Source organism: Leptodactylus fuscus, chromosome 5, assembly GCF_031893055.1.
Source record: "Leptodactylus fuscus isolate aLepFus1 chromosome 5, aLepFus1.hap2, whole genome shotgun sequence".
NCBI classification, from domain to species: domain Eukaryota; kingdom Metazoa; phylum Chordata; class Amphibia; order Anura; family Leptodactylidae; genus Leptodactylus; species Leptodactylus fuscus.
The window spans coordinates 183,597,190-183,669,278 of record NC_134269.1 but is presented as its reverse complement, the minus strand read 5'-3'; the positions used below and the strand labels follow the sequence as shown (position 1 = coordinate 183,669,278).

The 72,089-nt window shown below is 42.8% G+C and overlaps 2 protein-coding genes across 3 annotated transcripts; both read right to left on the bottom strand.

The window, feature by feature from the left end:
* Positions 1-12,355: 12,355 nt before the first annotated feature.
* On the bottom strand, positions 12,356-28,823 carry C5H5orf15 (chromosome 5 C5orf15 homolog). The gene is made up of 3 exons (XM_075274909.1): positions 28,629-28,823; positions 16,943-17,625; positions 12,356-12,840 (listed from the first exon to the last, which is right to left on the bottom strand). Exons 1-3 carry the CDS (start codon positions 28,738-28,740, stop codon positions 12,709-12,711), a joined length of 927 nt encoding a protein of 308 aa, XP_075131010.1. The 5' UTR covers positions 28,741-28,823; the 3' UTR covers positions 12,356-12,708.
* A 13,149-nt stretch (positions 28,824-41,972) lies between these two features.
* VDAC1 (voltage dependent anion channel 1) lies at positions 41,973-66,832 on the bottom strand. 2 transcript variants are annotated; one of them, XM_075274798.1, is made up of 9 exons: positions 66,727-66,832; positions 57,332-57,404; positions 56,194-56,243; positions 54,174-54,326; positions 54,031-54,083; positions 48,997-49,224; positions 48,449-48,599; positions 45,743-45,800; positions 41,973-42,880 (listed from the first exon to the last, which is right to left on the bottom strand). In XM_075274798.1, the coding sequence occupies exons 2-9, from the start codon at positions 57,396-57,398 to the stop codon at positions 42,789-42,791; spliced, it is 852 nt and encodes a 283-aa protein (XP_075130899.1). In that variant the 5' UTR covers positions 57,399-57,404; positions 66,727-66,832; the 3' UTR covers positions 41,973-42,788. The 2 variants fall into 2 exon arrangements, with proteins under 2 accessions (XP_075130899.1, XP_075130900.1); XM_075274799.1 differs by having other exon boundaries at positions 57,332-57,401; positions 66,727-66,827.
* Positions 66,833-72,089: the final 5,257 nt, after the last annotated feature.

Genomic DNA, 72,089 nt, shown 5'->3' with positions numbered 1-72,089 from the left:
AACATCTCCTGGGCCAGCAGTTTAGCGATGTTGGCGTTCTAGGCTTGCGTGGGTGGGTGGTTAGCGGTGTATTTCTGCCGGCGCTCCAATGTCTGAGAGATGGTGGGTTGTTGTAAAGAAGCGCCTGATGGTGCCTTTGATGGTGCAGGAGAAGGAGATAAGACAGAAACAGGGGAGGATGAGGGAGAAGTCAACAAAATGGCGGAGGCAGATGAAGTGATGTCCTGGCTCGTCCTCTGGAGTGCATCACCAGCACTGTGAGCAGAGGCAGTGGCATGAACGGCGGGCGACGTTTGTCCTGCCGTTGCTGCCTGCCACTGATTCCAGTGCTTGGATTCCAAATGACGGTGCATTGAAGTGGTGGACAGGTTGCTCTTCTCAGGGCCCCTACTCGATTTCGAGAGGCAAATTGTGTAGACGACACTATATCTGTCCTCGGCGCATTCCTTGAAAAAACTCTACACCTTCGAGAAACGTGCCCTCGATGGGGGAGTTTTGCTGGGCTGGGTACAAAAGGGAACATCTTCGGACATTCCGGGTCTGGCCTGGCTTCGGCAAAGCAGCTGACCTCTGCCTCTGGACATGTCTCTGCCTCTAGCTACCCTTTTTGGTGCTGCACCTGCCTCAACATCCACACTACTTTCCCAGCTTGATATCCGCCTTGTCCAGGTGGGGTCGGTGTCCTCGTCGTCCACCACCTCCTGTCTCGCCTCCTCCTCCTGCACAATGCGCATGTCAACTGGCTGCCCTGACAGCAACTGCGTCTCATCGTCGTCGATGAGGGTGGGTTGCTGGTCATCCGCCACCAAATCGACCGGAGATGGAATGGAGGAGACTCTAGTGTTTGAGCATCTGGACACAGATACTCGTCTGTTAGGTTCGTGGAATCGCGAAATGGAGGGGCAGGTTGCGGTACAGCCAAAGGAAGGGAGAACAGCTCTGGGGAGCAGGGACAGTTGGGGTTATTGTTCTGGGAAGATTGGGAATTTTGGGTGGAAGGAGGACAAGACTGTTGGGTAAGAGGAGGTAGAGGCTGACTGGCTGGTGGACAATGTGCTTTAAGCGTTATCCGACAGCCATTGCAAGACCTGTTCCTGGTTCTCGGGCCTACTAAGGTTTGTACCATTCAGCCTAGTTAATGTGGAACTTTTGTGCAAAGTGCAGAACTTAGGGCCCGCCTGATGTTAAGGGACACACGCTGGTACAAGGCTCAACTCACCCTAAGTGCCAAAAACACTGCTGGTGCAAGGCTCTACTCATGCCAAGGGCCTCAATCTCTGCTGGTAGCTCAGCTTAAGGTCCTGTAACTTTGTTTGGAAGGGCTCATGTTAAGGGCTAGAAAAGTGAATTTTGGAAGGTCTTACCACATCTCTCACACACACACACACACACTCAAAATGACAGTTAAGGGTGAGGGCTTTTGGATTTCCCATTGTCTATCCATCCGTGGTTGTCATGGGGAACGTGATTTAAAGGGGTGGTTGTTACTGTTTGTTGAGCTTAAATTGGGGTTTGTGTCCATCCATTTGGGGAGTAAAGAAGGTTTCCAGGTATTTTCCCACTTTGATAGAGGTTTTTTTGAATGTGGAAAGTGTGTAGTTGTTAGGCTGTGATGTTGGGGTAATAGAGGGTCTTTGGTGTGTTAGATGCCCCCAGACATGCTTCCCCTGCTGTCCCAGTGTCATTCCAGAGGTGTTGGCATCATTTCCTGGGGTGTCATAGTGGACTTGGTGACCCTCCAGACACGGATTTGGGTTTCCCCCTTAACGAGTATATGTTCCCCATAGACTATAATGGGGTTCGAAACCCGTTCGAACACACGAACAGTGAGCGGCTGTTCGAATCGAATTTCGAACCTCGAACATTTTAGTGTTCGCTCATCTCTAATAGTGTATAATCATCCAAGAGTATAGGAAGATATTTAGTATTTTTGATCTGATTCAGATCATTTCTATACAGTTATATCAGTTAGTTTCCTTGTTTATTTCATTGATAGTGATGATTTTCTGACTTGTTTGACAGCCTCTAAGTTATCGACCTTGTTTACCTACATTTTTAGTCATTATGTAAATCCGTAGTGGCCATCTCCTAGCCAGCAGTTAGGCGATCTTGGATACCATGTCATCCTTTTGTGAAAAAATATATTTATTACTATAATTCCTACTAGCAGGGCCAGATTAAAGATGGTGGAGACAGTCAATGTAACTGCTATGTTTAGTGTCCTGTCCAAACTTAAAGAGGTTATATAGGGAAAGAAAGAAGGAAAAAAAAAAAACTCCGAGAAGACGAAAAGTAAACATCCAACATCATTTGCAATGAAAGCTCATCTATTATGTAGGGTCCCCAAATCATTTGCGTCGGCAGTGAGCCGCAAGCACACGGACCCCATTATAATCTACTCTGCAATGAAAGAGCAAGGAAAGGTGAGTATGGGTCTGTTTGTTAGGCTAAGGCTCCACGTTGTGGAAATGCAGCTTTTTTTTTATGTTGCAGATTTTGCTGCTTTTTTTTTTTTTTTTTTGAGCCAAAGACAGGAAAGTATTGAGCAGGAGTATAAGAAATTCCTATATATTTCCCATTCCTTTTGGCTTTGGTTCAAAAAACCACAGCAAAATCTGCAACAAAAAAAACCTGTGTTTCCGCAATATGTGGGCTTCGCCTAAGGCTGAGGCCGCACATTCCAGAAACGCAGCTTTTTTTGTTGCAGTTTTTGCTGCGTTTTTTTGAGCCAAAGCCAAGAATGGCTACAAATGGAAAGGGAAATATATTGGAAGTTCTTATACTTCTACCTTCTGCTCAATCCACTTCTGGCTTTGGCTCAAAAATACGCAACAAAAAAAAGCTGCGTTTCCGTAACATAGGGCTTTAGCCTTACAGTGATTTCTGCCACCAGGGACCGTTTTCTCTCCCTGGGTAACAAAAGAAAGTGCATGCAGGTTCCTCAGCTGTTGAGTAGATGCAATAATACTCATTTTGCTTAGGGTTGGTTCATATCTGCGTTTGTATTCCGTCCGGTTACAGTCCGCATGGAGACCCTCCGGATGGAATACAATCACAATTGCAAGCACTGTGCTGTAAAAGCACACGGACCCCATAGATTATAATGTGGTCCGTGTGCTTGCGGCTCACTGCCCACACGAATGATTTGGGGACCCTACATAGTAGATGAGCTTTCATTGCAAATGATGTTGTATGAAGACACAACTCCATCAAATCCAACCTACATCCCTACAGTGTTAATCCAGCCAAAGGCGCAAGGTGGAAAAAGAAAAAGGAGGAAAGAAAAAAAAACAAAAAACACTCCATGAGGCTGATACCAATTGCCCCATGTCAGGAGGAGAAAAAAAAAATCCTTATTAGTTAAGGGGATTTATCCACTGAGGGTCACTATTAATTAAAGGGGGCACATGGGAGAATTATTGAATAGGGGGTTATTAATTTCCAGGGAATTTTTATATTATATAATCAGGGGGCAGCATCATGATGGAGATTTTAAGTAACTGAAAGCGTCAAGATGTCGGTGTTACAAACTTTACAATGAGAAGTCACAGCTGGAAGAAGTGGTCATGGTGCAGATGAAGAGACTCACCTGTAAGTCACAACATTTTTCATGTACTGTATTTACCTAAAATGGTCTTCACAATGTGTAGAGCCACTATCTCCCACCATTCCGTCATTGTATCGTGTGATATCAGTATACCCGAGTTGGGGGCCTACTTAGATGTGTTCTATGCCTAGCTATGCCTCTAGTCTTTTACATTCTATTACCGTATTTTCCAAACTATAAGGCGCACACAAAATCCTACGATTTCCTCAGAAATCGAAAGTGTGCCTTATAGTCCGGTGCGCCTTATATATGGATGGAAGCGGCAGCATGCGAGGAGTTAAGCGGCGGCCGCCGGCAAAGTCTGCGTGCCACTTCCATACATTGCAATGGGAGCGTGCTATTCGAATAGTATTCGCTCATCTCTAACTTCAATTGTAACTTCTTACTGCTTAACTCCTTGCGTGCCGAGCGCTTCCATTTATTTCAATGGAAGCGTGCCATTGAAATGAATAGAAGCGGCTGGCACGCGGGTGGTTAAGCTGCCCCGGCAAAGTCTGCATACCGCCGTTTTCAATCACATATAAGGCGCACCGGACAGCGCTGCGCCTTATAGTCCGGTGCGCCTTATATATGAACCTAAACAGGACTATAAGGCGCTCATGGATAATGCACCTTATACCGTGTTTCCCCGAAAATAGGACGTACCCCGAAAGTAAGGCATGGCAGACATTTTGCTGCCTTGCCTAATATAAGGCGCTCCCCCGAAAGTAAGACGTAGTGAATAGAAATGAATGGAAGTAGCCGGCAAGCGGGGGGTTAATCGGCGTGCCAGGCGCTTCCATTCATTTCTATGGGAGCGTGTGTGGGCACCGAGAGGCATTATCGCTGGATGTCTGCTGACACCAGCAGGCACCAGGCGGCCGCCCGACTTCCGGGTGGCCGGCATAGTTAAACACCCGGCATGCGTCAGCAGACATCCAGCGCTAATGCCTCTCTTGCCGGGTGTTTAACTATACCGGCTACCCGGGAGTCGGGCGGCCGCCATAGCCGCCTGGTATCTGCTGGTGTCAGCAGACATCCAGCGCTAATGACTCCGGTCGGTGCCCACACCGACCGTGGGCATTAACTCTTCTGGCGCCGGTGATCGCCGGCACCTGGAGCATGCTCCAGGGCCGACGTCACGTTGGCATGACAGCTGGGAGCCTTGTAAAGGCTCTCCGGCCTGTCTGCAGTGCTTTTCTTTTGCAGGCTGCTCTATGCAGCCTGCAAAAGAAATGACGATTTTTTTGCAATGCAATGCAATTGCAAAGGTCTGATCACTAATGCATTGCATTGCATTAGTGATCAGACCTTTGCAATTGCATTGCAAAAAATCGTCATTTCTTTTGAAGGCAGGTTGCCTGTCTGTAATGTATTACAGGGGGTTAAATAAATGCAAAAAAGAAAAATAAATAAATAAATATATATATATATATATATATATATATATATATATATATATATCTCCCTATATTATAAAAATGAATTTCTGTCTGTCTGTCTGTGCTCTAATGCGAACCAAACGACTGGACCGATCTTCACCAAATTTGGTACAGAGATACTTCAGATATCCGGGAAGGTTTAAGACGAGACTCCAACTCGCTCGGACGTACCGTTGCTGAGATACAGCATTTCAAACACAGTGCCCCCCCCCCTTAGCCAATACAAACCTGCAAGACTTTCACTCATATTCCAAATGCAATACACACGGTCACTCCACATGCACAATACAACACTGATATCCAAACTGAGATACACACACCAGAGGATTAGATACACGGGTCTGCACACAGTCCCACAAACCAGAGAATTAAATACGCACTTCTGCACACAGTTCCACGCACTGAAGGATTTGATACACGCGTCTGCACACGGTTCCACAAGCCAGAGAATTAGATACGCGTCTCAGCACACAGTATCACACGGGGGAGGATTAGATACGCGCCTCTTCACACAATACCACACAGGGGAGGATTAGATACAGGCCTCTGCATACAGTACCACATGCCAGAGAATTAGATATGCGTCTCAGCACACAGTTCCACATGGGGGAGGATTAGATACGCGCATCTGCACACAGTACCACACGCCAGAGTCATTAGATACGCGCGTCTGCACACAGTTTCACTTACTGGAGGATTAGATACGCGCCTCTTCACACAATATCACATGGGGAGGATTAGATATGTGCATCTGCACAAAGTACCACACCAACAAGAATTAGACACTTGCATCTAAACACAGTACTACACGGGGAAGGATTAGATACAGCTTTACTCCATGTATCCATAACAACTGATCACAGGTTTTTCACTGACATCCAAAATGAGATACACATAATCACATGACGCTTATGGACATACACACGAACCACATACAAAATACACCAGTGCAAAATTGGACAATTCTTATGGGGACAGTACACAAACATAAAATGTAATATACCCGTGCGAAGCCGGGTCCTCCCTCTAGTATATATATATATATATGGCTTAAGCCTTACTGGGATCTTCCTTTTTACTATACGTACGGGGTTGGGACCCTATCCTAGAGGCTCCTGTGGGTACAGGTCACACCACCACTAAAATATTAAATATATATATATATATATATATATATATATTAAAAATTCAAATCAACCCATTTTCCTAGAACACATATAAAAGTATGTAAATACTGTGGAACACATACCGTACATGTTAGGTTTCCCTGTGTTCAAAATCGCCTGCTCTACAAATCTATAAAAATATTTTTATACTGTACAGTATTTAATAAATGTTAATTTTTATATTTAGCAATATATGTGAATTATTCTTTGAAAAAAATAAGACACCCCCTGAAAATAAGACATGGCGCATCTTTGGGAGCAAAAATTAATATAAGACACCGTCTTATTTTCGGGGAAACAGGGTAGTCCACAAAATACGGTATCCTCATTTTTGATCCCTTTACAGAATTTAGTATAATCTGCAAATATGAAAAGCGCTTCTCTGTAATTCATATACCAGGTCATTAATAAACATATAACAAAAAGAAAGGACCCAATACAGACTGCGCTGGCTGTGAATCCAATTTTTTGCCACAGTCACAACATTCTCATCTTGCATGCCAAATTATCTGGACTGTTCAAAGCTGGGGCGATATTAATAAGAGGAACTACTTAAACAGGGTACACACAGACATTATTTTAAAAGTGAGGAGCCAAAGAAATCGGTGCTGCAGGTTTACAAAGACAAGTCACAGCTAGAAGTGGCCATGGCAGTCCAAAGGGAAGAGATGTGAAATGTGAGCGATTAGTCAGACGTCACCTGTAAGTCACAAAATGTTACTGCACGAATGATTCGTGCGGGCAGTGCGCGGCAAGCATAGTTACATATAGTTACATAGTAGGTGAGGTTGGATAAAGACTAGAGGTGAGCGAGTATCAGCCGATCTGAACAGCACGCTCGCATAGAAATGAATGGACGTAGCCGGCACGCGGGTGGTTAAGCGGCTGGCCGCCGTCAAAGCGGAAGTACCAGGTGCATCCATTCATTTCTATGGAGCGTGCTGTTCGGATCGGCTGATCCGAACAGTACTCGCTCATCTCTAATAAAGACATGAGTCCATCAAGTCCAACCTATAACCCTACAATGTTGATCCAGGGGAAGGCAAAAACCCCATGAGGCTCATGCCAATTGCCCTATTTCAGGGGAAAAAATTCCTTCCCGACTCCAAATCTGGCAGTCATTATAAAAACCCTGGATCAACGTGTCCTTAAAATCTAGAGACCATAACCTGTAATATTGTTCTCTTCTGGAAAGGCATCCAGGCCCACTTTGAACTTGTTCAGTGAATCCGCCATCACCACTTCCTGGGGCAGAGAGTTCCAGAGCCTCGCTGTTCTTACTATGAAGAATCCCCTTCTATGTTTCTGGTGAAACCTTCTCTCCTCCACACGTAGAGGATGTCCTCTTGTCACTGTCACTGGCCTAGGAGTAAAAAGATCCTTAGAAAGTTCTTTGTATTGTCCCTTCATGTATTTGTACATTGTTATTAGATCTCCCCATAGACGTCTTTTCTCTAAACTGAATAACCCCAAGTTTGTTAATCTATCGTTGTCCTCCAGTCCACCCATTCCCCTAACCATTTTGGTTGCCCGTCTTTGCACTTTTTCAAATTCACTTATGTCTTTCTTGTATATCGGGGCCCAAAATTGTGCACAATATTCTAAGTGTGGCCGTAACAGTGATTTGTATAGAGGCATAACTATGTCCTTGTCATGAGAATCTAGACCTCTTTTGATGCATCCCATAATTTTATTTGCCTTGGCAGCAGCTGCCTGACACTGGTCATTAAAGGTAAGCTTGCTGTCCACCAAAATCCCTAAGTCTTTTTCATTGGCAGTCTTACCCAGTAATTTACTATTTAGTACATAGTCATACATTTTATTACGTCGCCCAAAGTGCATTACTTTACATTTGTCAACATTAAACTTAATTTGCCAAGTCTCCGCCCATGCTTCCAGCTTCCTTAGATCCCCTTGTAATATTCTACTATCCTCCTCATTATTAATTACCCTACCCTAGTATCATCTGCAAATATGGACACCCTGCTTTGTAAACCCCCTACCAGGTCATTAATAAAGATATTAAACAAGAGAGGACCCAATACTGACCCTTGCGGCACCCCACTGGTGACTGTGACCCAATCTGAATATTTACCATTAACAAGTACCCTCTGTTTCCTATCAGTGAGCCAGTTGCTAACCCAAATGCATATGTTTTCCCCCAGTCCCAACAATCTCATTTTGCATACCAACCGTTTATGTGGAACAGTATCAAAAGCCTTTGAAAAGTCCAGGTACACCACATCCACTGCACAACCCATATCCAGATACACCACGTCCACTGCATTACCCATATCCAGATACACCACGTCTACTGCATCACCCATGTCCAGATACACCACGTCCACTGCATTACCCATGTCCAGATACACCACGTCCACTGCATTACCCATATCCAGCCTTGAATTGACCTCCTCATAGAAGCTGATCAGATTAGTCTGACAGGACCGATTCCTCATAAACCCATGCTGATTTGGTGTTAAGATTATTTGCTTTGAGATACTCCAGGATAGCATCTCTTAGAAAGCCCTCAAATATCTTTCCCACCACAGAAGTTAAACTTACTGGCCTATAGTTTCCAGGTTCACATTTACACCCCTTTTTGAAAATTGGCACCACATTTGCTAATCGCCAATCCTCTGGAACAGACCCAGTCATTACTGAATCCTTAAAAAAGCACATGGACGCCATTATAGTCTATGGGGTCCGTGCGCTTTAACTGCACAGCGCTTGCAGTTGCACTTGTATTCCGTCCGGGGGGGCCTCATGCAGACTCCTTCCGGACAGAACACATAAGCTAGTGTGAACCGACCCTTAGTCAATGGCACTCCATTACAGTATTAGCCAGTCTATACCCAGTGATGGTGCTATAAGCAAGGCAGAAAGCACTGTTTGCAGTTATAGTTAATCTCTAATTAGGTCTGCAGTTTAACCCCTTTATCACCAGAGGAATTTTTTCATTTGCATTTGACACCCCCTGCCCTCCAAACCCCATAACACTTTATTTTTCAATTCACAATTATTTTTCAATAAAGCCATATGAGGACTTAATGTTTTGTGGGATAAACTGCTCTTTATAGTAGTACTAATTATTCTATGAAGCTGGAAGAAAAATTCAGAATGGGGTGGAATTGGAGAGTGCAATAATGTGGCTTTCTTACAGACATTTTTACGGTGTTCACTCTACGGTCAAAATTACATGTCACCTGTATTTCAGTTTAGTTTTATTTACATTTTAACAAAAAAAAAAAGTTTGAAAAAAGTTTCATTTTCTGACATCCGCAATTTTTTTTGTATTTCTGTGTACAGGGATATATTGGGCAACTTTTACTTTAGCTGTACAACTTGGGGGAATGTATTGCTTTAATCAAACTATTTTTTTTCCCTGCTGCAGCATTCACAGTAAAATAATTTTAATTTTTAAGTCTGATCACTATTACAATGCTAATGCATTGCAAGATATCACCATTCATATGACACTGTATAAAGCAGCCTGCAATAAAAATGTATGCCAGACAAGCCTGGGAGCCTTCAATAGGCTCGCACCTGTCATAGCAACAGGACAGCCCCAGATTTGTTCTGGGGACTGGAAAATCCCAATAAAATGGCAAGCTTTGACTGAGGCCTGCAGTCAGTGTCTGCCCAGCAGGACATTAGCACTATACATTGCATTATACGGCTATGGGGACCGCTAATCTCCTGAGCAGCCACCATATTTAAAGCCTGACATCTGACATACTGTTACAATGGATGTCAGAGAAGGATTGTTAAAGCGCAAGTGAACTTTCACAACTTTTGATTTGTTAAAAATTCTGTATTCTGTTTTGTTAAGTTTTGGATCCTTGTAGTTAAATCCTTCAGCCTTGCTTCTGTACTGAGAGCTGTTCTTGCCTTTTACTGAATGTTACTGTGTACGGGGTTGTGAACATGTAATGAAAATAAGGATAGGGGAGAGTCATGTTAAATACTTATATCTCAGACATTATAAAACATACAAACTTGTTTTTTTTGGTGTCATATGAAAGAGGAGATGGCACTAAAGTTGCATTATTTCTAGAGATATCACTGATTGAAAACAGTTGGGATATTTATAAGCAGCTGTATATAACAAAAATCTATATATCTATCTAAAAAAACTCAAAATCTGTAGTAGTCCACTCTATACAAATCCACAAATCTCGACCAATTTTGGTGAAATTTGGTACACCCCCTCTCCACCCACAGGAGCAGAATACTGCGCACATTACATCTCACTAGCATCCCCCCCTGTCATGATATTGGGACCCCTGAAATTAGGCCCTATACATATAATGGAGAAATATGAAGGTGAAAGGGAAAGTACTGAGGGGAGAAAGTTGTGACTAACAGGGACGGATTATAGCAACGGCGCTGAAGAGTTGCTGCTGAAAGGGCTGGACCACCACACACACCACCATATAAACATCACACAGACAGCACACATACACCAACCCACAAGCACAACACCACACAAACACCAGACCACTCTAAACACACACATACACACACAACACAAACACCACACACAAATGGATGCACACTACGCACACGAATGAACAAAGCACATGCGTACTCACACATAACTACCACACGCATGGACACTTGCGCTGCACACAAACACAATGATGACAAACACACAGATATACACAGACCACACACATTCATTCATACACATGCATACACACACACACACACATACATACACATGAGACACGCATACATACCCACATACATACATGCTTGCACACTGCAGTATTTTTCACGGGCCTCCGGGCCATGGATTTGGCTGTTCCATAGACTTTGTGCACAAAGCTGTGAATTCTACCAGTATAATATAACCTGGAAGAAAAAAAACAAAACACACACATACTCACACTAACCATACTCCAGAACACAGTAACATTTAGTGATTGGCAGAAACAGCTCAATACAGAACCAAGGGAAAGCGTGAAAAATGCAAGATTAATAAATTTTGTAGTTTAACAAATTTTTGATAAAGGTCACAAATATTGCCAGAAAAATCAAAAGTTGTCCAAAAGTTTTGTTACGCTTTAAGTCCTGCAGATCTAAGTAGAGATTACCTAAATCATGCAGTTGGTTTTATTTTCAGAGTCAGGGTAAGTTCACATGGGGTTTTTTGGATCGGAACCTGAGGCGGAGGCCGCCTCAGGTTCCGATCCAAAAGCCAGCTAGCCATGACTTAAAACCAGTGCACTGCATCGGCACCTAGTCACGTACTTCGCTCTGGATTAGGCCCAATGAATTGGCCTAGTCCGGAGGAGGGTGTGTCTTCAGGCCAAATTGCGAGGCGACTCAGCCTGAAGAATGAGCACCTCGCTTCTTTTTTTCCGGGAGTTTCTTCCGGCTCCGTTGATTTCAATGGGAGCTGTCTTTATGGTGAGGGTTTTGAGGCGGATACGGCCTCAAAACCCTGACCAAAAAACTCCGTGTGAACTTACCCTCAAGTGTCCTGAGTGCCAGATCAACACTACTCCTTTGTCAGACCCTCCCAAATTATCCACAAAAAAAAAAAGTGGAAAGTGAAATGAACTTTGACAGGTGCAATGCGACACTTATTTATATTGTGACCTCCCAAACAGCGCTATCAGTTCATTACAGTAGAATTAATTATACGGCCATTCGGGAGCTCACTGCATCATAACTGACTAGGATGTGACTCCTATGCACATGGTGGAGTTCAGCGTGGGTACTACAGCCCACACACACAGTTTTCCATGGAAGCGACTTGTGAAAAAAAGGCCCTTAAGATCCTTGGATCTCTTTAGAACTATAGTGTCTGCCACTGCTTGACTTCATTACAGAAGCAGAATGGATATACCATTGGAGCCCCAAAGTACACCTTGGGCTTCTGTACCATGACCACCATTTTGCCAGATTAAGGTCTGCCATGCAGAACTTTTCCATATGAAATTTTTAAAAGATTTTGTGATAAACTCCTAAACTAAGCAACTGATGCAGACATAGCCTTACCTGTAGCTCCTGCTAGAAATTTCTTCTGAAGCCAATAAAGGAACAATATTCCAACCTCTGGCAATACTCCAAGTCACATTGTGAGACACATTGAGATCTACATAAGCAAAGAGTGACTATGTTTTTTTTTTTTTTAAAGAGGTAAATGTGTGGTTTAATCTCTTATCTAGATTTTTATACAGAACAGGATCAATTCCATTCAAGTGCCAGACTTTGTGCAAATCTTCCCAATGGTAAATCAAAAGTTAAGTAAACAAAAGCACGACAAAAACACGGATTTAAAAATATATAGAAAGGGTTTTTTTTCTTGTATTTTAAATCACACTTGTAGTAATGAAAAATAAATGATTGTCACCCCAATAAACGTCTCTAGTTTAACTTCATCGACAGATAAACTGTTATTTAAAAAAAACAACTTCAATCTGAACTATGCAATCAAGTAAAAGATTTATGGCAACGAGGCCTAAAAATAGGCCCAAGAAGGCATGAGAATGCTTAAAGTCCATTAAAATACATAATTTTTTGAGTTTCTTAGGGAAGGCATTGCTTCGTTCACGTTCTGATCCAGACGACGGTAACCAGTATTCTTAGAGCATAGGCCATCTCGCCATCTTCTCCTCTGAATAAAAAGATATATCTAGGGGAATAGAAAAGACATATTACAATCTTTACATTATCTTCTACACAATACATAAAGGCAGGGGTGTTTAGGCTCCATTCACACGGGGCGTGGAATGGCGGATTTTGGTCCTGATTCTGACGCAGGAAGCCACATCAGAGTAGGGCCAAAATGCGCCTGCCACGAATGTCGCGGCTTCAGACAGTGGCGGCTTCCCGCTCTGGAGTAGGCCCAAATGAATGGGCCCAGTCCGGAGCGTGCTGCCGTGAGGTGGACGCCATGGCTGAACCAGCCGCGGAATCCGCCTGAAGAAAAGGCAGCTCGCTTCTTTTTTCCGTGAGGAGCAATATGCCGCTCACGGAAAAAAAAAATCAAGCTAGCGGTCTACCTAGACCACTATTGTAAGGGGGCAGATTATGACGTGGATTTAGCACCAAAATCCGCCCTCTCTTGCCCCATGTGAATGGAGCCTTACACTTAAGTCATAACTGACTCATAGCAGTACTAAATATGCCAAAATCTGAAGAGGGTTAAGGGGATATCGTCACTCCTTAGGGAGAGACCACCATTTAGGTGTGGGGAGTCTTATTAAGCCATAGACGCTCCACTGTGAAGAGGATCATGAGAATGAGAGTAACCTTTGAGATTTTCATGAAAAGTTAGATATATTTACTTCCTAAATAATTGTGGAATTATTCCGGAACTAACAAAAAGCAGAAGTGACATCAGTTGTATAAATGGTCTTAGATAATGACTGCTGTATGGACTTAAGGTTTTCTGACTCTTAATAGAGACCAGTGGTATTGAGCAATGTTTTATGGATGTAACCATAATTTATATTTTTGGCACATTATGGAGGACATTTCTCAACTGTTAAGTAGAAATGTGGAGAAATCTGCTCCGCTTTGTCTTTGTATCAGTGCCTTTGATGGCATAAATCCCTCTTCAGATTTTGGGAAGAATATGCAAATCTGTCTTCCATGATGTAAATAGGAAGACAGTGCCTCAGTCATGGAGCCCAATAGAGGGCGCTCCCTTTAACATCACGCCGACCTTCCCAAAGGCCTTTGCTGCAAACGATGTGGGATTTTACCAAGCCAATCTTCTCAGCCGAGGACAGCTGTTTCGATTTGATTGGATCTCTTCAGCCCGGCGCAGATAAGACTGACTTGGCAGAGGTGAGAGGCTTCTAGACAGGGCTTCACGACTGAGGCACTGTCTTCCTATTTACATCATGGAAGATCCCATGATCCTCTTCACAGTGGAGCATCTAGGGCTTAATAAGACTCCATACACCTAAATGGTGGTCTCTCCCTAAGGAGTGACGATATCACCTTCACCCTGTCTAGAAGCCCCTCACCTCTGCCAAGTCAGTCTTCTCTGTGCCAGGCTGAAGAGATCCAATCAGATCGAAACAGCTGTCCTCGGCTGAGAAGATTGGCTTGGTAAAATCCCACATCATTTGCAGCAAAGGCCTCTGGGAAAGTCGAGTATGATGTTAAAGGGAGCGCCCTCTATTGGGCTGCATGACTGAGGCACTGTATTCCTATTTACATCATGGAAGACAGATTTGCATATTCTTCCCAAAATCTGAAGAGCGATTTATGCCATCAAAGGCACTGATACAAAGAAAAGCGGAGCAGATTTCTCCACATTTCTACTTAACAGTTGAGAAATTTCCTCCATAATGTGCCAAAAATATAAATTATGGGTAGATCCATAAAACATTGCTCAATATCACTGGTCTCTATTAAGAGTCAGAAAACCGAACAGTCCTCATTGCTCAGAATGCTCAGTCACAGCACATTTCTCTACGCGTTTACAAGATGAACGTCAAACTGGTTGCTATGGGCAAGACGGTGAGATCTTGAATTAGATAGTTTTGATAAAGCATACAGATGGACCCCGTTTATCAGCTATGTATATATAGCATTTTGGTAACCTTTGGATAATATAACCAAAGGTTGTGGGTTTTTTGATAAATAAAAGGCAAATTAAAAAGTATACATTTAGTGTTCACCCATAAAAACCTTTATATGCCCTTTTATCTTAAGTCCATACAGCAATCATTATTAGAGATGAGCGAACACTGTTCGGATCAGCCGTTCCGAACAGCACGCTCCCATAGAAATGAATGGAAGCACCTGGCACGGCGACCGGCCGCCGGCAAAGTGTACGTGCCAGGTGCTTCCATTCTATGGGAGCGTGCTGTTCGGAACGGCTGATCCGAACAGTGTTCGCTCATCTCTAATCATTATCTAAGACCATTTATACAACTGATGTCACTTCTGCTTTTTGTTAGTTCTGGAATAATTCAACAATTATTCAGGAAGTAAATATATCTGCGTAACCTTTCATGCAAATCTCAAAGGTTACTCTCATTCTCCCTTATGAGAATTTTTTTATATTTTTATAAACCAGTTTGGGGACTGAAACCCAGAACAGAATTCAAGAGCTGGTGTGAACCCAGCCTTAGCCTTTGGAAGTCATTGTAAATATGCAGAAACTGCTGTAGGAAACAGCCCTGGGGAAAAATGGGGCATACGGACTTGACAGACAGTATAAGAGAGCAGTATAAGAGAGCAGTATAAGAGAGGGGGCTATTATAGGGAGCAGATTGTGTGGAGTGGAGAAGGAGCAGTGAGGTGTTTTTTACAGAAAAGATGGGGCAGAAGTTTGATGAATCTGAGAAAGCATGGTAATTCCCCATAGTATACACCGGGTATGTGACTTATTGAAGGTGAAAGAAGGATATGGAAAGACTGAGTAGATAACTTACTATTGAAAGGCTGGTCTTTCAGTCAATACGAATAGAAATTAATCACTGGAGAGCCCTTGTAAGTCTCATCCACATTGCTACTGTTATTCTACGGCTAAGGCTAGGTTTGGGGTTTCCATCTCAGAATTTGCTTTAAAAGGGAGAGAAAAATCCTACAAGCAGAACTTTTCTCTCTGCATTTTTCCCTCTTATTGGGAGGGAAACCAGGCAGAAACTCAGTTTACACAGGTAACCGCTTTAAGGGCTAGTTCACACGTGAACTGCCCGCGCGGGTTTTGACACAGAGAGAGACGCGGCGAGCCGCGTCTCTCTCGTCAAATTGCGGTCGCGGCTTTCACCTCCGCTGTCGGCTCAAATGAATGAGCCAACATGGAGGGTGCTGCAGCTAGCGGAGAAAAGAAGCCCGGCGGTCTCCATAGACCACCATTATAAGGGGAGGTTTTGGACGCGAAATCCGCTGTCAAAAACCTCCCCTTATACTCACGTGTGAACTAACCCTAAGGGCTCATTCACACGTGAACAAAGGGGCGGATTTTGACCGCGAATTTCACTTCAAAATCCGACCCTTTACAATGGTGGTCTATGCAGACCGTGGGCTTCTTTTTTCCGCTAGCGGCGGGCTGCTGCTAGCGGAGAAAAGAAGCGACATGTCATTTCTTCAGGCGGTAACCGCAGCGCGCTGGACCGCGGCTTCCGCCTAGCGGCAGCACCCACCTATCTCGGCTCATTCATTTGAGCCGGCTAAGGAGGGGAAAGCCGCGACCGCGATGGTCGCGGCAGGTGGGTTTTGACCAGAGAGTGTCACGGCTCGCCGCGGCTCTCTCTGTGTCGAAACCCGTGTGGGACTCCCAACGTGTGAACTAACCCTAAGTGGATTAGGGTTTTGTTCATCAAGTCTTCAAGCGGACCAGATGAATAGAAACCTGAACGCAGGTGTGAACCTAGGGAAAGTTCTCATAGTTGGAGGCTCCAATAAGAAGCTGAGGGGATAAGTGTGAACACACTCTAAATGCTGTTTATTATCCACTTTCAATACCAAGGCGCATAATCTAGAGCACATGTTCCATACTGAGTTTATACACATGGTATACTAGGAGAAATTGACATAATACAGACCCCACTAGCAACATCTCCCTCTTTATGATCCAGAGCACAGACCCACAAAAGTAGGGCTTTTGCTCTAGCCAACCTGTTACTTTTGTTGATGGCCATGTACTCAAACCATATGCCACTTGTGCAAAATTTACAGAAAAAATACAAAAACAGTTCTAAGATATATGAAAAATACTAATGGATTAAAAGTGGGGATTGATTTAGGAAGTTATAAGAAAAAATACATACCTTTCGTTTGTTATGGTAGGCAATGTATAATATAGCGATTAATGACGCAAGGATAACCAAGTGCATGAAGAAGTGGCTGTCTTCATCGGCGTCTGAATCACTGTTGGGTTTGATCTCATAGTCATTTGAATTTTCTTCATAATCTGGGTCGAAGGACTCTTTGTTGTCTGGTGTCAATAGGTCTTGTTTTACCAAGATGTTCTTATTTTTATCTGTGAAGTCATCGTCCGTATTTTCTGACAAATAATCATCATCACCATCATCAACATCATCATCATCACCCTCATCCTCCACTGAGCCTTTGGTAGCTGACAGAGTAGTAATTATTGTGTCTTTATCCTCAAACACCAGGCTTTTCTCGACAGTACTGTCTTCTGTTGGTTCAGGCTCAGTAGAAGTTTTAAGTTTTAGAAGCTTGGTGATGAGGGCGGGGGTAACAGAGCCCACTTTCTTGTCTTGCGCTTTTTGTGTAGTATTGACTGTCACTTGGATTGCACTTTGTGTGGGTGCTGGTGTAATCTTTTTAGTGGCAGCAGCAGAAGTCGTAGTAGCAGCAGCATCATTGACCAAGGTGGTTACATTGCCTTCATTCTCACTTGCAGGTATAGTTGTCAAACGTGTAATATTGCGATTAGCTATGCTGTCATTGGCGGGTACGGCCAAAGTCGGTTTTGTTGATTCACCTTTAACAGAAGGGAAAGAAAACTCAATTGGTGCCATTTGTTTTGTCATAAAGTAGACATGTCTATAGACAATTCATCAATTGAAGATCAAAGGGGATCTGATACCCATGGATGGAGCTGGCGCATCATGCATGTGCCAGTGCCACCTGTGAAGACATGTTCATTAGTCACATGACCTGTTTACGGCTTAGTCCCATTCAACTGAATGGGCCGAGTTGTGATAACAAGCACAGGAGCTACACAATACTGCACTGTGCTTGGCTGTCAAGAGACCACAGTGCTTACACAAATCCTAGAATCTCTACAAAAAGCTGATCCACAGGGGTCCTGGGACTACAAATCCCTATCGACCATTTATTGATGACCTATCCCAAGGATAGACAGAACCAATTAACACTGAGCTGAAATAACTAACCAGAATGTGAGTGTACAAGAAATCACGTAAATCGTTTAGTCCCTGAACATATAATACAGGATAAAAAGTGAAAGGAACGACTAAATGCTTACATATCTGACTATCTTTACGCCCCATTAGATTTATACAGTAGGCACTGATTACATTTGCGTGACTTTTGTCGTTCTGCTTCGGGTCTGTTACATGGCAAGCTAACCACGCCTGATCTGCTTTTCTGCTCACAATGAAAATACAGAAGTGAAGGATGTAGAAATATTGAGTATGATCCTCCTAGAGCAAGTGCCATTCAAGTACACACACAAAAAAAAAAAGCAGCAATTGTTAGGACCAATTTACACTCGGCAATTGTGAAAGATGAAACTCCATTTATTAAAACCAGATAGTGAAATGTCACTTTCAGTTTCTATTTTCTGTAAAGGATTTTGAGGGCTGCCATTCTGCCTGGACTTCTCTTCTATTAATATCAATTTAGTGATATCAGTCTTATGGCCACAGGCAACAACACATTGGAGCCGACTCTATTGAGATCTATGTGAGAGTTTTGTAAACCTGCTCCGTGCAGAGAGGAGAAAATAGATAGCGCCATAGCTTGTCAGTAGTGCATGTACTTGGAAGTATATTAAACTGTGTGGGGGGACCACTGTGGAGCATATTATACTGTGTGGGGCCCCTACACTATTCACATCACACGCCACCTGCTTTATAGCAGCTATGCACCATTAAAGGATATAACATTGTATGCAGATCCTGTGCAATGTAAATAGTAAAGGAATCATGGCACTCACAAAAGCACAGAGTACTAATGCTGTACCCCTTTCAAGTATCTGCGATACCTGTGCAGGACCTGAAACCATCACAAATTCATGGTAGAAAGGGGATTAGGGGCCCAGACAAAAGTTTGCACCGGGGATCAAGACTTTAGCTATGCTACTGCAGATAGAAATAGGACATTCTTAAAAACACAAACAATTCTTTAAAATAAATGTGTTACCAGAAATTGACTTATCTTTTAAAATCACATTTATGAATTGAAGGGGTACTCCCATCTAAGGGCTAGTTCACATCTGCGCCCGGGAGTCTGTGCTGCAGGTTTCCATTTCCTGCCGGCATTTTTCAAACCCATTCATTTGAATGGGTTTGAAAAGTGTCCGGCCATGAGTGCCAGTGAGCGTTTTATGCTCTCCGCGGGGAAACAATTTTTTTTTTTTTTTTTTATTTTAACCGGACAGAGTCGGACATACAGTACTCTGTGTCCAGTTTAAAAAAAAAAAAAAACTTTCGCCGCGGAGCGCATAAAACGCTCACAGCTGGACAACTGACGGGTTTCTGTCTTCTGCATGCAGAAGATGGAAACCTGATAACTGAGTTCAGGTGCTGGTGTGAACCCAGCGTCAAGGATCCTATCTACACTGCACTGCTAGCTTATGTAAACTGAAGAGTTTTGTTTACACATTGTTTCCATGAAGCTGCAACGGTTTGATAAGATAGAACAAGTGACATCACTAACTGCTCCCTGGGGCGGGGGAGGGGCTGAATGCTCTCACTTATCTACAGTTCAGCTACTTGCAATTTGCTGATAAAGTCTTGTCTGTTATCTCTCTATGTAACCACACAAAGAGATAACAGAGTCCATTCTCTGTAGAAACATGGTAAGTCTTGTATACAAACCTGTTTAATGTAATATGCATTTACAGTGCATATTATTCTGCATTTATATTAGATTTCTAGTTATTGACTATGATAATCTCTCATTGTAAAGGCAAAGTCCATATTGTGATATTTCATAATGTTCAGCATGTTTCTGTGTGAAGGTGGCTGAAACAGGGAGATGGGAGAAACCCTTAAAGGCCGGGGCCCCACGAACCAGAAACGTCATGATTTGCCCGCAGTGGAGATGCTGTGGGAAAAATTGAGGCATTCATGCGAATCCCATCCCCACTTTGCGGAAAAGATCACAGCAAGGACACGCTGCGATTTGCAAAGCCATTGCGGCTTTGCAAATTGCAGCATGTCAATTATATTTACGCCGATGGCTTTCCCGTAGATATAATGTTAAGAGAAAGTCCGCAGAGGAAAACTTCAGAGTTTCTCTTAAAAGCGCTGTGGAAAGAACGGCAATGCGTTCACGCAGCGGTTCTTCCCGCAGCGCTTTAGTGCTGCGGATACAGCCCGTGGGGCCTTAGCCTAAGAATTCTTGGTGAGGTTTTAAATATTAGTTGTTTATTATAATTTTAGCATTATAAAATGCTAAAATTCTTGTGATTCCAACCCCTACCCAATCCAATAATAGCTTGTCACATTTTAACACATAAAATACTTTTCATGCAAAACAATTTTTAGGTTGCATTTAAAAATGTTTAATGTAAAGACTGTTTAAAAAAAAAAGTCAATTTCTGGTGACATTTCCTATAAACCATACCTTTGGCTTCGGTACTGAAAGCTAACAATATATAACCCTATGAAGCATCAACACACAGGGAGCCAACACATGACATACAGGCACTCATTCATTCAACAGACTGAGTCAAAAAAAGGAATGAATTTGAATTAAACCATTCATGATAGATGACCCAGTAAGGGTCACAGGACAACACTTGTTCCAACCTATACAGACCTGTTCTGTAGCAACGGTTTGTTACATATGAATGGAAAAAAAAAAAAAGTTATTTGAGCAGTTGGCCGTTAAAGCAAGAGAAACAGGAACAATAAACTACTATGCACACCCAAAGGAAATTCTGCAATAAATCCAAGTACACTGTACTCAGTAGAGAAGAAAACAAATCGATATCTATCATTATAGTCTGGTATAAAGCTCAAGTGCTGCAAGCAGATTATTTACCCTCATGTGTCCCATCCCAACATCTTGGGAACCTGTGCCACAAGAGCAGCGCATGTATACTAAAGCAGACTATATTAGACAGCACATGATATCACATTTGCATTAGGCAGGGAAATTAGGAGTCGTGGTGACTTCCACTGAGGATCAACTGAAAAATGGGATGACGGCACCTCATCTACGTAGTCAGTACCGTCCCAGGGTAAACTGTAGCTGAAGTCTGAAGCAAAGTTGACTAATACAGTTATTAAACAGCATTCATTTTACAAGCTATTGGTTAAGTACATCCAGATGTTCCCATTCATGCTGGGGCACCTCTTAAAAAGTTCCAGATGTTGATCTGTACCATCTGCTACACTAGGTCTTTGTATGTAACACACAACTATTACCTGAGAATTCTGCTCTTAGCCATACATATGACTGTGGTAGTATAGGACTTGTGTTCATATACAGGAAATTAATAAAAAAGTAATAAGAGGGTGGACATATATGGCTGATGTACAGCACACTGCGAGTGACACCACCATTTACAGTGGCTGAGAAGATACAGAGACGTCTGAGCAGCTCTCGCCACTACTAAAAAATCCTTAATGAAAAATACATTTGCATTCATCGGATTTAAAGGGAAATTCCAGTTAAAGAGATTTAAAGGGGCTCTATCACTGGGAAAAGTCATTTTTATCTAATCACATCCTTGCATAGGCTTTAGAAAGTCTATTCCACACCTACCTTTAGTATGTAGATTGCCTCAGTGGTCTCTGAATAAGTCCGTTTTTATTCATATGCTAATGAGCTTTCAGCCAGTACAGGAAGTTCCCAGCAGCCTCCTCTCTCCTATTATCTCCTATGTGTGTGAGGCAAACAGGAAGCGGAGTCAGCAGCAGCAGCAGTCTCCCATAGAAAACAACAGGAGAGAAGTGCACGATGTATCGTGCACCAGACTAATTAGCATATGAATAAAAACGGACTTATTCAGAAACCACTGAGGCAATCTACATACAAAAGGTAAGTGTGGAATAGACTTTCTAAAGGCTATGCAAGGATGTGATTAGTTAAAAATGACTTTTCCCAGTGATAGAGCCCCTTTAAGATTCAAAATAACCCATGGCAGGTTGGATAAGGTTAGGGTTCTGTTGTAGAAACACAACAGACTGACACTAGGCTCACTAGCATTTTGGGCGAATTTGCACGTGAGTGTGCTTAAATGATTGAGGAAGGTGGGGGGGAGGAGAAAAATAAAATCAATCGGTGGAAACCAGAGTAACCACTTTTTTTTTTTTCATGCAGACAGGTTTCCACCCTTCAGGTCCCCATGCGGTGGAAACAACCATATTTAGTAATGATAATAATGGTAAAGGCAATGTCTATATATACTGAGGCACTTTATAGTGTCCTGTTCATCAAACCGTAAAATCCCACCCACCAGCTTGTGGAAGAAAGGAAGATGGGAAATTCCCTCTAAAGGGATTCTACCATTAAAAATCTTTTTTCTGGTTGACACAACGGAATAGCCTTAAGAAAGGCTATTCTCCTACCTTTAGATGTCTTCAGCCCCCCGCTGTTCGGTTAAAATCTCGTTTTCTGCTGGTATGCAAATGAGTTCTCTCAACCCTGGGGGCGGGTCCCAGCGCTCAAACAGCACTGGGGGCGTCCCCAATGCTGCCAGATAACTCTCCAGTGCCGCCTCCATCTTCTGTAAGCAGCCATTTTCTTGTGGCCGGCGGGCATACGCAGTCGGCTGCCCGAGGCCTAAATGATTGAAGCCACTGCTGGAAGAAGACCCGTTCCTGAAGAAGATGGAAGCGGTGCTGGAGAATTCTCTTGCAGCATTGGGGATACCCCAGTGCAGTTTGAGCGCTGGGGCCCGCCCCAGTGCTGCAAGAGAAATCATTTGCATTCCGGCGGAAAACGGGATTTTAATCGAACGGCGGGACGCAGAAGACATCTAAAGATAGGAGAAGAATAGCCTTTAAAGCTATTTCATCGTGTTAACCAGAAAAAAAAAAAAAATTAATGGTAGAATCCCTTTAATATATATTGGTACAGATTTACTACTGGTGCTGCATTTCGCACAAAAAAAATTAAAAAGTAATATTAGTTAAGTGGCTGTGTGCCAAAACGGGCAGACTAAGCGGAGACACTACCACAAAAAAAAAAAACCCTGAGGTGCCTGAAGTCCTTCACCGAGGCTGATGACTGGGTGGGGCTTTTTATTCTGGAAGAAGGCACCAGAACCGGAACACACTGGGGACAGGTGAGCATGGAATGTTTTTTGTTTTGTTTTTTTTGGGCGGGGGGTGGGAGCGTTGTGGAATTAACGTAAGTGCTGGATTATTTTGAGGCACATTAAAGAAATGCTTCTGTATTGTGGCGCAAGAATATGTACGCTTGGGATTTACCAGATGACGTATCTAAGGGAATGTGACTTGTTGCTACCAGCAGAAAGTCTGAATTAAATCATACAGAAGAATACAATAGATGGAAGAATGTCCCCCATCAAGTTTCACTTTTCTAGTCCAGCCTGTAATGCAACATCTATCACATAGGACACCACAAAGACTGAAAAACCTGGGCACAATCCAGACTAAGCAAACATATGCATATTACCCACCATGGTCATACCAGTCTTCACTGATTCTTTACATAATTGGCCAGCCACAACTATTTATGGCATAACACTGCTCCGAGGTATGAAATACACAAGCAGACACTCCCATGTACAAGGATCACTTTTTATAAGCAACACATTAACACTTCCAGGTTTGAGTAAGCGAAGATACAACTGTATAACAGAGAAACTTCATCTGTACACATTTTATGTATAATCAAGTTTTATTAAAGGGGCTCTATAAGAAAAATCATGCTGTTAGAGCCCCACATATGCGTGAATAGCCTTTAATGGAGCAGAAGCAGTATCCTACTGCACATGCACCCGCGCCATTTTTTAATCAATATCAATTCGCTGGGTAGACGGGGCATCGCTGGAAGAGGAGGCGTGGCTGAAGATTACGTCGGACCCTGAATGCCCGCCTCCCCCGTTGCACATTCGGTAAGCTGAACATTCTGTTTTAGGGTATTATTTTAAAACGGGCGGTAGTTTAATGTAACTTTAGCTGTGCCTGAATAGCCTTTTTAAAGGCTATTCACGCATATGTGGGGCTCTATCAGCATAATTTTGCCGACACAGCCCCTTTAAGGGTTTTTCAATAATAAGGGAAGGGGTCAACAATGTAGAAAGATAACACAAGTATTGAGGCACGCAGGCCTCTTCAGAAAAGCTGCGGGTCAACAAGAATCTAACACAACTATAGTGACATACTATTACGTTGTTGCACCCTGGAGGTCAGAAAGGGAAATTGGTCAGAGATATCAAATCCACTTTTGCTATCCAGTTTAGGACTGTAGCTCTGCCCAATACTATTACCAATATTTTCATCACACTTAGGCCTCTATTAGGAAGGAATCCATCACAGGCGTCATTGTGACATGTTCTCGCAGCTCAACCAGGACATACGTTAAATGTGGAAAAGCACAGCATGAAAACTCTTTTCACAAACATAAGTTGCCATTTTTGCAAACTTTAATTGCAGTGGAATATTTTTTGTTTGCCAACTGAACATGGCGTTAGCCAGCATGACTAAGGCTAGGACTACACTGCTACTTTATGTAGGGCTACTGATTCATTTTCCCATTCAGCTACAGCTGTAGTCCAAGTGAATGCAGAGAGATTCATACAATCTTATGGACTGCTACTGTCAGTCAACAGTTAAAGGGGTCATGTTGGATGAATACCTGATTGGTTAGGGTCTTCAGGGGCATGGGGCTAAAAGGTCCATACCACTAAGAACACCATAACAGTGGCCAAACATGTCGGGTGGGGATGGTGCAGGGAAGGGTGGAGGGGACAATGATGCCCTGAGATTTTAATACTGTTTTAGGGAATAAATAAAAGTTATATTTAACCTATGCATAGCAGGTGTTTACACAGTTGGGCAAAATTAGTTTATTTTTGCCTTAGGCAAATGGTGTTAATTTCATGGGACATTACCCTCTATCTTTATGAGGGAATTATTAAAAATGTTATGCTAACCACAGACCCCCACCATTCCTGAGAACAGGGGAGGTTTTCCAAATTCAGCCAGACTGAATATAGATGTGCCCGTGCCGGAGCACCAGAAATAGTCAGTGCTCCGTTATATCTGGTGCTCAAAGTAAATAGGGATGTGCATGCATCTTGTCCAGCACAGGCAAACCTACATTCATCCCATCATTCTCAGCAGTCAGACCCCTACTCATCAGCTCTTCATTCCTCTAATATCCCATTGTGCCCTGCAATTCCCCCAAACCACAGCTGTATAGTGTATGAGGCTGCAACTTGAGTAGGAGCGACCTCGCATATACTTTCTGTCCCCTGCAGCAGCTTCTGACCCATAAAGTCTGCTAGACAGCTGATCTCTGCGGGGTCCAGCCGGATAGACTTGGAGCAAATACAATCCATTTGGGGCCAGAAAACCCCTTTAAATGCAGGAAGATAAAAAGGCGATCAGTGCATTCAATATACTGGATAAACTTACATAATATATACTTCTATATGCCTGGCCACCCCCATTCTTAATTTGCAGAGTGCAGTGGGATGCCCAAAGTTTCTGTGCTTAGGCTTTTCTGCTGTGTCAAACTCCGCTCTTCTCCTCTTGCTGGTACATAAAGTAGAGCAGGGTCAGTCACATGACCAAAAATTGGCGTGTTAGCAGGAGAGGCATAAGAAAGAGAATTCTGGCCCCCTGCTGTATTCTGTACCCTAACAATGAGAGAAATAAGGGACCCGCATATATATTATTAAGTAGGTTTATCCATAGCAGGGAATACACAAACTTTAGTTCCGTGCACAACCCCTTACCCAGATTACATGTATTTCACCTCCAAGGAAGATGTCTATTGTTTGATCATCAGTATTATGTAAATTAAAGAAGACATTTCACCTCCTGGGGCACATGCCATTTATTACACCGCTAGAAAGCGCACTGAATTCAGCGCAGTCGGCTTTCCTGTTCTGTGCCCCCGGTAAAGAGTTATCAGTGTCAGTATCGTACCTCTTCACCGTCAGAAGGGTGTTTCTGACAGTCAGTCAGGAACGCCCTTTCACACAGTAACGTCTATAGCGCTGTACTGTGAGGGGGCGTTCTTTACTGCCCAGTGCTCATCTATGGACGAGTACTATCAGGAGGGGAGGGGGCGTTCCTCACCGCTCTCACAGTACAATGCTATAAACGCTGCTGTGAGGAAGGGCCTTCCTGACTGACTGTCAAACGCCCTTCTGACAGTAAAGAGCTACGGTATCGGCACAGATAGCTCTTCACTAGGGGCACAGAACGGGAAAGCCAATAGTGCGCTGGATTCAGCGCACTGTCAGCTTTCTAGCAGTGTATTAAACCGCATGTGCCTCAAGTGATGAAAGGTTCTCTTTAACCACTTCAGTACCGGGCCAATTTGTGGTCCAGGACCAGACATTTTTCTCGTATGTCTCATTCAACTAATTTTTGCGTCTTTTTTCAGGGACACATAGGGCTTTATTTTTATGTTGTTTTTATTTTCAAATGTGTTTTCATTTTTTTTTTATATCTGGGAAAATAAACATAATAGGAGGGAAATTGTGTCTGATTTTCACTTTATTTATTTTTTTATTTAATAATTTATTTAATAATTATTTTTTATTTAATAACAGAAAGTGCTACTGAAAAACTTTATAAAATAGTTTTTCCTCTCCGTTACGGTAATTTTTATTTTGTATGGTGTGGTCAGGGGTGGAGCTATAACCTTTAATAATGGTGTTTTATTAGCGTATTATTTTATTTTTATTAAATTATTTAAATTTTTTTAAACTATTATATATATATATATATATATATATTTATTTTTTTTTTCAGATTGTGTCCCCATAAGGTCATAAAAGAGACCTTTGGGGACATCTGATCACTTTTTTTTGGTTAGGGAGGCTGATTTCCCCTGCACTTTAGGCTGGTACATTTAGCCTCAGTTGCAGGAGGAATACAGCCTCCTGCACGCTGTATACGCAGTATACAGAGCTGATCTGGGTCCTGTAGGACCCAGCAGCTCTTGTAAGACACTGAGCCCAGCAGATCATGAGACCGCCGGGTCAGAGGGTGGCCCCATCATGGCGGCGCCCATAGCCATGTATACAGCGCTCATTGATCAAGAAGGCAGGGAAGGTAATAAACCTTCCCTGCCATCTCTCTGGGAGCTCCGGCTGAAGTTACAGCGCAGCTGCTGTTTTCTGATTGGACGTACCAGTACGTCCTGTCAGAACTAGGCAACCACTTCCTGGACGTTTATAGTCTATGGGCGGTTCGGAAGTGGTTAAAGGAGTCAAGATTTGTTTACAGGACAAATACATTAACAAAAAGGACACAGACTATAGGGAATAATCTAATATGTAAAGTAGACTGGTCTAACAGGCAGTATTTCTGGTTACTCAAAGCAGTGGACAGGTCATCTCCAAACAAATGGTGAACAGATAAGGGGGCTTCATTGTTAGTCAATTACAGACCAAGAACTGAAAAAAAAAAAAAGTCAGGTCATTATGCCTATTACCTGAAGCCAAGTAATACAAAACCCACTAATCCTCCATGTACGAATGCACTGTGGGCTGTGCCAAGGATAGTTAGGAGCATCGTCCAGGACTTTAAAGGCAGTGAACCCAAAATATCAACCCAACCCTGCAAATAGATAGAAAGTAAGGGTCACCTGAATCAGTGTTTTCTAATTCAGAATGGGAAAGACACTTATTCGGGTCATCTATATGTGGGCCTGAGTTGATATGCAGGTTTCTGGTGACTCCCTTTAGCAATGCAGCCATAGGGCATTCAGAACTCCACCAATGTTCTAGCTAAATACCAGATCAGCACATCACAAATGCAATATACGGTTATAAACTATCAGGGACCACCAGACGTCAATTCTTGGACATTTGTGGACTTTTCCAAGTTCGGAAAACACTGGCCTGCAATTGTGATAAACCTAGAGAAACATTACATTACCTCTACCACTCTTCTGTGACACAGCCAATTGAAGCCATATACCGCTGAGGCCAGGGACTGGCTGTAGTAGTCATGTGGCTAAACCAAGACTGAAGCCAACAGACTAGCACTTTAGCAGCGCAGAATAACCAGGCATTTTATTTAGGTTTGGCTGCTCATCCCAAATCATCCTCATGAATGTCAGGGAATTGAATTGCAGTTCAGCTTTTTTTTTTTTTTGGCCACTAAAGTGGGTCAAGTTTGGGTCTCACAACGAGAGCCACAGCCAAGGTCACCACATAGCCCTAACCATAGTCCCATGAAACAAGCAGAGGTCCCCTTTAATAACTGATGATAGATAAGAACCTAAACTAGGAACTGTTTGACAATAACAGGACACAAGGATCAGTGTTTGACAATAACAGGACACATTATGCTACAATTAAAGGGATTATCCCAAAGATCTTCACCCAGTGATTAAACCAATCCACAACATCACAAGAGCCATGACCGACAATGACCATGGCCTCCTAGTCTAGACCATGTCACGTCCTCGCGTCACCAAGACACCGGACAATCCAAAAGGAACAAGCATATCCCGAACTTCAGAGAAATCCTAAACGCATCCTCCTAGAGGGTCATGGGAAATGTAGTCCGCTCATTGTCTGCCCCTCCCCAGTAACAGTCTCCGGCACGGACTAACAATAGCCACACTTACTGTCTCCTATCTCTGCGGTCTCCGCTGTAGCTGTGCCGGCGCTGAATACGAGTACTAGAACAAGCAGTAGCCAGGAGTTCCCGAGTGTCCGAGGCGTCTTACAGGCGGCCATGATGAACTAGGAAGGGACGTGTTGGCAGAGACCAGGATGTATGACGTCACATACAACCACTAAGCAGGCGGTCTGTGAGGGAGTGTGTGTGTGTTCAATGGATAGACGGTGGTATTTATAATATCGGCCACACCCCTTTACCACTATGCACCAATCAGAGATCGCTGCGAGTTCTGCCGCCCCTCCCAGGGGACGCCGTGGTACCCAGGGAGGGAGTAACACAGGGACTTGTGTAGTACTGTAGTACATAGGTAGCGAGATGTGGCCACACTACAGACCTTCAGCAGACTGCCTTGTAGCCTGGATGTGAAAGTATATATAAAAAAAAATTGAATGGAATTTCATTCTCCTCCTCACATTGCAGGTAAAAACACACACACAATGGTTAATGATTATGTCTGCAGAAAAGCTGCTTTGCTGCGGTTTTCTTGCCTCCATAGATTGTAAAGCATTTCAGCCCTGTGTGTCCTTATCTTTGGTGATTCCCTACGGCTTTTCCAAGCTACATTGACATGCCTGATGGAAAAAGGCGTCAAGCAGCCTAAGATTCAACACATGTGAATGGGGTTAGTTCAGGGGTCCTCAAACTGCGGCCCGCAGGCCACATGCGGCCCGCCGAGCACTTCTGTCTGGCCCCACCGACAACGCCGGCAGGCGTGCATTTATAATGAAGCTCCTGGGGAGCTCGGGCCAGGCCATGGAGCGCACTTCACTTTACCTACACCTCCCGATGTCTGTGCGACCTGCTCTGCCTCCGGCCCACTGTTTAAAAAGTTTGAGGACCCCTGGGTTAGTTCATAGTCATGTCCAGTGGTGTAAGAGTGCACTCACACAGTGAAACATGTCCGCAGCATGCAAAGGGTTGCACAATCTCTATAAGTATTTTCTGGGGTCTGGCAATTGTGCAATAAAAAGTTAATCCTATTAATATTATAAATGTGAAAGTTTGTGAGTTTGGATGTTTGTGGGTTTGTGTCTTTGGATGTTTGTTCCTCAATCACAGCCAAACGGCTGAACAGATTTAGGTCAGATTTCACACTTACCTAGATAATCACTAGGAAGGAGCAGTAGGGTACTTCTTAGGTCCCACACTCACCCGGTATCCCGACCACGACCGGCGAACGTTCTCTCTGCCTCCGCTGTATAACCTGAGTCATCACAGGTCTTTCAGCTGGGCTGCGATTGCGTGCCTACAGTCTGGGGGCAGGTCGCAGGGGAAGCCGAGTGGCCTGATAGGTTCGTGGCATTGCATGGGCGGCACCAGTCACCAAGTCCGCGCCGGAGAAAATGGTGGCTTCTCCCGGGTCCCGAGCGACGACGCCAAGCCGGCCGGCAGCGTGGAGCTGGCAGAAGTTCTCGCCGCGTCAGCATAAAATTGCCAGACGGCTGCATAAGCAGCAGGGACTTGCCATCGGGAGGAACAGCCGCGTACCTCCGCAGCACCTCTTCACTCAGTCCATCATCCCTGGTGTTGTACGCCCTGTGCCAGCCCTGCAAATGAAGCACAGCCCAGACTACCACACCACAGGGGCGAGACGCCCTGTAGCAACCTCCAGGTAAGGGTTGCTGTCTGCGGGGATTAGAGGTTTTCACAGTGCATGGGGGGGGAGAGGGATGTTGGGGCTCCATGGATGAACAGGGTTGTTGGTGGGGAAAAGGGAAGTTGGGGGTCCAGGGATGAAGAGGGTTGTTGTTGGGGGGGGGAGGGGGAAAGGGATGTTGGAGGTCCAGCAGGGAAAGGGGAGCCAGATATTCAGTGGTGGGCCTGCACAAAACTGTGGTAGGGGTGCAGCGGGGGTATGCTTTGCATATCTTCAACTGGCGGGGGCCATTGTCGCAAGTCGCGGAGAAGGGACGGTGGAGCATTAGGGCAGGACTGGCGGCAAAGGGTGCGCCAAGGCGGGGGAGACACATGGGGGGTGCGTTGAAGACGGTGGGCCCGGGCGTGCGCAGGGGGTGGGTTGCGCAGGGGGCAGCGGACGAAGTCGCAGGTACTGCTAGTATAGCTATAAAGCCCCCAAAATTCCCTTTTCTTATATAAAATGAATGATATAAAAAATATATATATATATATTAATAAAAACGATACATATTTGTTATCGCCGCGTCCATAACAACCTGTACAATAAAACTAAAACATTAATTAACCTACAAGGTGAACGTCTGGGGGAAAAAAACGAGAAACCGGCAGGAAGTAATGATTTCTAAGGCCATCCCGCCTTAGAAAATATGCTATAAAAAGTGATCAAAAAGTCATATGTACCACAAAACAGTATCAATGAAAAGCACAGGTTGTCCCGCAAAAGATAAGCCCTCAACCAACACTGTTAACTGAAAATTAAAAATGTTATGCCTCTTAGAAGACGGCGGTGCAAAAATTATTGGTTTATGTCCCCAAATGGATTTTTGTTCTGCAAAACTAGTAACACATAAAAAAATAATACAAACGAGGTATCGGCGTAATTGTATCGACCCGCAGAATAAAGGTAACAGGTTACTATATTCTACGCTGCATGGAAAACATTTTTTTAAAGGTAAAACAACATACCAGAATTGATGGGGATTTTTTTTTTAATCCAGCAAGAAAGAGTTAATAAGTTAGGAAACAAGTTATAAGCACCCAAAAATGTTATTACAAAATACATCTCATACCGCAAACAACAAGCCCTCATCACTAGAAAAAAAATAAATTATAGTTTGTATAATGTGAAGACAAAAATCACCAAACCATAAGAACACAACTGGCTGCGGCAGGAAGGGAATGTATAACCTGTGCGAGCTTATATTGGGGTACAAACCAGATTTAGAGCTTACGAGAGAAACTAAACCAGAACTGCCCCCCCCCAGAGTGACCATCCCTCAAACATAGGAGCTACTGGGGATATAGTAGGGAATTTGGTGTCCCCAATGTACTTTGCACAGCTTACATATCTAATCTTCACCATCTGCTGTGCAGTCACGTTTAGGATACTAATGCTCACTACACCCCTCGATAAGTTCTTTTAGGGGTGCAGTTTTTAAAATGTGGATTCCACTTTACTGGTACTTTAGAGGCTCTGCAAACATGACTTGGCATCCAGATACCAAACATCTGAATCTGTGCTCAAAAAGTCACATGGTGCACCGCCGCTACTATGCTCTGCTGTGTGCCCAAACTGCAGTTTAAACCCACATGTATGACACTGGTGTACCCAGGATAATGTATGTAACGTCATATGTGGGTATAAACGGCTGTTTGGGCAGAGAAGACAAGGAGCGCGGTTTTGGTTTTTGGAGCACAGACTTAGACAGTTTGGTTTTTATACACCATGACACTTTTGCAGAACCCTGAAACAGTGGCGGATCCAGGGTTTGCGGGGCCCTGGGCAATTGACTTTGGCAGGGCCCTACTTACTGGGGGTCTTGCACTTCTAACCTGTGCTTCCCAACTGTTGAAGATTAGAAAGAGGGAACAAAACGTGCGGTGCGCTGCGCGTGCCGGAGCAAATTAGGCCCCGCTCACTTTTATGTTGACTCCACCCATTCTCATTCAATTTTCATGTGATTCCACACAGTATAATCCTCCTACAGTCACCCGTAAATTATATCTCCCCCCATTTTCATATACACCCTTCATCTACCCCTAGTTTCATGTCCCCCCCCATCTCTGTCCCCAGTTTCATGCCATTCTCCCCCTTTATCTGCCCACAGTTTCATTTCCCCCCCGTCTCTGCCCCAGTGTCATGCCGTTCTCCACCCTTCATCTGCCCCAGTGTCATGCCGTTCTCCCCCCTTTATCTGCCCCAGTGTCATGCCATTCCCCCCCTTCATCTGCCCTAGTGTCATGCCGTTCTCCCCCTCCATCTGCCCCAGTGTCATGCTGTTCTCCCCCCTTCATCTGCCCCAGTGTCATGCTGTTCTCCCCCCCTCCATCTGCCCCAGTGTCATGCCGTTCTCCCCCCTCCATCTGCCCCAGTGTCCTACCGCCGATGAGCTGAAATACATAGGCGTTTAAAGCAGGAGCTGTGAGCTCAGCTCCTTCTTTAACGCTGAGCTCAGTTGGAGTCGGGACATGCCGACCGGGACCATTTTGTTAGGTCCCGGCCGCGCCGTGGGGCCCCGCTAAGCGCGGGGCCCTGGGCGGTTGCCCGGCTCTGGATCCGCCCCTGACCTGAAATGCCAGTAAAGTGAAATTCCCTAACACGTGACCCCATTTTGAAAACTAGACCCCTGAAGGATTTATCCAAGGGTACAGTGATCATTTTTAACCCTTAAGTGTTGCATTCATTAATTTTCAAGAAATGAATATGCAGCTGATTGTGAGAGGCGAAAATAAAAAAATTTCCAGGAATACATAATTTCAGTGTGTAATATGTTGTGCCCGGCTTGTATCAGAGATAAATGCTCCAAAAGCTGTTGTGCCCGGGATACCCACTTACCAGTTTTTGCTGTGTGTGTCTCTGCTGACACAAGTAGGGTACAACATATCGGGGACTGAAATGGCATATCTATGGTAAAATTGCAATTTTCACTTTTCATTATAAGCTGCACATTCCTTTCTGGAAATGATTGGAAATTAATGCAACAAAAGTTTAAAAACAGTCGCTACGCCACTTGATGAATCCCTTGAGAGGTGTAGTGTCCTAAGTGGGGTTATGTGTCTGCAGGTTATACTTTACTGCCAATTTAGTTACATTTAGTTTAGGGGCTTCTCAAAAGTGGCATAATGTCCAGAAACCAAACTGGGATCCAAAAACCAAAATAGCGCTCCTTCCCTTCTGTGCCGAAACAACCATTTCTACCGACATATGATATTAAGTATATTATCCTGGGTACACCAATGTCATACATTTAGGCATAAACTGCCACTTGGGCACACAGCAGGGCGCAGATGTGAGGGAGTGGTATGTGTTTTTGGACGCCATGTCACATTTGTAGAGAATCTAAAATTTCCCCTACAAAATGGGGTCACTTCTTGGGGAATTCCAGTTTACTGGCACCTCCGGGACTCTGCAAAAACAACATGGTGTCAGGAAATCCCTCCAAATCTGTACACTAAAAGCTGAAAAGCGCAGTGCTCCTTCCCTTCTGAGCCCTGCTCTGTGCCCAAGCAGCAGTGTACACATACAAATATAACTTCTTTCTACCTGGGATAGCCCACTAAATAGTTTTAATAGTGCAGGTCTCTGATGACACAAAGTGGGAGCAACAAATTGGACACCCAAATGGCATATTTCTTTAAAAATTAAAATTTTCACATTGTACATTAGTTTTTGGGAAGTACTTTTAGGCTCAAAATGATAGTACCCCTTGATACATTCGTTAAGGGGTGAAGTTTCTAAAATGGAGTTGCTTTTGGGGAGTTTCCATTGTATTGGTTCTTTAGGGACTCTGCAAATATGACAATGCACCTCAAAACTATTCCAGCAAAATTTTCCCTCCAAAACCAAATAGTTCTCTTTCCATTCCAAGCCCCACCATGTTCCCATTCAGCAGATTATAACCATATATGGGGTATTGCTGCATTCAGGAGAAATTGTGTAACAAACGTTAGGGTGCTTTTTCTCCCTTATCCTCTTGCAAAAATAGAAAATTTGGACTAAATTGACAGTTTATCGAAAAAAAACCAAATTTTTCATTTTCACGTCCCACTGTTAAGAAAATATGTGAAAAAGCTGTAGGGTCAAACTGCTCATTACATCCCTTGATATGTTCTGTGAGTGTGTGTGTGGTATAGTTTCCAAATGGGGTCGCTTTTGAAGGATTCCATTGAATTGGTACTCTAAGGGCTCTGCTACTGCGACATGGCACCCGAAATCTAATCCAGTAAAATCTGCCCTCCAAAAGCCATAGTGCTCTTTCCATTCTGAGCCCCATCATGTTCCCATACAGCAGTTTACAACCACATATGGAGTATTGCTTTTTCAGAAGAAATTCTGTAACCATTATCCTCTTACAAAAATAAAAATTTTTGAACCAAATTGATGGTTTATTGGGAAAAAAAAATGCTTGTTTTTGTACCGTGTTAGCCAGTGGGTGGGAAATATAAAAAACTTGAGAGTCTTCGGTAGTTGATACCTTTTTTAAAAATGGCTATCAGCATGTGTATACAAACACGCTGTGCAAACATTCTAGAACTCCGAGAGGTAAGAGAACTACTCCCTGACTTCACTGACATCTAGGAGGTTAAAGGGGTTGTCCCACGTCGCATACTCACCAGTCTTCCTTGTTGCAAAATCTTCTGTCTTCCGGCTTTGTTGCGTCATTGGTGGGCGGGGTCACATATGCAAAGCCAAGCGGCGAGATGCTGGTGGCCCTGTGTGCACGCTCATAAACCAGTCTAGCCTTCACAATGCGAATACAGACCCGACATCCGCCTCTCTCTATTACAGTGGGTGCCGGTCTGTATTCGCATTGTGAAGGCTAGACTGGTCTATGAGCGCGCACGCAGGGCCAGCGGCATCTCGCCATTTGTCTTGCAGGGCAGAAGCATAGCGATGTTGCTGGCATCTGTGCCGGTGTCTACACTCCCCGGCATCCGCGCCTCTATTACAGCGGATGCGGGGTCTGTATTGGCGGCCCCTTCTCCCCAAAGGGTAAACTACCCCCCTCCTCCAGGCTCGCTCCCGTGCACTTAGCCCCTCCTCCCTCCCAAAAGCAGGCTGATACATGACTTATGTACATACTTGACTTATGACCAGATAAGTCAAGGGATGTGTCCCAAAAAAATGAATAAAGTGATATAGTGGACAAACAAAGCAGTTTTGCTGAAGCTATGTATTTAGGAAAAGTCTTACATTCACATTAATAAACAGTATAGATAGGATCCTTGTGATGGGACAACCATTTAAGACTCACTACCATTGAGTTTGTTATCTATTATTTACATAAGAGATAAGGTGAAACACAGTAAATAAGACTAATTAGGCAAAACAAACAGCACAACTATACATTGAAACAAGAACTGATGTTTGAACTAACTTACTCTGTTGTATGCATATATTTGTATAATGTGCAAACTTGTTTCTATCATTGTAAATACACTTTCTAGGTACATTGAATGAAAATGGGGGAATACTATGGATTATAGCAACAAGCTATAGTTCACCCCTATTTGTACCACGTGATTTTTATTAATCTTTTATGCAAAAAATATGAATTTTTATATGAAATATGCTATTCATTGTTTGTATAATTAATTTTAATTTTACTTTTTGTGTGTTATGTTTGTATTTTCAACTAGATCTGATGAAGGGGTGGTACGTGTGAGGTACCAGAGAACCCCGAAATGCGTCATCTTAAATAAATCTTTTTTATTTTGATACATCAGCGTACCAGAACTTATCTTTACTGAAGGGAGCGCGCTTTTGGTGTTTTTTTGGGGGGTATATCCCTCAATCACTGTCCTGTGATTTCTTTCGACCTTTGAGTCGTAAGCCATAGACGCAGCCCCAAGTTTTTCAGCATACATAGCTTGATTACGTACCAAAAAGGCGTGATACAAGTTGACCTATTTCTGGAGTCCACAAGGACTTCTATGTATTCTCATATGTACCTAATTTTTAATTAGCACGGCCACGCTTGGTAATTCTATACATTTCGGTTTAAAAATGGCTAACTAATAATGCTGACAGATTACGTAGTTTCGAAGCTCTCGGCTTCTTCTTAAGCTATATCTAAAACAATTTTTGAAGGATGCATATTTATGTACACATAGGAATAGAATTCTAGAAGGGAGGGTGGAAGAAGGTTATTGGTACATACAAGTAAACAATTCATCAGTTTGCAATGTTCTTATCAATTCAGAGAGTGTCTTTTATGGCTGTCTCAGTTCAGAGATTTCTGTAGGATGCCATGAACCCATGTGAGAAATTCATCCCTTTCTGGAGAGTGTTAAGGTCATAAACTTGTACTCATAAATACGTCTCTGTCATTGATTTTAAATTACCTCTTAAAACCAAACTTTTCATGTCATTGGTGATATTACGATCTTCATCGCTGAAATGTTTTGACACGTGAAGGCCCATTCTTTGTTCTCTAATTGTATGGCGATATTGCTCCTCACCGCTCTTACAGTACAACACTATAGGCGATTCTTCTGACGGTGAAGAACTACGGTACAGACACTGTTAGCTCTTCACCTGTGGCACAGATCATGAAAGCCGAATTCAGCGCACTGTCGGCTTTCTAGCGGTGTATATAAAACCACATGTGCCCCAAGTGATGAAAGGTCCTCTCTAATGAAATCTGTGAAAAGGCTGTTGTGTCAAAATGCTCACTATACATCTTAATAAATTCTGTGAGGGGTGTCGTTTCCAAAATAGGGTCATGTTTGGAGGGTTTCCTTTATAATGGTACTTTAGAGGCTCTGGTAATGAGAAATGGCACCAAAAACTATTCCAGCAAAATCTGCTTTTCAAACCCTCATTGTTGCATGCGCTGCCGTGCACCGAAACCTCAGTTTACACAGACATGTAGGATTTTTCTGTGCTCAGGAGAAATTGCACAACAACCTGTGAGATACATTTTCTACTTTAACCTTTTGTGATTGTGTTAATTTTAGGGCTAAATGAATGTTTCATTGAAATGGGGAAGCGCTACTATGCAGGTGCGGAATTTGAAGAGAAGGCGGCGGAAGAAGACACGGAACCAGAGGGCGTCACCACAAGAAGACAGAAGAGGCAGGTGTGCCTGAAGCTGACGTCGCATCGTGCATCCCCGCCCATGGTGCACGTTCGGTAAGATTTGCATATATGTTTTAATGCTTTTATTTAAAAATGGTATAAAGAAAGCAATGGAACCGCACACTACTAAAGGATAAATTTGGGTGCTAGCAGACGGAGTCCTGCGACTCAAATGCAATGTAGATAAATGCTGCTGCACACCAATAACGTGAAAAGGTGAATAATTTATTAAAGCATAAGCGCCATGAACAAGTATGTAACGCATACAAGAATATAGTAGTCACTAGATCATTGTAATAAGCATGACGTTTCGGTCACAGACCTTCAACCAGAGGGCGTCACCACAAGAAGAAAGAGAGAGCTGCGTACAGACTGCTCCTATTCAATCTATAGGAATAGTGCTGCATTTCTCTGGAACCACCATTAGCAGTGCTCCTTTAAAGGGGCTCTATCAGCAAAATTATGCTAATAGAGCCTCACATATGCGTGAATAGCCTTTCAAAAGGCTATCCAGGCACCGTAAATGTTATATTAAACCCCAGTTCCGTTTTTAAATAAAAGCATTAAAACATATATGCAAATCTTACCGAACGTGCACCATGGGCTGGGATGCACGATGTGACGTCAGCTTCGGGCACGCCTGCCTCTTCTGTCTTCTTGTAGTAACGCCCTCTGGTTCCGTGTCTTCCGGCTTCTTCTCTTCAAATCCCATACCTGCGTAGTAGCGCTTCCCTCCGGAGCGCTACTGCGCAGGCTAACTCGCAAACTGCCATTAAGTAAAATGGCGAGTGCGCCTGCACAGTAGCGCTCCGGAGGGAAGCGCTACTACGCAGGCGTGGGATTTGAAGATTAGGTACCACATGCAGGCAATAGCCATTAGAACACAACCGTACTACATCTTTAGATTGTATAGTCTACGTTTATATCACCTTAGGCTTTGTGCCATAATCTTAGCACTTTTTTTTTTCTTGCACATTACAGCAATCAAAGGCTGGTTCCGATCAGTTTTCACAGATCTGCATCAGACATACTCTATAGTCTTCAAAACACAACCCCCTCAATATGTGCACGGGAACTTACAGATGCCACCCCTCAACATGGTGGCATCTGCCTTATGCCCCTGTATCAAAATGTGTTTCTCTTAAAGAGGACCTTTTATGTCCTTGAGCATATACGGTTTTATATACCGCTAAAAAGCAGACAGTGCGCTGAATTTAGCGCACTGACAGCTTTCCTGTTATGTGCCACAGGAGAAGAGATACTGGTGCCATTACCGGTAGCTCTTCACTGTCAGAAGGTCAGAAGGGTGTTTCGGAAAGTCTGTGAGGAACTCCCCTCCTGACAGTAGCGTCCATAGAGCTATACTGTCACAGGGGGCATTCTTTACCGCCCAGCGATGACACAGAGCTGTGAGGAATGCCCCCCAGTACTAGTCAATGGATGAGTACTGTCAGGAGGGGGAAAGGGGGGGGGTGTTTCTCACTGCTCAGTGTCATCGCTGGACAGTAAAGCGCTATGGACCCCACTGTGAGGAGGGGCGTTCCTCAGACTGTCTGAAACGCCCTTCTGACAGTGATGGGTTACCAGAAATGGCACCTATAGATCTTCCCCTGTGGCACATAACAGGGAAGCCAACAGTGCGCTAAATTCAGTCAGTCAGCTTTCTAGCGGTATATAAAACCATGTGTGCCCGAGGACATGAAAGGTCCTCTTTAAAGTCTTGGTTTAAAAATAGGTAATTTTTTTGTAACCCATTTAAACAATCACTCTGTGTGAAAATGAACCTGAGTATATTGTAATACTATTCGATAAATTACTGACAGCTTTATGGTGAAGTTGTGAGATCCCATCCTAATCACTGAGCTCCTCTCTGATGTCATGTCAAATAAAGCAGATCTACGGAAATCAAATTGACGCGCTCATGCACTTTTATTAGAAGACTGTTTTTCCTTTTATAAACAGGAGGTCAGTGTGCAACAAAAGAGTAAAGAGGAGGTGAGCAATCTGGATGAGAGCACATGCCACGATAAAGCAGTCAGTAAATTACCGTATATACTCGAGTATAAGCTGACCCAAATATAAGCCGAGGCCCCTAATTTTACCACAAAACACTGGGAAAACTTATTGACTCGAGTATAAGCCGAGGGGGGGGGGGGATGCAGCAGCTACTGGAAAATTTCAAGAATTAAAATGGTCTGAGTTTTTGGGTGCAGTAGATGCTGGGAAAGAGGAGGGGGTATTTTGGTTGTCTGTCTGCTCCTTCCTTGAGCTTGAGGACTGTTTTTTTTCCCTCAATTGGAATTCAGTCTGGCTGACTATAGGGTATCTGCAGTGCTCCTATTAACCCCTTCCCGACGGAACAGGAGCACTGCAGATCCCCTATATTCAGTAGACCGGGCACTTTCAGACACAGGGATACCTAATGTGTATGTGTTTCACAGTCATTTTCTACTTTTGTATGTATTCTAGGGAAAGGAGGGATTTAGAACTTTTATTTTTTTAAAGCTTTTTTTTCCCACTATTTTGGGAGATTCTATACATTGATATGTAATATATATATATATATATATATATATATATATATATATATATATATACATACAGTCCTATGAAAAAGTTTGGGCACCCCTATTAATCTTAATCATTTTTAGTTCTAAATATTTTGGTATTTGCAACAGCCATTTCAGTTTGATATATCTAATAACTGATGGACACAGTAATATTTCAGGATTGAAATGAGGTTTATTGTACTAACAGAAAATGCGCAATATGCATTAAACCAAAATTTGACCGGTGCAAAAGTATGGGCACCTCAACAGAAAAGTGACATTAATATTTAGTAGATCCTCCTTTTGCAAAGATAACAGCCTCTAGTCGCTTCCTGTAGCTTTTAATCAGTTCCTGGATCCTGGATAAAGGTATTTTGGACAAACAATTCAAGTTCAGTTAAGTTAGATGGTCGCCGAGCATGGACAGCCCGCTTCAAATCATCCCACAGATGTTCAATGATATTCAGGTCTGGGGACTGGGATGGCCATTCCAGAACATTGTAATTGTTCCTCTGCATGAATGCCTGAGGATTTGGAGCGGTGTTTTGGATCATTGTCTTGCTGAAATATCCATCCCCGGCGTAACTTCAACTTCGTCACCGATTCTTGAACATTATTCTCAAGAATCTGCTGATACTGAGTGGAATCCATGCGACCCTCAACTTTAACAAGATTCCAGATGCCGGCATTGGCCACACAGCCCCAAAGCATGATGGAACCTCCACCAAATTTTACAGTGGGTAGCATGTGTTTTTCTTGGAATGCTGTTTCTTTTTGGACGCCATGCATAACGCCTTTTTTTATAACCAAACAACTCAATTTTTGTTTCCAAAATGAAGCTGCCTTGTCCAAATGTGCTTTTTCATACCTCAGGCAACTCTATTTGTGGCGTACGTGCAGAAACGGCTTCTTTCTCATCACTCTCCCATACAGCTTCTATTTGTGCAAAGTGCGCTGTATAGTTGACCGATGCACAGTGACACCATCTGCAGCAAGATGATGCTGCAGCTCTTTGGAGGTGGTCTGTGGATTGTCCTTGACTGTTCTCACCATTCTTCTTCTCTGCCTTTCTGATATTTTTCTTGGCCTGCCACTTCTGGGCTTAACAAGAACTGTCCCTGTGGTCTTCCATTTCCTTACTAGGTTCCTCACAGTGGAAACTGACAGGTTAAATCTCTGAGACAGCTTTTTGTATCCTTCCGCTGAACAACTATGTTGAACAATCTTTGTTTTCAGATCATTTAAGAGTTGTTTTGAGTAGCCCATGATGCCACTCTTCAGAGGAGATTCAAATAGGAGATCAACTTGCAATTGGCCACCTTAAATACCTTTTCTCATGATTGGATACACCTGGCTATGAAGTTCAAAGCTCAGTGAGGTTACAAAACCAATTTTGTGCTTCAGTAAGTCAGTAAAAAGTAGTTAGGAGTATTCAAATCAATAAAATGATAAGGGTGCCCATACTTTTGCACCGGTCAAATTTTGGTTTAATGCATATTGCGCATTTTCTGTTAGTACAATAAACTTCATTTCAATCCTGAAATATTACTGTGTCCATCAGTTATTAGATATATCAAACTGAAATGGCTGTTGCAAACACCAAAATATTTAGAACTAAAAATGATTAAGATTAATAGGGGTGCCCAAACTTTTTCATAGGACTGTATATATATTGTCTCTCTCTATTTTTTTATTTTTTGCTGACTCGAGAATAAGCCGAGGGGGGCTTTTTCAGTACAAAAACTGTGCTGAAAAATTCGGCTTATACTCAAGTATATAAGGTATTCACTATTACAGCACTTGCACATATTCAAAACACAAATGTAAGATCACTAATCTCTCTAGATGCCACCTGGCACCATTTACTTGCAACATATTACTGGTGATTTTCATAACTCGACATAAAGACATTTTTCAGTAATCCCAATAAATGACGCTTTGGGCAACCTGTCCCTGAAATGGCTGATAACACAGGACAACATACTGCATTTATCTGCACAGCAAAGAAACTACACATGTATCACACCAGAGTCATACTTGGGATTTATTGGAGTGGATGTTGCATACAGCATATAGAGGGGAGTCTAGTTTCACAAAATGGAAGACACTACATGGATTGGTTGCTAAAAGAACAAAAATGTAAAAATGGTGCAGGAAAAAAAAAGCAGTAAAAGTCTTTTAGTGAACGGTAGCTACACGTGACATCACTGTAAGAACTTGAGGAACAATTGTCTCTTCCCTTGCATATGGCTCTATCAAGCTTTCCTGTAGTGTATCAGGGAAGGGAAATACAAGGTGCAAAATCGTAAGACTCAAAAATACCTTAAGATGGTCTATGGACAACATTTATAATGTCAGACAACTGTTGTATAAGACTAGAACAGTCCATGAAATACTTGGTTGTGAAGTTCCTCGTTGTGTTGTTGCTTAGTGATCGCAACTTTAAATCCCTTTTCTCAATGTCAATGCTACGCTGAGAATTGAATAATCTAAAATATATTACTGTGTTTCTCAATAGAATTTTTGAACTACTCTGGTAAAAAAAAAGGCATTTAACACCTTCCAGTCTAACAAGCATGGTAGAAATGAGCAGCTATGAAGTATCTCAAACTTATCCTGGAATAGCAAAATCTGTTCCCTAAAGTGTATTTCTCTCTGTGGCATTCCTCAGCAATAACGCCTTAAAGCATAGTGATTTTTTTCCCATTGGAAACACTTGTCATTGACATAGAAGGTTGTTGCATCCAGGACACAGGACATAACAAAGGTACACTAGATTCTTAGGATATCTATGCTGCAGAACATCGGACAACAATGTGGTGTGGAGTAAGATCCGTTATGCTTCAAATTCTAGTCCTAGGCCCAGTTTGTGACCTCCTCCATTAATGTTCTTGCCATCGAGCAACGTGGATAGTGTTAATTTGATACCTGGGGAGAAGAAGAAAAAAAAAAAAGTTACCAATACAAAATACATCTTTCATTGGTTCTTCGGTTTCTGTTATTATGTTTATTTATGTTATTTGCTGCTTTGTTGCAGAGATATCGCTGTTCGTCAATATGAAAATAAGGGCTGTGTTGCCACTTACCTCTTTGAAACAACAGCAATGCTCTCATTGATCCAAACAGCTTATTTGCATAATGATAAAAACCGCAATATCTTGGCATCTTATCTTGACCATAATCTTTCTGCAGGCCTGGGCTGACCCTAAACATTACTCTAAGGTCGTTAAGAAATGTCTTCAGCCTAAGGTGACGTTCACACTACTCTTGGTGACCGTCATTAGTGGCCGTAGCTATTGTCTGTTACAAGATTTTAGTAATGGACACAAGCTGAACCGTCAGAAATCCGTTAAAAACTCCATTCATTTCAATGGGATTTTATCTTGTGTCCATTTACACCCAATCTGTTATAATAGGTATCCGGGTTTATTTTTACAAATACCTTCAAGACAGAATTCTACGATTCTTCTAATTCTAGTGTGAACTCAGCCTAACAGAAAACAAAGCCCTGGAAGAGATATGAACACCAACACAGATTCACAGACAGTGGAAGGGATTATCACAACATCAACTAACTCACAGAAAAAAAATCCCCAAATGCAATAAAACTTAACCTTTATTTAAGCTGTTAAAATTAAATAACTGTGCAGTAAATGAGACCTCAAAAGGTTTATTGAAATGGCTAACATGGGGGGTTGATCACATGGAGTTCCCGAGGCTGGTGTGTAATAACTAATTGTCACCAAACTATATTGGGGTAGGTATACACAATCAGTACCTTATTATCCTCTGCTCATTAATATATCCAACAAGAGGACAGATAGACAAATCGTGAGTAAACAATGGGCAATAGGGCGATAGCGATAGGCGCTGCTGGGCAGAAGGGTGTCCCTGGCTAAGTGTCAGAAACGCCCTTCTGACTGTAAAGCGCTACGGGACAGATAGCGCTTTACCCGGGGCACAGATCGGGAAAGCCAACAGTGCGCTGAATTCAGTGCACTGTCAGCTTTCCAGCAGTATATAAAACTGCCTGTGCCCGATCTGATGAAAGGTCCTCTTTAAGAGCTAAGACTCTGTTCACATTAGGGCATTCACAATGGGTGTTGACTCCCCAAATAACGCACACCTATTGACAACTTAATATCTATTGTTAAAGCAGTGGAGAGTGAAGGGGAGATTCCCTATGAATGTTTTTAAATGGTTAACTTGTCTACTCATGCTAACTTCATTAGCTGCAAAATGTTAACTCAAAGTGCTAGGACATTGTTCACATTCAGGCATTCACAATGGGTGTTGACTCCCCAAATAACGCACACCTATTGACAACTTAATGTCTATTGTTAAAGCAGCAGATAAAGAAGCAGATTCTGGTGCTGCATTTAAATCAGAATTTGGAGAACAATTCTACTGTATTTTGCTTTTATTGGGCAGGGTCAACAGAAAAGGTAGATTTTCCACCACCAATTCATTACAATGGGAGTATTCCAACGAAATCCAATTCAAAAAATGAGCAGGAAGTATATTTTTTCCGCTAGCACAATAAATAAACTATTGCACCCCAATGAAATGAATGGGAAGCAGATTTTGAGGTGGATTTCGCCTCAAATTCCTACACTGATCACCTCCCAAACATCTATATTTCAAGGCGTTCTTACTCTGCAGCATTTTCCACACCGATCCAAAACATTTACACAGTGCTATATATTTGCACACACAGTACAAGGCCCAAGTACCGTATTTTACGGACTATAAGGCGCACTGGACTATAAGCCGCATTGCCCATGAGCGCCTTATAGTCCGTCTCGGTTCATATATAAGGCGCACCGGACTATAAGCCGCAGTCCGGTGCGCATTATATCTTATTGAAAGCAGTGGCAGGCAGACTTTGCCAGCGGCCGCTTAACCCCCCGCGTGCCAGCCGCTTCTATTGGAAGCGCTCGGCAGGCGAGGAGGGGCTCTATCAGCAAAATCATGCTGATAGAGCCCAACCGTAAACGTTAGATTAAACTACCCCCCCTACCACCGTAAACGCCGCTGTTACGAGCGCTCCCATTGAAGTGAATGGGAAGTGTTCGGCAGTCTGCTGTAATGCCGGCGTGTACGGCTCTCATACACGCCCGGCGTTACTCAGTGTGCATGCACCCTTACGGTGCCTTTTATGTATGTATGGAAGCGGCACGCAGTCTTTGCCGCCGCTTCCATCCATATATAAGCCGCACCGGACTATAAGCCGCACTTACGATTTCTGAGGAAATCGTAGGTTTTTATGTGCGCCTTATAGTCCGGAAAATACGGTACTACATACACAAGCACAGTCATATCTGTCAAGCAGTGAATGTGTACTGAACTTGGAAAAATCTGCTGTCAGACATGTTTGGCACTGGCTTATATCCCTGAGAGCAAATGAATAGTGCAGATAAAGTCCATCAGGGTAGAATGAAGAGGCCCCCGTACACGTAAGGTGATTCTATCAATATACTCATCAAAGTGTATGGGCCGCTTAGCTTGTAGAAATCAGTAACTAGCAAACCTTGCAAAGGATTTCATGAACTTTCCTGCTGTTATGCACATAATGAGTCATATGCAAACATCCGGCTCCACCATCAGTAATTGCAGACAGACTAGTGCCATTTCACAAAGCTGTCAAGTGAGTGTCAATGTCACAAGTTTATATGTTTGTTTATTTCAGCATTTAACCAGCGATTTCCACTTTATTATTGACCCAGGTACAGGTGATACTTTCCCCTCAGTGTATGGCAAGAATTACATTTAGTATAATAAATTATTTACCTGGCTTAAGTGTCTGAGTGTATCCTAATCCAATCAGACTCGAGTTATTCACTTTAGCCTGTAAAAAAAAAACCGCACTTAATTATTCATATTAATCCACTTAAGAGATTTTATGGAATAATGAGACAGATGTAGGACACACAAAAGAGTATAAAGTACTTATGGTAATGTTACTTGTATGTAATATTATAGTCTACAATAATCAATATATAAGGTAACAGTACTACAAAGCCTCTAATATATATATAAAAAAATTCTTATTCTTATGGTAGAGTTGGAAGGGACCTCAAGGGCCATCGGGTCCAACCCCCTGCGAGTGCAGGTTTTCCTAAATCATCCCAGCATATGTTTATCCAGATTCCGCTTGAATTCCGCTTCAAAAGACCTTTATTAGTCAATATGACAAAATAATTAGAAATGGGACACACATCAAGCAAAACAGTGAATAAGGCACAACTGTGCAGTTAGCCAATAATATAGCATACTATGGAGTCCCTACGATGAAACAGTGTGTGTGTGTGTGTGTGTGGGGGGTGTACACATACGTTAGGTCACATAGCACAAAAAGTCTGGAGGAGTGTGTTGAACTCCAAAGCTTGTGCAGGGGTGGACCCCATCTACACTGTCTACTAATAAGTATTTGGACACCTGTGGTCCGAGCGACAATTACACCCTCCGGGGCATGCTTTCCACAAGTCCTTGTATGATGGCTAGTGGTATTTTATTCCATTCGGCTTGAAGAAGACCAGTAAGTTCTTTCACCGATTTTGGACGGCTGCTGCACCCCTTAGTTCAGCGATCCAACTCGTCCCAGAGGTGCTCGTTAGGTTTAAGTCTGGGCTCTGGGCAGGCCAGTGCAGTCGGTTAACCTGATTGTCACTATACCAAGCCATGGTAGACCTCGCTACATGACAGCTGGCGTGGTCATCCTGGAAGTAACATTGGTCTGACCCACAGAACCGCCATAATGTAGGAAGCACACAGTTATCTAAAATAGTGCAATAGGCGCCAGCATTGAGTTTACCATGTACTGGGACCAAGGGTCCCAGTCCATACCAGGAGAAACACCCCAGACCATAACTCCACTTACACCAAACTTTACTGGGTGTCCAAATACTTATTGGTAGACAGTGTATGTGGCTGCCTTATTGTCAGCTTAGGTTAGTTACCTTATTCTATGTTTGCTGCTTATTCTTTTGCACTGTACGCCTTAGTCATCTTGTGTTTGGCACTTCTGCCAGGTGACCTATATTGACTGCAGACTACTCCACAGAGTGTTATGTGATCTTACATATGTGTACACCCCCTGCTGTTCAACTGAAGTTACTACATGGTATACTGTAGTGTTGGTTACACACAGATGTGGGAGTTTCTATCATAAACTGGACTCTTCATATTCAGGATGAAATAATTCACTAGCCATTACAGACCCTCTGAAATTTCCACAAAGTGAAGTTATAAATGTTTGAAAGCATGAAGTCACATGTAAATTAACCTATGTAGTCTAGCTGCACAGAGAGTGGATTCAGTCTAGTCACACTCCAGGGCATCAATGACATCTCCCTTGTGACCTCAGGGAGTGAAGGGACTGTGACAGAGTTGTTCTAAAGATTAATCACCCTTTAACATCTCAGATACAATAGTTGTAATCACCATCGAATATTGGACCTTTAAAGGGATTCTACCACTAAAACGTTGTTTTGTGTGCTTTAGACGTTGGAATAGCCTTTAGAAAAGCTATTCGTCTCTCACCTTTAGAGGTGGTCTCCGCCGCGCCGTTCCTTAGAAATACCGTTTTTTACCGGTATGCTAATGATTTCTCCGCAGCAATGAGGGCGGGCCCCAGCGCTCAAACGGCGATGGGGGCGTCCCCACTGCTGCCCGAGAACCCGCTCCAGCGATGCCTTCTTCCTCAGCTGCATCCTCCCCTTCTCTGTCGTCTTCCTTCTTCGTCAGCTCTGATGCCTGCGCAGTCTTGCCCCGCGGCCTCGAAAATATGGCCACGACGCAGAGTCGGCTCTACCAGTGTCTCGCTGTAAGAGCCGACTGCGCAGGCGTCAGAGCTAATGAAGAAGGAAGACAACAGAGAAGGGGAGGATGCAGCTGAAGAAGAAGGCGTTGCTGGAGCGGGTTCTCGGGAAGCAGTGGGGACGCCCCCAACGCCGTTTGAGCGCCCTCATTGCTGCGGAGAACTCATTAGCAAAAAACTGGTATTTCTAAGGAACGGCGCGGTGGAGACCACATCTAAAGGTAAGAGACGAATAGCCTTTCTAAAGGCTATTCCAACGTCTAAAGCACAAAAAACAGCGTTTTAGTGGTAGAATCCCTTTAAAGGTGTTGTCCTACAGGATGGGAAATAAGTGTCAGATCACTGAAGGGGAGGGGGCAGATGGCTGGGTGTCCCATCGATCAGGAGAACAGGGCCTAGAAAATCCCCCATGCCTCCTAGTGAATGGAATACTTCTATTCCAATTACTGCTATAAGACTGTCACCAGCAGCCCCATAGCAGTGAACGGAGCTTAGGTCACAGAAGCACAATGGCAGGCACAAGGAGGGCAGTCACTAAATGACATATCCTTAATGGGATCCACCAATCTTCACAACATAACAGATATTTCCATCATCACTTCTAAACCACCAGGAAATATAACATATGCAGTGTATACACGGTGATGCCTCCTACAGACATTTTTGTGCATACTTACAGAGAAAGAAGCATCTGAGTCAATTTGATATTTGGCTGCAATTCCAAAGCGCGTGTTGCTGTTTCCTGCTGTCCAAGCCAAATTTATGGCAGTTTCCAATTTATCATTTACTTTCTGATATACAGAGCCTCCAAATTCTGTACCATCATTTCTGTTGGCAACATAAGACACATTAATAAATTAACTGAAATAAACAGCTTGAGAGCAGATGATGATGTTCACGGAGATAGGGCTTGACTTGGGACCCTTCCCTTAATAAAACTAATAAGGAATATAACAAACACAAACAAGATTTTATGAATAAATTCTATCTATCTATCTATCTATCTATCTATCTATCTATCTATCTATCTATCTATCTATCTATCTATCTATCCTGAGCTAAGTTAAGTTGCTATGGGCACACTGTTCCATTTTGAGAAAAGAATATGGTTTGATTTTTAATGACAATAGAAGATTCAGAGTAGGGAAGAACTTTGCAGTGAATTGCTTTCAAGTGTTTCATACCAAATATTAAGACTGCAAAACATATTTTTTGTTTTACTTACACGTTTGTGTGCAACTGGAATTCATCAGTTTTATATCCAACAGCAAAATTGCTCTGTGAAACTCTAGACTTTGCCGATTCAAAAGTCATTTGATAGCCAGCTAGCCAACCCTCATAGCCAAACACCACAGCACCGCGTACAGATGGACCAGCAATATCAAAATCCATGTCACAGCCCACGTTAATGTGCTCCCGCTTGTATGCGCTCTTAATCTTTGCATTCTTCTTTCTAAATATTGAGGGGGAAAAAAGTAGTTTTTATGAATTTACAGGTAAAAGTGTCCAGTCCAGTAAAACCCCATAAGTATTTGAGTTTACAAAAGGAGTAAATTAAATAAATACAATATGTAGAGTTTTCTAAAGCACACGATGTTTATAGTATAGAAGGGAGAGGTCAGAAGAATATGCTGCTATTCACAGCCTTCCTATATATTTTATATACTCGAGTATAAGTCGACCCGAAAATAAGCCGACCCCCCTAATTTTACCACAAAAAACGGGGAAAACTTATTGACTCGAGTATAAGCCGAGGCGGGAAAATGCATGACATTCTGTTTGTGCTCATGTTAATCCTAGCCGGCTTCAGGCCTATATGGCAATATCCCAGATATCACGTGGTCTGGGATATTACCATATAGGCCCAAAGCCTGTGGTAGTAGTAATAGCCTGTTACTGCTAGCACAGGCTTTGGGCCTGTATGGCAACAGGCTGCTACTGCTACCATAATGCTTTGGGCCTGTATGATAATGTCCCAGACGAAAGTTGTCTGCAGAGAACAAACACTCCTGGAGGTTTCTCATCTCACCCACCTGAGCAGTCTGGGTGAGTTGTACACCCCCTCCATTACCTGACCAGCCATCGGCTTATATATATATATATATATATGTGTGTGTGTATTTGTTTATTTATTTATATACATCAGTCTAAACACTACACTGCCTCCAGTCTGTGCTGGTCACTGTACTAATTGCCTATTTACTATAGAATACAATATAGACATCACCCTTATCCATAAAGCTCTACATGGCACTGTATCTTGCTACATTTCTTCCCTCATCCCTGTCTACCTCCCAACCTGTGCTCTCCTTTCAGTCAAGTGACTTCAAACTGACATTCTCTATTATCAGAATCTTCCACTCCAGTTTCCCAGACTTCTTCCATGTTACACCACTCCTCTGGAATGCTCTACTCTGGGCAATCACATTAACTCACAACTGCTATAGCTTCAAGTGCATTCTAAAAACATATCTTCAGGTAGACCTATCTTAATTCCTAGTCTAATATTTTTGCAGTTACACAGCCTCATCTCTTCATATCCATTATCTCACAGAACATGGTGCCTTTAACATCAAGTTTAACCCTGTATATCTAGACACTTTGGATCTGCACATAAAAAGAAAACTGGCTAGGGACAGAACATATAGCTTTACTTCTGTAATTAACCTTTTTCTTGCCGACGTCCTCCCTGGGTGGCACTTCTCTAGCTGAGGACGTAGCTACTATGTCCTTACTTCTAATGTGGATATCTCTGGACAATTTTAGATTCATTTTAAAGATTGAGAATATCATCTTTAAAATGATACCAATGTCTTCATGTTAACCCTTACAGTGCCGAAGCGATTCACTGTTAAAAATGCTATTCGGGATTGAGATGCAATTGAAGATCTCAATTCCAGACAGCGTTTTAACAGTTTTAATTCGCTCAAAATCTGTAGATGATTCTCATCTTTAAAATGAATCTAAAATTATCTTCATAGCCCAAATGAGCCCTGAAATACAGGACTTTAAAGTGTCCCCCCACCCCCTCCTGTCTCGGGAAGCATCAGTGAACTGTAATAGGAAGGGGAGGGGGGACGAGGAGCCCTGCAGCCTGCACAGAGACAGAAACATTCTGATCTTCGTGCAAAACCTGTATGTGACCCCCAGGAGGTGGATATCAGGGATTTCAGTCCTTGTTACCCCCTCTCCTATCAATCAGAGAGCACACTATACTTTTGCACTCTGATTGTCACATACTGGTATAATGTAATTCCCCCCTGAACCTTACTAGTGGGGTATTCTTATGTTATACCCTCAGAACATAACCAGAAAGTATATTGGTGCTGTGACCCAGACGTTTACCATTGTCCAGGTCGCAGCACCCAAAAAAAAAAAAAGTCACATTAAACACTTACACAACATATACACAGAGTCGTGAATAAAGTTTACATTTCACCCAATCCCTGTCCTATCCATACCTGAGCTTTCTACAGTAAAATACATCTCTAGCGATATCCATTACACGCTAAAATAATAGTACTAACGATCACTAGAGATGAACGTGTAGATTGCTAAAATTTTTATAGGGGGGATAGAAAATAATATTTTTATGTAAAATCCTATTTAATTTGTATGCACAAAATGGGTTAGCGCATTTCTGCGATTTTGCCGTTTCTTTAACACCAGCCCCTGTAAATATATACATGTGTGGTATGTATGAACTCCTCACATATTGCAGTTTTTTGGAAAGTACATTTTGTTTGCAGAAAGGGATTGCTTGAGCAGCACTTTAGTGGCAAATTTGAATTTTTGTGCAATTTTTGCTTGCAATCTCTGTATACATTTAGTTGCGTTTTTTTTTTCATAAAACATTCATTTAAATCAAAATTGCATGAAGGTGCCTGTTTGTACACAGTACCAAGTGGCATTCTGACAATGCTGCAGGTGTCTACTTTAAGAAAATATATAGGGATGGTGCACATTATCAGGGCGTCTTCCTACTTAGCAGCGCTATACACCAAACAGCACTGTAGATCGGGGGTGCTGGCGGGACCTCGATGTACAGTGCTGGAGACCAGGTCCCGCCAGGAGTTGTGCTGGGAGGTGCGTCTACTGAGGCCAGATCGCCGACCAGCCCCGCAGACAGGCAAAAAAACCACAACAGCCCGATCCTGGTCCGCGGACTGGTGGTTGGGGCTCCCTGGTTTAGGTCATTACAATCTTGGCAATACAAATGTGTCTCCTGGGTTACTTTATAACTAGGGGTCATTATCATTATTAGGCTAGGGTCACACAGAGGAATGTTTCATGGATTTGGGAGTGGATTCTCCGGAAACCACCTCCACCAATAGCACCCTGCTCGATTGCCGCCGGTTCTGGAAAGTGAATGGTCTCTTTATTTTCCTCTGTGTGAACCTAGCCTTACATTAAACTGCAAGGTATATCTATCACAGTGGCTGCCTTGCTTTTAGGGATATGTACTGGGTCATGTAGATTTGTAGTAGAGAACACATTGTTTTTACCAACAGAACCTGCCGGCAATATTATCATTGCAGTAAAGTCAACACCTATCGATAAAGTGAAAAGATTTTAATATATTAATGCTATATTCACATGTATTTTTCTCAGTAGAAATCTGAAGAGAGAAAAAAAAAATTCAGTGAAAACGCAATTACAAACGCTGCGGAAAAAAGCGTTTCCACAGCGTTTCGCTATGTGGGACCTTAGCCTAAAGGACATTTATTACCCATCCACAAGATGGGGCAAAAGTGTCCGGTTGCTGGGGTACCCGTCAATGTGGAGATCGAAAATCCCCCTAAAGTATCCCTGGTGGTCTATGGAAATGAAGTTAGTGTCCCATAGAAGTAAATGGAGCAATGGTCACACAACTGCACTCTATTTACAAGGTAACTTTAGGTCTTCCATTCTCCTGAATGCCAGGGAAATTGGCAGTTGGACCCCACAGCGATCAGACATAGGATAGGGGATAAGTGTCCTGAAACACATAGGCTTCGTTCACATCTGCGTTGCAGTTTCCGTATAAGACTACATCACAGAGTCCGACAAAAATCTGCACGGAAAACTTTTCTCTCCACCGGTTTCACTATAAAACTGGACCCCATTGTAGTCTGTGTGTTCCACTGGTTTCTACAGGTTCACCACTGTTTTAACAGAAAGCAGGTGCAAGTGTGAACCTAGCCTAAGACAAGTCAAAGTACAAATAAAAAAAACTCCAGAAGCCATGATAACAGAAATATGCTGCATTCCCAGAGTCAATACATGCAGTTTTATTACAGGTTAAAGCATAACTATACTTTCAGACAATTTCTGATTTTCTGGCAGTATGTGTGTCATACAAGGTTATCTCCTTTTTGTTTAGTCCTGCCTCTTTATTCTTTCCCTTGCTTCTGTATTGAGAGCTGTTCCTTGCATCTCATTGAGTGTTACTGTGTATGAGTACAGGGCTTTGTAAGATGTAGAGAAAATAACGGGAGGGTCACTTCAAACAGTTATACCCCAGACATTATAAAACATACACAATTGTGTTTGGTGTCATATGAAAGGAGATTTGTGGTTGCAGGGTCTCTGTTATTTCTCATTGGTAATGATATACAGCTGCATAGTCAGGAACAGCTTAATACACAAAGGAAAGAATGAAAAAATGCAGGACTACATAGAAAGGAGCCAAAATTCATTAATAACATATTACAAAATTTACTAATGGCACAAATACTGCCAGGAAGTCAAGAGTTGTCCGAAATTTTAGCTATGCTTTAAATATGTAGACAAACTGAAACATATTTAAAGAATCCCTTCACTAAGATGATGGGTCATTATAGATGCAACAATAATCTAAGTGTCTTTTTTTTTTTTTTTTTAACTACACTATTTTTAGTCCCCCTTACATAACTATGTACTACCTATGTAATGCAATGTGTTATACTGACGGTCTACAATCTGTTTTTGCCACCTAATAGGAATATACTGAAGATAGATCTTGGGGCCCTCAGTAGGCCTCTGGTTGCCAGGTAAATGTATCAGCATCCTATATTCACTTGGGTGCCAATGCCTAATGGAGGGACCCCCGTTCTCCAAAGCCCTTAAAGTTCTGCAACTGCTATTGACTGCGACATATGTGTCACCAATATAGGCCTTTAGCTATTTAGATTAATGAGAAATTAGCACAAAAGTCACCAGAATAACCCCACACTATTTCTAGCAAACGTATTAACAGACAAGCAATCCTGGTATAGGCATAGTTATAGTGTCTTCTTACCCAGTATTAGGAGAGAACGAGGAGTCAAAGGTCAACTTCAGTCCTTTTGCAAGCTGAACAGAAAAGAGATTGGCCAGTTACGTTTATATGTATCGGACACAGATTAGTAATGTGCACCTACTACATTCAAGTCTTATCCATACCTGATCTTCTACAGTGATCTCAGTGCCCAGCGTGTTATCAGTGTTCCACTTCTCTGTGAATGTGAGTCCATATTCTGACCACTTGTATTTGGTTTCCAGGCTGCCAGTGACTTTGCTGGTCTCTGCATTTGCTGAACCTGAGCTTGTAAATTCCTGAATAAGTAAAAAAAAAAAAAAAAAGATAATTTTATGTTATAGGTATGCACGTCATAAACACATTAGCCTTGTACGTACTCACCTGACTGATCACATTCCATTTATACAATACCAGAATTATTAAAGCTAGGCTTATACATTGCAGATATGGTCTCCCTCAGGCTAGAGGTACCAATATCTATTACTTGGAAAATGTACTACAGCGTTCTTTTGCTATTCTATGTGGCCACTGTTTATACGCCATGACTATAGATATAGCAGTAAACATAATTTAGGTTCCCCATATGATCACTTTTGCCCATTTACAGACTTTTATTCCTAGACCATTTCTTTTTGCTGACGGGAAACCCACAGATCAGCTATTTCCTGAACTCTGTTGCAGTACCCAAAACTGCCACTACTAAACTTAAAGCAACCGAACATTTTGGTGCCCACCATGTACACAACGCTGAGGGCTGTCTGTTCCAGGAAACTGCTGATCTGTGGGATCCTAGACAGTCAGATCTCCACTGATCTAAAACTAGTGGTCTATTTTATAGGGATTCTGTCGGCACGAGATTGGTTATAAACCTAGTCATAATGCCTTGTAGAGGTGTTTGTATACATTCCAAATATGCCTCTGTTATTTCGCTTTGGAACACAGTGAAATATTTGAAGTTCTAGCATGCTAAGCCCCTTTTCTCCTCATTTGCATATGAGTAAAACAGCAACTTCAGTGTGAATGGGCCTCAAAGACTGAATAACAAGGGCATATTGGAAGCTCTACATATACCTATACACAGTACTGCAATTAGATCTAGAACCAATTTACTACAAATTTACTTTTTAAATGTTGTTTAACCACTTTAACTGTACTCCATTGTCGGTGAATGGCCAAACACACTTTTTGTCACCATGATAAAGACTGCTGTCCTCTGCACTAGAGGTTCAGTCTTGTCACATAAGCACTACAAGAAATAAAAACATCAGAGAGTAATTCAGATTAATAAGTTATGAGACTGTTTATGGCGTTATTGTTTAAATGGTCACTAACTACTCAGACAACTTAGTCTCATTTAATAGAGCATAGACCAAAATGTAATGCACGTCTTGCTCTTCTCTGTCTGAAAAACCTCTGTAAAGTTGCTGTAACTAGGACTCTCCCTTCTAGCCAATTTGCTGTTCACTCCTTGTTACTAGGGAAGGTCCATCCATAGGTACCATTAAACTAAAACGGGTTCAGTAAGTAGAAGAGAGAAGTGAGAAGGAAGTGTCTGTTTTCCCATGCACATGTCTGCAAATGCTTTCACTGCCTGCCAGAATATGGCAGGCACTTAAAGGATTCTAGAACTTCTACAATTGAAGAGATTACTACTTCTATATACTTATGCCTAGCTGTCTGTATTATTGGATGTTAGTCATAGGCAGCAAGCAACTTTCCTTATTTTGCCCAGATTTTTCTTTCCTTGTGTCTAAAAGGGGTTGTGGATTAATATGCTAAACTGAAATTACCCAAACTTTCAGCTATTGCATCAAATTCTTGTACCAAAATTGTGTCGTAAATTAACTGGTATATTAAGTGGTGTATAGTTCAACTAGACAGTATAAAAGTATGCCAGATTTTCAAATAGCATTAGATACTTTGGAGTATATTGTACAGTTTAAGACTGTCTAGTTTAACTTCGCACTCTCTGGTTTGACAATTTTAGTTTACCTGCCGCAATGTGTAAGCATATATTAAAGTCGTGAAAAATCCCTTTAAGGAGCATTTAAAAGTGTAAAATTAGAAAAGGTATGCAAATAGGTTTTCCATTTATCTTCCCTTTTTTGCATTCCAATTACTGATCTTGGTCGATATGTGTTATGACCCATTTTTGCAACTTACCAGTCCATTTTCAGATTTTGTTTTTAAATCAAGCTTTATGAATCCAAAGCCTAAAAAAAAACAAAGTAAAAACCCAATGATTCACAGAATAAAAAAAAAATCCACTAAAAAGAAGTACATCACATTTATCTCACGTCATATATAAAGGCGATACAATATACAGGAATATACAGACATCTTTTATGGCTATACAAATCAACCTACAAGTGCATTGGGGACAGACCCAAGTTGCCAATAGACAGCCATAAATTCTCTAGCGCTCTTTTGGAATCGCAACCCAATGACATTATAGCTGTGAAGGACATTTTCAGTCAGTATTATTATAGGTTTGGGAGGCATAATGAATCCCTTATATTAGCACTCTTTCAGGGCAGTGTGAGGACTACAGCTGGGCAATCTTTGCCTAAAATAGAAATCCCAATTTAAATGTTTTTGCTTAAAGAAACTAAAAAAGTTCAGTGAATTGGCACAATGTGGAAGAGTCAGATTCTTGATGCAGCTTCCTCGTCCTACCACCTCACTACTGACTACAGAGAAGAAATGGTTGATTCAAGTCTGCTGCGACAGCTTCATGATTCTGATAGAAATCGGAATCACAATTATTTGAAATGTAAAATTAATCCAATTTGATTAATTGCACAGCCCTAGTGAGTATTAATGCACACATTTGTATCATAGATAAACATGAATATAATTTAGGTATGTAATATAAATTATAGCAAATATTTAATAAATAAAAGATAATTATGGACTGCATACAGACACATAGATTTTAATGGGTGCATGCAAGTATCTAGCACATAGGTGCTATCCAAATGCTTAATTTTTCACAGACTCAGACACTAAAATGTATAGCAACTTTGAGATTGCGGAAAGAGATGGGGGAGGGACAGACAAAAAAAATGGATAATCCAAGAGTACAAAAGTACGTATCTAATATGTACAATAACACTGTACTGGGAATCTTCAGCAAGTAAGAAAACAAATAGCATAAAATTAATTATTTTATTTGGCAAAGTTATTTGCTTATAGTTTACCTCTGCTTAGAACTTAACTGATACATTAAAAGTAAATTATTTATGAACTAATTTTTTTTTCTAAAACCTAATAACATTGCAGAATTGTTATCAGAACTTACCATATCCTTTAGTGAATACATCTCGGGCAGATTTTCCTAGATCAGCATAAGACGGAGGTATGGCCATTTTCTACTAAAGAATAAAAAGAATATATTTATTAATAATTATTAAAGGTGTTTTCCAGGCAAAAAAAGATTTAATTTTTTTTTTAAATGTCTGTTACTGCTATAAATAGGTTAATGAATGTACCCATATACCTTTAGCCGTGTTTTGAGTGATTTCTAGTAGAGATCAGCCGATCCGAACAGCACACTCCATAGACATGAATGGATGCACCTGGTACTTCCGCTTTGACGGCGGCCGGCCGCTTAACCCCCCGCATGCCGGCTATGTCCATTCATTTCTATGCGAGCGTGCTGTTCGGATCGGCTGATCCGAACAGTACTCGCTCATCTCTAATTTCTAGGAGTCTCTGCCGACTGCGCACGCCCACAGGCCACAAGAAAATGGCCGCTTACTTACTGTGTGTGAGGCGGCGCTGGAGAGTTCTCTTGCAGCATTGGGGACGCCCCCAGTGCTGCAAGAGAACTCGTTTGTATACCGACGAAAACCGGGATTTCTACCGAACGGTGGAGTGGAGAAGACATCTAAAGGTAGGAGAAGAATAGCCTTTCTTAAGGCTATTCCTACGTGTTAGTCACAAAAAATTGGCGTTTTAATGATAGGATCTCTTTAATAACAACAAACCAAGAACAACATGAAAAAAGGCTTCCATGTATATAAAAAAAATAAAAACATTTCAATATTTTGTTTTAGAATGAAAGTCTACAGGCTGAAAGCTGACCAGAAACATATAATAATAAAAAAAAAATTCCAAAGATTTGCTACACATTTGGGTTGTGAACAGAAACCACTACCAGCTTACCAGAGTCACCCATGTTTCTTCCCCATATAAAGACTGTGTGTTTGAGGGGCTCCAATATGGTGGTACATATGCAATGATAGAAGAGTGTAGTATGGATAATCTATTTCCCACACTGAAGCACTGCACTGTATTGCTGACTTTATTCACATTCATTCCACACTGGTGCACTTCATGTGGTATGCTGTACAAAGCATACAATGTGTATACTCTCCTGTAGACATTTAAAATGTCACGTATAGAACTGCTGCAAATAACCACAAAGACAGAAAAAATAGTGGAAATTGAGATGAATCAAAGCCAAAGCTACTCTAAGCAGAATGTCAGGAATGATTCATCACACAAGCATGGCTTGCTGCTCCTAATGCCTTCTGGGTAATCTGCCATTTTACAATCAAGCAGAGAAAAGAGCTTAGCAAAGCCCAGATGTGCTTGGCACACCTGTCACACAGCTATCAGCCCATATCAATATGATGGCCAAGACAAGAAATCACCGCAATATCAGATTATTGAAGATGGCGACCATCATCAGTCAAACTACAAACTATATTAGGATATTTGTGTTCCGTATATAGGATCCTAGATGAACTTTATGGCTATATGTCTTTTACCATCCATACTATGCAAATTAAAAAGTTTTCTGGAACTTTTTAACTGATGATCTATCTTAAGGATAGGTCATCAAATGAAGATTCATGGCAGAATAACATCTGGACTCCCTCTCGCCCCAATGTATCAGCTGTATGAAGCTGATACACAATCACTGCAAACACGGCCGGATTGCACCTCAGTCTCATTTGAGTTGCCAAACACAGCCGCTGCACAATTATATAGTGTTATGCTTGGTAAACACTAAGGGCTCGTTCACATGGGGCAAAAGGGGGCGGATTTTGGCGCTGAATCCACATCAGAATTCACCCCCTCACAATGGAGGTCTTTGTAGACCGCTAGCTCACTTTTTTCCGTGAGCGGCATGTTGCCGCTCACGGAAAAAAGAAGCGAGCTGTCCTTTCTTCAGGTGGATTCCGTGGCTGATTCAGCCCTTGCGTGCGCCTCGCAGCAGCACCCTCTGGACTACCCCATTCATTTGGGCCTACTCTGGAGCGGGAAGCCACATCTGTTCCGTGTCACAATCAGGACCAAAATCCGCCAATCCACCCCCTGTGTAAACCAGCCCCAAAAAGGTTGGAGCTGTAAACCGTTTAAAAAAATAAAATAAAATTAAAAAATAATGTCATATGGCAGCTGTGGCCAGTAGTCACTCAATGTAATGTGTGTTACAACACAACCACATTTTCCCTTAAGGTTTTGTTCATTGAAGTACATCACCGCTCCGTGTTCTCTTTTTTAAGAATGTATTTTTCCTAGGCAAATATCCATATATTTAAAATAATTTTTGTAAAAAAGACAAAAAACCAAACCACATTACTAATTTTTTCAATGAAAAAGTAATAAAATCTAGATCCATAATATGCAAGTATCGATCAGCTCACGCTCCCCTATGCAGAACCTGGCTCAGCTCTATTATTCTTCAACACAGCCAGGTAATATTATATCACAATATCCAAGGGGAAACCTTCTTAAGAGGGAAACAAAGGAGTGCAGCTCATATATCCCCATGTGAAGGTCTTCCGTTAAGCTGGTTGTGAGTACTAAACGGTACAGTCTCTACTAGTGCTACAACTGCTGATGTAACTGGTTAATTTTAACAAATTCGCTGTTGCTGTCAATCAGAAAACATGAGATGGTTGTAGACAGGGCTGAGCCGGGCAAGCAGCAAGACACAACTGCAAAGCAACAACATCTTAAGACGCTCACAAAGCTGAAACTGTCAGCTCAAATTAAAAAATGCAGAAATTATTATGCATGTTGAAGGTCTCGGCAGATATATGCGATAAGGTAGTGATCAAGAAGGCAGACTTTTTTTTTTTTTTTTTTTAGACCGTCAGATAACCTTTCAGTGTTGTGACCTTTTAGCCCATTCAAGGGCATATTGCATGCTATGTCATGGAAGGGCCAGTCAGTGGCCAGTGACATATTAGATACCTTCTGGCCTTCTTCCAATCCATTTATGGAGCTGTAGTATTCATCCAGATGCAATTTCCTGGTTTGTATGAAGTGGATGGGTGGAGATTAAGGTCAGGGAGTGTCTACAATTCTACAATCCAGAGTCCACCTAAACCTAGTGTATATAGCAAAGGGAGGCTAGGATACTCTGACTTAACAGATTTACTGTACTTGAGCCAAAAAACTGGTGCGAGTTATACCTGCAGTCTACGCCAGTCCCTTCCTGGTGTACATTGTAATTTAGGATCACGGTCTCTCATTTCAGGCACATCCACAGACGGCACTCAAAATACACCTCCAAACAATCTCCCCCACCTATCCCTATATTACATGCATGGTCTAAGTAGTGATAAGTGACTTGTAGGCCGGGGCCCCACGGGACGTTTCCGCCGTGGGAAAAATTGCGGTGTTTTACAGTTAGGGCAAAGTGGATGGGAATTATACCTACGGAAATGCCAGCTGTTTCCCCATAGGTATAATTGAAACAGAAAGTCTGCAGAGTAGAGATGAGCGAGTGCTATTCGAAATGGTAGTTTCGAATAGCAAGCTCCCATAGGAATGAATGGGTCGCGGCCGGCGCGCAGGGGGTTAAGCGGCAGGACACCGGCCCCGGCTGCATCCATTCATTCCTATGGGAGTGTGTTATTCGAAACTACCATTTCAAATAGTACTCATCTCTGCTGCAGAGTACACCTCTGCAAACAAATCAAATAAAATCAAATAGGCTTTATTGGCACGTCCGAATGGATATTCGGCATTGCCAAAGCTAGTAAAGTGGGGGGGAGGGGGGAGAGATAGAGTTGAGGGGGAGAGTATGGGGGGGGGTGGCTGATTTAGGGTATAACAGTCCATGGAGTCTCATCTTCCTCTTAGTTGGTGACCGCTATATGGGAAGGTGGGGCGGGTGGTTTGGGGTATAACAGTCCATGGAGACTCATCTTCCTCTTAGTTGGTGACTGCTATATGGGGAGGTGGGGTGGGGCAGGTGGTTTGGGGTATAACAGTCCGTGGAGTCTCATCTTCCTCTTAGTTGGTGACTGCTATATGGGGAGGTGGGGCGGGTGGTTTGGGGTATAACAGTCTGTGGAGTCTCATCTTCCTCTTAGTTGGTGACCGCTATATGGGGAGGTGAGGTGGGGTGGGTGGTTTGGGGTATAACAGTCCGTCTAAAGCGCTGTGGGAAGAATCACGATGCGTTGCCGCCGTGATTTTTCCCACAGCATGTCTTGTGGGGCCTTAGTCGGAAAGAAGAAAAACTATGAAATAAAAAACCTTTTTATAAGCTAACGTGCCTAATGCAGCTAAAATACTGCATTAAAAAATGCATTGCTTTTTTTTCTTCCCCTATTAAATCTATAGGGAACATGGTTGCATTTCTACAGCTAAAACTGACATGCTACATCTTTCCAAGAAGGATAAGGCCACACATTTCTATAGTGGACATGCTGCAGTGGGCCTACCCATCCAGGGCAGAAACCAAGAAAAAGCTTTCACATGCACTTTCCCAGATTTCAGCCACTGCATTGCAGCTGCTGTGCACTGACTGACACACTACAAGTTCATTTAAGTTCAAGTACATTTTGCACTGCAGGTTCTAGATGCAGAATGGATGAGATTAGTCTAAATACATCGCAGTTACAAATCTGTTGGAATTACGTTCTGTGTGTTCCTGGCATGAATGTTTTCCAGGGGAGAAAATTTTTTAAAAATCCTCACAGGGGATAACAAAAAAAACAAAAAAAACTGCAGCAGCAACGCATCAGTTTTAACACAGTGCTTTTCATAGAAAGTCAGTAGAGGAAACTGCTTCAACGCTACCTATGGAAACGCCGTAGATTTCCCTATAATTAATATAAAATATACTGAGTAACGCCGGGCGTGTATCACAGCCGTACACGCCGGCATTACGGCAGACTGCCGAACACTTCCCATTCACTTCAATGGGAGCGCTGGTAACAGCGCATTTACGAGCGCTCCCATTGAAGTGAATGGGAAGTGTTCGGCAGTCTGCCGTAATACCGGCGTGTATGGCTGTGATACACGCCCGGCGTTACTCAGTATGAATGCCCCCTAACAAAGTATTATCGCTGTGGTTTGAAAAAGTAATTAAAAATACAAAAGGAAATTTAGACATTTCCTTTTCCTTAAATACACTACTGATTTTGGCTCAAAAAAACCCAGCAAAAAAAAAAAAAAAAAAACCCTTTTACTTTTGCAACAATGTACAAGATGATCTGTCTTATTATTAATATGATGGAGCACATGTTTATACCTTACACTGGTATGTAGCAATAAACACGTACCATGAGCTATATAATACGTCACCGGTTCTGCTTAAATGAAGTGATTTTATATTGCACCAAACATTAATAGAAGAGTCCCAATGTGTCTAGTAAATCACTTTCATAAAACATTTCATATTTGTCCCCTGTGTGCCTGATATTACAGGGAATACAATGATGCCAGACACTCGCTTCATATTCTTCTAATGGTGCTACAGAGATGTGAAATTGCCCCATGAGGAACGTATGTCCTACTGCCATCACCAACACTATTGGCACAGGAGGGAGACTCTTAATTTGTTTCAGTGATAACTAGTAATTAGAGATGAGCGAGTACTGTTCGGATCAGCCAATCCGAACAGCACAGACCATAGAAATGAATGGATGCACCTGGTACTTCCGCTTTGACGCCGGCCGGCCGCTTAACCCCCCGCGTGCCGGCTACGTCCATTCATTTCTATGCGAGCGTGCTGTTCGGATCGGCTGATCCGAACAGTACTCGCTCATCTCTACTAGTAATTATTGCTGTTTAACCTCTCACATGAGCTTAAAGGAGAACTCATACTAAATTGGTATAACATTTTTAGCAGGTCTAAAAATGGGAAAAAATTTAAGTGTTCTTTGTTACTGTACACAGGTTGGTGAAGTTACGGCCTACGTATTAGATATGGTCCCTGAAAACATGATGGCATCTGATTTATTTTGTAAAAAAAATAAAAAAATTCTTTAATTTCTTATTATAAATGAACATTAACCATGCCTAAAGCTTTAATAGTGGTTATTAAAATGGAATAGAGCTTGTAAAGAGAATTATGTAAAATATCCAGTAATATACAGTATATTCTAAAGCTACACAACCATCCCAATATTCCTAACAGAGGAAACAAGCATCACATAGTTGAAGCCCCACTTTGCCGAAATGCAGCTTTTATGTTGCATAACATTCAGCGAGTCCTCCCACTGCTATGATATCCCCAATTCTACTTGAGCAGCTCGAGCAGTGCTCCGAGGACTGAAGGCCTACCCCCATTGCACCAACTACAAAGTTGCTTTTCTTCAAATCTACAAAAGAAATATATATATATATAATAAAGGTATACTGTTTTCATTGTAACATGCTTTGTAATGAGGTGGTAGAAGATAAATGTGTTGGGGGAATTCTCCCTTTAGCTGCCATGATCTCCAATTGGGGATCGGGTACTTTAACCCGCCTACGAACACCATCTGCCATTAAGGAATAGAAACAGGACATTCACGTGCTCCAGCAGGGTGTCGCCCGTGATAGGAAACCTAAACTGATCACCTGCAGGCATTGCCTTGTGTATATGAGGTCATTTTCACACTGCAGATTATTGAAAAAATAAGAATTGGCAGTTAATGGGTTAAAGCAAATCCTTAAAAACCTTACAGTCCTTCAATAACTAAAACTGCAAACGCTAGTTTCACACTCCGTTCTGCATGCAGAAGATGGAAACCTGTCAGATCGGTCCAGCCGTGAGCGGTGGTGAGCGTTTTATGCTCTCCGCCGCAAAACAGTTTTTTTTAAACCGGACAGAGTTCTGTGTGTCCGATTTAAAAAAAAAAAAAAAAAACAGTTTTGCGGCGGAGAGCATAAAACGCTCACCGGCGCTCAAGGCCAGACATCTTTCAAACCCATTCAAATGAATTGGTATGAAAGAGTCCTGCTGGTTTCCATCTCCTGCCCTGTTTTGTGCAGGAAACGGAAACCTGTAGAACGGAGACCGGGCGCAGATGTGAACGAGCCCTTAGCTAGTTACCTACCGGTAGTACTTCTTATTGTGTTGTATTATTGTGTTCGTTTCGCAGTGGCCAGCAGATAAAAGGCATTGAGAGCAAGTAAGGGTTATTGTAGGATAGTTCTTCACAGAGGTAGTTTGGGACTGCCCTTGTAAAAGCTATTTATGGGGCTAGTGCTAATTGTTTGCAACTAAGATACCAATATAGATTTCCTATGTATAAAGGCCAACCTTGGATTGCTCTCCACCTTCTGTTGTACGCACAGGAATTGTGATGGGACCCATCAATCATCTTGTTAGAGCATTAACTTATGCTCTAATGATAAAGTATCTACATCTTTACAGTAGGAATTCAGCTCTGGACACTATTGCAACATTCTCTCCCTTTTAAATAGAGTTATAAGATGATCATACACATGCACCCCCCCCCAGTGTTTTTCATACTGATGTTCATTACACTGGATAGGTCATCAGTATCTGACTGGTAAGTTTCATCACTGTAACCCAAGCAGAGTAGCTGATCTGACTGCCAGAAGCAAATCTGCTCCTATTCAAGTTATAGGACCAGTAACAGTCGACAAAGCCTACAACTCTGGTCCTATTACAACAAAAGCAGAGCTGTTTCCGAGGACTAGAGGCAACTCGATCAGATGGTTTGCAGGGGCCCTGGTATTACCTATCCGGTGGATAAGTCATCAGTATGATAACCACTAAGAGGCATAGAAAACCCTTTTATTAACAGATTTGCCCATTTATACAATTCCTTTGCCCAAAATGTCTCCATTGATGTATTTTCCTAAGCTTTGTCCACAATACTGACATAATGGTTGAAATTTTCTAAAATCGGCATCCCAGTTTAGGGTGAACTTGAACGCATATGGCTCTAGTAGCCCCAAAGAGATGGCTAGAGGTAAAACAAAATCACCATGACATGTATATAACAAAAAAAAAAAAAAACAAGGAAAAACCTATTGATGTGCAAACTTCTAATGTGTTTCTTAAGGGCCTACTCATTTATTTCCTGTTTTTTTTTTTTAGATTGAGCAAAAGTATTCTATGGTGATGTACACATATAACACAATACAATCTCAGACACACACAACAGGAATCTATCTGTATGTATAGCAGGGGAATGCAGACATGTAGATCAGTGACGCCAGTGAGAGGTTGCCGTTGTGTAGAGAAGGATGTCCGATGGTTAACATTACAATCTGCACAATATGACTGCCATCTGTTGGCTTTATATAATACACAGACGAAGCAGAAATAAGCCACATTCGTAGACGCATGTAATATTTCATGTTCAGGCCTAGACTTGCTCTATTGAACATACTAGTATCTCAGGATCTGGCAAATCTCTAAACAGACATATAATCCACATATTAAATGTAAGTAGTGTATAACAATTCTCACTAACCCAATGTACATGTGTAGGCCTACACACTGCATGCTATACGTCATATCTATGCCTTGAGGGACTGATGCCAAATGAGGAGTGTCCTTCACGCGTAGGGTCAAATGACATCTTATTTCAGGGACACAACAAATGGCTCTCGCCCTTGATTCTTGTACAATCCCAGAATATTCCCATACTGGGCCTAGAGCCGGTATAGAATCTACACTTGGCCATTATGTCTGTATGTAGTGTATTACGGTGCTCTCTGTCCCAGTCACAGGAGAATAACAGTAATGATGCACAGAAAGATCCATTGTAAACCTGACTACCACTGGCAGCATGCCCTACGTGACCTTGAGTAGGGCAAATCTATATTAAATGCCCTCATACATGACTGGCAGTACTAGGCCTGGTGGAGCATCATTATTGCTGAATGCTGACAGATCCTTTCAAGGTGAATGGTCCATTACTGCTCTGCAGGCACAGAAGCTCACGATCACATGTACAGTCAATAAAACTATACACATATGGCTTCCTCAATAAAGGTCACACCTATTAGACAGACCAGAAATGGTTAATATAACAGAAGATATGGGGGGGGGCTTATAAATAGGATATAGGAGATGAGAGATATGGTACAGGTAGACAGATGTGACCAGCGCCGGCTGCCTGAGGCCACGAGCCTGCACATACAGAACAAGGAGATGACCGATCAGCTCCCTAATAGAAGACTAATCCATGCACACAATGGAAGGCTCCCCCAGCAGCTCATAGATCGGGCCGAGCGGACAGTAAATCTGCGTCCCCACAATGTGCTCAGCCCACACAGCCGCCTCCACCCGGCACTCACCACCACCCTGCACATGAGCGCACCCCACACCCCAACGCCATACAACTGCAGAGGTCGCCGGGCAGACGTAGCCTCCTGTACCCGGGAACACTGCAGGACGGAGCAGCTCCCGGGCCTGTACAGCGGTGACACCGCGACACCGAACACGCGGGCTATCCCGTTATTACCGGCCAGCCTTACCTTTGTGTATCACAGCCTGCGGTGCTGCAGCTTTAGATGTGACTGACAGCGCAGAAGCAGGAGGAGGGGCGGAGCGGCAGGGGGAGGAGCAACGGGAAAGCCTTAGAGAGGGCGGTCGTGACGTCACCAGCACGCCCTCTGCTGGAACGTGATTCCGGCGGCTGAATCACAGACGTCTGATGTGAATGGGGCTCCACTGATTACTGGGCGGCGCTGAAGCCAATACGGAGCCTCCTCACGTATCCGTTATTGGGTATTATATAAGGCTGAATGCAAATCAATATGCAAAGTTACACTACATTGAAGGGTCCATTCACACAGAGGAAAATGGTGAGGAATTTGGTGTGGAATTTTAGCACTGAAAAAAAGCCTGTCATTGATTTCAATAGGTTCTTGCAGAATAAGGAACCCATTGAAGTAAATGGGAGGCTTTTTTTTCAGCGCTGAAATTCCACACCAAAATCCTCACCATTTTCCTTTGTGTGAATGGACCGGCCCGTTCACATCTGCGCCTGAGTTTTCGTTCTGCAGGTTTCCGTTTCCTGCCCCAAACTGGGCAGGAGACGGAAACCTGCAGTCATGTTTCAAAATGAAAAGTGTCCGGCTGTGAGCGTCAGTGAGCGTTTTATGCTGTCCGCGACGAAACCGGTTTATTTAACTGGACACAGAGTCGGACATGCAGGACTTTGTGTCCGTTTTAAAAAAAAAAAAACGGTTTCGCTGCAGAGAGCATAAAACGCTCACCGGTGCTCATGGCCGGACTCGGTCTAACAGAACAGAAACCCGAACGCTGGTGTGAACCCAGCGTTAGACTGAACTACTACTGTTTCCACCATCTAACAGATCTGTCCCTGATATATCCATTGCAGTCTCAGGCCTTACTATAACTCCTAGGCAGCAGGCCCGCTGCCTCGGGGTCATGTTTGACGCAGACCTTTCCTTCACCCCACATATTGAATCACTCACACACTCATGTCACCTCCACCTCAAAAACATCTCCAGAATACAGCCTTTCCTCACCAGAGATACACTAAAGACACTTATTGTTGCTCTGATTCATTCTCGCCTTGACTACTGTAACTCGTTACTAATCGGTCTTCCCCTTGCTAAACTCTCCCCTCTACAATCTATTCTGAATGCAGCGGCCAGGCTCATCTATCAGTCTAGACCAGGGGTCCTCAAACTTTTTAAACAGTGGGCCAGTTCACTGGCCCTTGGACCATTGGAGGATCGAAATATAGTTTAAAGGGATTTTACCATTAAAATCACATTTTTCCTCGATAACACGTAGGAATAGCCTTAAAAAAGGCTATTCTCCTACCTTTAGATGTCTTTCCTAAGGCTATTCCTATGTGTTATTGAGGTAAAACGGAGATGAATGCAACCGTGGGGTGGAGGGGGACACTCAGTTTTTGGGGGCGTTCACACTTGTGCTCGGTGTCTGGTGTATGCATACCGTTGAGTTTCCATCTTCAGTCCCAGCGAAACTGGACAGGGAACGGAAACCCGGCAGTCACCTTTAAAACTCATTCAATTGACCAGTGTCTGCCTGTGGCCTGTCTGCGGGGAACCCTATTTGAACCCTACAAATTGTACAGCACTGCAGAATATGTTGGCGCTATATAAATAAAATGTATTATTATTTATTATTTACATTGCACTTTTTTTTTATTGAAGAACAGTATGTGGTTAATTGCTGCAATAAGTAGCACGTGTTCCTATGTGTATCTGTATTCTAAGGGCCATTACATGTGAAAACCTCTGCTCTATTGGCATAATAAAAATGTGCCGCATATACCTGCCCTGAAAAACATCATAAAGTTACGAAAATGCTGCATTTTATAGTAGTGGATGAAATTCTGACTAACTGCAGAAAAAAAAAATCACAGTGAAAAAGTTGCATTTTCAAAAACAACTGAGATATTTGAAAATCACAACATGCCAATTTGAACTGCAGAAACGCTGATGTTTTCTGTATAGATGTCATAGGGCAGAAAGTCCACAGAGGAAAGTTCTGCAAAATCGCAATGAAAAAAAAACGTGGAGCCATAGCCTAAAGGAAATCTGTCAGGACGATGATTTGGGACACTAAACCACCCACAGGCCTATATGGACCAGGGGTTTAGTGCCCCAAATCGTCATGTAATAAAGCCATCCATGCCCGCAATAAATATAAAAAAAGCTTTATACTTACCCTAGTGCTGTACTCTCTGTGCTGCACATTTTTTTCAGTGAAGCCGGATGAGTACACCTCTGGCGCTTGCGCAGTAAAGCTGGGGTGTACGTTGTTAACTTCACTGAAGAATTGCGCAGGCTCCTCCGACTCATCTTTAGGTAAGTATAAAGGCTAATTTTTTTTAATTGCAGGCACAGATGGCTTTATAAACGGAGTGATTTGGGACACTAAGTACCCCATCTGTAAGGACCTGTGGTTGGTTTAGGTCGGGGATCAATATGGAGTAAACAGCGCCGTTTTGATTCAGCAGAAGCGCCACGACAAAAACCACGTGTTTTACAGTCCTTGCAAAGGGGATGGGACTCTAGCGAATCCCATCCACACATTGCAGAAAAATATCTGCATCGGAAATGGTGCGGTTTCCCAAACCATTGCATTTTTAGAAATCACAACATGTCAATTATACCTATGGAAACAATGATGGTCTCCCTAAAGGTATAATTGAAGCAGAAAGTCCACAGACGAAAACTGTGCACACTTTCTTTGAAAAGCATTGTGGGAAAAAACGCAATGCATTTTCACCATGGTTTTTCCGCAGCACTTTTTCACTGCAGCCTGCTACGTGGGTCCTTAGCCTATAGTTTCTCAAATCGACCTGACACATTCTCTTTAACCCTTAAGTACTAATATCATGTTGTTTATCATACACCACTATCATACTCATATATAGCGCCGCACCTCTAATGAGGCGAGATGAGGCGACGGCCTCAGGAGGCATTCCGGAGGGGGCGGCAGCCATGGCAATTTTTATTTTTTTTCCTTTTTTCCCTAAGCTAGCCTAGGAAAGGGGCCGCTCTGAAAACAACCTGAGTGGCCCCTCTCCTGCACTGATTTATACCTCTGCATCTCAGCGCAGGTGGCGTCATCACAGTGTTACTCACTTCTCCGGGATCCGTTGCTAATCTTAGCAGTCTTCGGGCCTATATGGTAATGTCCCAGACATCACGTGGTCTGGGATATTACTATATAGGCCCAAAGCCTCACAGTGAACCCTTCAAGCTCTATTATGCCCCACAGTTGCATACCCATGAACTATTATTATACTCGGGGGTTTTTTCAGAGGGGACGTGAGAGAACATAATAAACACTGTTACCTCTCCAGGATCCAATGTTAATCTTAGCAGGCTTCGGGCCCTATGATAATGTCCCAGACGTCATGTGGTCTGGGATATTACCATATAGGCCCAAAGCCTGTGCTAGCAGTAACAGCCTGTTGCCATACAGGCCCAAAGCCTGTGCTAGCAGTAACATGGAAGTTACTACTAGCACAGGCTTCAGGCCTATATGGTAATATCCCAGACCATGTGACATCTGGGACATTGCCATATAGGCCCGAAGCCTGCTAGGATTGACAACGGATCCCGGAGAGGTGAGTAACACTGTTTATTATGTTCCCTCACCTCCCCTAGGGCTCCGATTATTATAATCGGGGGTCTGAAAAGACCACCGAGTATAATAATAGCGGTAGTGGGATCGCAGCTTGGGCCCGGGCCTGCTCACTGCCGCCCTCCAAGGCCTATAGTAGAAGGGGAAGCGGGGGGAGGCAGTGAGCAGGCCAGGGGAGGTAGGTAATTAGGCCGCTACCTGCTGGGGATACTCCATTATTTAAAAAAAAAAAAAAAAAGGTATTTTACTCAGTGACCTCGTCGCTGCTCCCGCCTCCTCTTCACATTGAAATCAATGGGTTAAAAAGCCTCCCATTGATTTCAATGTGTAGCGCACGTAAGATGGCACCGGTTGAAGTCAATGGGATTCTGAGGACCTGATGGGATAAGCACAAGATTTCTTAAAATGTGCGGTGACCAGCTGTGTGGTATTATTATGCACATGTACAATATGAGTCTAAAGCTGGGAGTGGTACCTCAACTGTGGAAAACATCTTGTGTGGTACCAGTCCCAAAGAAACCCAATCCGGTGTGCTACAATGACTACCGACCTGTAGCACTGACATCCCACTTGATGAAGGTCCTAGAGAGACTGGTCCTGACACACCTACGCCCCCTAGTGAGCTCCGCTCTGGACCCCCTCCAGTTTGCCTACCGGCCGGGCATTGGGGTAGATGACGCCATTATCCACCTTCTTCACAGAGCTCTCTCTCACCTGGAGAAACCCAGGAACACAGTGAGAATAATGTTCTTTGATTTCTCCAGTGCGTTCAACACCATTCAGCCAGGTCTATTGAGGGAGAAGCTGAACCTTATTGGTGTGGACCATCACCTGTCCAACTGGATCCTAGACTACCTCACAAACCGCCCTCAGTATGTGAGAGCCCGGGACTGTGTGTTTGACACTGTGATCTGTAGTAAGGGGGAACCACAAGGTACAGTTCTCACCCCTTTCCTCTTCACACTGTACACTGCTGACTTTAGGCACAACTCATCCAGCTGTTACTTACAGAAGTACTCCGATGACTCTGCTATAGTAGGCCTCATCACTGATGGCGACGATAGGGAATACAGAGATTTAAACCGGGACTTTGTTGAATGGTGCCAGCAGAACCACCTCAGGATTAATGCTGGGAAGACCAAGGAGATGGTGGTGGACTTTAGTAAACGGAGAAGTGTTCTGACCCCAGTGGAGATCCAAGGGACATGCATTGAGATAGTCAGGACCTATAAGTATCTGGGTGTGCTCCTCAACAATAAACTAGACTCTGGGCTGATCACCTGGAGGCGCTGCACAGAAAGGGTCACAGCAGACTCTACCTGCTCAGGAGGCTGAGGGCCTTCGGAGTCCGGGGACACTTCTTAGGGCCTTTTTCAACTCTGTGGTTGCTTCAGCCATCTTTTTTGGTGTGGCCTGCTGGGGGAGCAGTATATCAACCAGGGACAGAAATAGACTTGACAGGCTGATCAGAAGGGCCAGCTCTGACCTGGGGAACCCCCTGGAGCCAGTACAGGTGGTGGGTGACAGAAGGATACTGTCTGTGGTGACCTCCATGCGGGAGAACAAATCCCACCCCATGTATGAGACCTTGATGGCACTTAGCAGCACTGTAAGTGACCGTCTGCTTCACCCCAAATGTGAGAAGGAGCGCTATCGCAAGTCCTTCCTTCCAACCGCGATCAGGCTGTATAATCTACATCAGTCCAACCAAAGACTGTAAACTGTAGTGTTACTGTAGTGT

What these genes read in the sequence shown, in the direction of transcription:
- C5H5orf15 (XM_075274909.1), bottom strand. Translation starts at nt 28,740, where the DNA reads ATGGCCGCCTGTAAGACGCCTCGGACACTCGGGAACTCCTGGCTACTG. An exon ending in GACCGCAGAGATAGGAGACA is followed by an intron (nt 17,626 to 28,628) that starts GTAAGTGTGGCT and finishes CTTCTGTTAAAG; the next exon opens with GTGAATCAACAAAACCGACT. An exon ending in CCTACCATAACAAACGAAAG is followed by an intron (nt 12,841 to 16,942) that starts GTATGTATTTTT and finishes CTATTCCCCTAG; the next exon opens with ATATATCTTTTTATTCAGAG.
- VDAC1 (XM_075274798.1), bottom strand. Translation starts at nt 57,398, where the DNA reads ATGGCCATACCTCCGTCTTATGCTGATCTAGGAAAATCTGCCCGAGAT. An exon ending in TCGTTCTCTCCTAATACTGG is followed by an intron (nt 49,225 to 54,030) that starts GTAAGAAGACAC and finishes CTCAATATTTAG; the next exon opens with AAAGAAGAATGCAAAGATTA. An exon ending in TTCCAGTTGCACACAAACGT is followed by an intron (nt 48,600 to 48,996) that starts GTAAGTAAAACA and finishes TGTTGCCAACAG; the next exon opens with AAATGATGGTACAGAATTTG.